The 51,660-nt window shown below is 43.3% G+C and overlaps 1 protein-coding gene across 2 annotated transcripts; it reads right to left on the bottom strand.

The window, feature by feature from the left end:
• Positions 1–1,635: 1,635 nt before the first annotated feature.
• KDSR (3-ketodihydrosphingosine reductase) lies at positions 1,636–42,505 on the bottom strand. Of its 2 annotated transcripts, XM_056521003.1 has the most exons (10): positions 42,093–42,502; positions 36,173–36,262; positions 25,953–26,009; positions 25,780–25,845; positions 24,784–24,879; positions 24,394–24,585; positions 19,557–19,640; positions 19,033–19,116; positions 8,595–8,696; positions 1,638–7,002 (listed from the first exon to the last, which is right to left on the bottom strand). In XM_056521003.1, exons 1-10 carry the CDS (start codon positions 42,198–42,200, stop codon positions 6,883–6,885), a joined length of 999 nt encoding a protein of 332 aa, XP_056376978.1. In that variant the 5' UTR covers positions 42,201–42,502; the 3' UTR covers positions 1,638–6,882. The 2 variants fall into 2 exon arrangements, with proteins under 2 accessions (XP_056376979.1, XP_056376978.1); XM_056521004.1 differs by lacking the exon at positions 36,173–36,262 and having other exon boundaries at positions 1,636–7,002; positions 42,093–42,505.
• Between the last annotated feature and the right edge of the window lie 9,155 nt (positions 42,506–51,660).

Here is a 51,660-nt window from a genome sequence, read left to right on the forward strand (position 1 = left end):
GAGAGGTTTCTTTCTCCCTCTTGCACTGGTGAAAGAAAATAGGCACTTTATCAAAGCAAGACTTCATTTTGACATTCGTAACATTCTGCTTTATAAATAGTAGAATTACACCATGGATAAAAGGTTTCCAGAGAGCATGTCATTTCCATACTTCTAGTATATCTATACAACTAAAGCTCCCTCTGTGTAACGCCATGACAAATACAAACCCACGTAGAAATGAAATACATTGAGATTAAACAAGTCTGTGTAAATCCTGACTACAGATCTGGTTTCATGTACATAATGACCACCATCTAGCTTTGAAAGTGCATATCTGTATGGATGCCTGGAGGTTAAACAGCATAGCTTCATACCCTTGTTCCCACTAGGGGAAATTACCCAATTATAATTCTGCTGTTGGTTTTAGGAATGCACTAGTGTCAGTTTGTTTATAATCTTGGAAAAACACTGAATTTAAAAGGGGTAATCCAGGATTAATAAAACATAGCTGCTTAATTTGAAAAACAACACCACAAATGCTGTCAGGTTGGTTGTGGTTTTACAACTCTGCTCTATTCACGTCAATGGAAGTGAACTGCAATACTACACACAAACTGTGGACAAGAGTGGCGCCGTTTCTGGAATAAAGCTATGCTTTTCAACTCTTGGATAAACCCTATGGGGGAGATTTATCAAAACCTGTGCGGAGGAAAAGTGGCCCAGTTGCCCATAGCAACCAATCAGATTGCTACTTTAATTTTGCAGAGGCCTGGTTAAAAATGAAAGAAGCGATCTGATTGGTTGCTATGGGCAACTGGGCACATTTTTCTCCTCACAGGTTTTGATAAATCTCCCCCAATAAGTTTAAAACACATTGGGGGAGATTTATCAAAGTATTTAGACTTTTTTTTTCTATCTAAATTTGTCGCATAGAAAGTCGGTCTAAATATGTGTGACTTTTTCGGACTTTTGCTTTAGAGGATTTTTAGAACATAATGCATTCAAGTCTATTTTAGACGGAAAAAGGCATTGGTGCTGAATTTATCAAAAGCGACTTTTCAGCGACAAGTCGCATCGGCTGAGAGTACACTGAAATGTCAGACCATGTTGGAGCAGGTTTAAAAGGGGTACTCCATGAAAACCTTTTTTCTTTTAAATCAACTGGCTCCGGAGTGTTAAACACATTTTTACATTACTTCTATAAAAATAAAAAGTAATCCTTCCTGTACTTATTAGCTGCTGAATACTACAGAGGTATTTTTTTTCTTTTTGGAATGCTCTCTGATGACATCACGAGCAGAGTGCTCTCTGCTGACGTTACTATAATAAGTCTTTATTTATTGTTGTCCTTAGTGGGATTTGAACCCAAGGCAGCAGTGCTAACCACTGAGCCACCATGCTGCTCTTAGCATACATCTGCTATGCATGGTTGCTAAAATGGACAGAGATGTCAGCAGAGAACAATGTGCTTGTGATGTCATCAGTGTTCCAAAAAGAAAGGAATTCCCTCTGTAGCATTCAGCAGCTAATAAGTCCTGGAAGGATTAAGATTTTTGAATAGAAGTAATTTACAAATATGTTTAACTTTCTGGCACCAGTTGACTTAAAAGAAAAAAGGTTTTCACCAGAGTACCCCTTTAAATACAGTCTAAAGCATAGATCCTGAAGTCCGTGCACAGAATTTATCAAGAGCCGTGCGACTTTTGATAAATTAGGCGCACAATAGTCCAGCCTAACGCTCTGTAGTTTGGTCTATATTGATGCGGGGCATAGACAGCTTTGATAAATCTCCCCCATTTTATTCCAAAACCAATATTGCACCATGATATCAGTTTATGCCACTCATAGTAACAAACAGTGGTAAAAATTTGCATAAGGCCCTAATGTTTAGTGTAGTACTAGAGCTCATACATCTGGTCATTTTACAGCTCTGTACCTTTTTGGTTTGATCTCTGGTAAATCCAGGTCATTCATTGTCCCCTCACGCTCTACACAAGCCAAAAATGTGTATCTTTTCAGGCCTTTTATATGGACATGTTGGAGAGTTCAGGTTTCTAATATTTAGCTTATGGATTTCCAGGTAGTTTATCACTGAGACAGCAGTTTCACTTTCTATTACCACATAGCAAATTTGAAATGTACAACTTTCCATTTAGCCATTTAAATCAACCCAGGTAAGTGACAGAATTTTTATTGACTTAATTTTTTTCAGAATTACAAAACATGGTTTTACTACTGGGATGATATGGCACAGGTAGGCGAAGCAGAAACAAAACGGTAAAACTGTTAGCATTATAGCATGTTATTTTGTTGCCACTTTCTCCTATTTCCCCATACAACTTCAGCAAGACTACAAACGAGGAGGAACACTTTTTAATAGAGCCTATTAGACATATGTGCACAATAGAAATTGGGCCAACATTTAAAAAAAAAAAAAAAAAAAGCCATGATTGACTTTTTGCAGTTGTGGAAACTTTGACCAGCAACTTTTAGATCAAGTGTTAAAAATTGTTAAGTATCCTTAGCCTAAAAAGTTAACTGCATACAGTAGTTGCCTGCAGTAAATAAAGAAGCAAACCCTATCTAGTTCTTACAAAGCTCTGTACTTCCTTCTGTTATGGTGTTTTTTTTTTTTTTTTTTACACAACTTTCCTGTATTTTACTGTTCACATATGTGTTAAAAAACTGAAAATCAGGGGAATACGAGCTAGTAAAGTGCAAAAGCATTTAAGGTTTTCTTTGGCATGAGAAATATTTTAGCAATAAAAAGCAAAATATGTCTATCTTGTATTCCTGCATTATTTACGGTATGTATGGAATAGGCAGAGGTGATGCCAAGAGTCTATGGAGTGGCCATTGGCCATTTAGGCACCACAGCCGCCTCATATAAATTACTATCTAACCTAGTTTTGTGAATATGCCATAAATATATGAAGTTGGGATACCCCTTTAATATTGTAAGAAGAAAGCCACATTAGTAACATTAAACTACTGGGAAGAAAGGAAGGAAAAAAAAAAAAAAAAACTATGTGGATCCATTATTTCAAGAAGTACTAGGATAATATGCAACAAAAAAATATTTTTTATTTTTTTTCCTTGTGTCATCTGTTCACATTACAACAATACCCCTTAAACAACATTCTGGACCTCAGTCTATGCTGTGATCTTGATTGGTATTGTTGTATGTGGCTCTGGATTGGCACTTCAGATGGTTGCCTGCATTGGGGAAGGACTTCCGTTCGGTCTCTCTTTATTCAATGTTATTACTATGTATATTTGACATAAGCGGATGCACTAAATTTTCCTCAATGCCTTTGTAAGTAAAAAAAAAAAAATCTAATTTACCATCATATTCTACAGCTATTTAATTTACTACATATTGTTGATATACAGATTCAAACCAATAGTATCGGTAAGGTTGATACAGTAGAAGAATTATCTGCATTTCTAAAGTAAGTTCCAAGTGCTGCGTAAATAGTTTCTGTCAGATTCATCTAACAGAAGAAAATCGCTATCTGTCTCATGGAAATCAATGTTAATATACTCAAGAACCAAGCGTATGATTCTTTATAATATATTCACTTTTCTGACCTTGGTGGAATGAACAGCAGGGGTAGACTAATTTCACTAGAGTAAGAAGAAAACAAGATCTCTTTTAAAAACCATCAGCTAAATCCAACAAAATAAAATGTAAAGCAAAAATAAATTTAAAAAGCCAGTACTTCTATTAAAAAAAGAAAAAAAAAAAAAAAGAAAAAAAAAAAAAAAAAAAAAGAACATAGGAATGCGCCTATAAATTTAGGTCTGGACATAGGAATGATAGCTGTGTCTAAAATGACATTGCAAAAGATTTCTCAGATGAGCACAAGTGAAACGAAAGCTCAAAGACAAAGCTAATAAAGGTTAAAGAGGCCCTGTGGCTAATGCAAATAAAGATATTTTAATGACAATAAAGAGCCTAGGGTGCCCTAATCACATACCTTTCTATAATTTCTTGATACGCCCTTCGGTTACTGAGATATGAGGGTTTATATTATTGTCTTAAAACTCAGTCAGTCAATTAGGTGTGTACTTAATTATAATAATTGGAGTGAATATCAGGTGATGCATGAGATTATACAGCCATGGGGTGTAAATGTTGTACATAGAAGGGGTTGTTTGCCTGATACACACCCCCTGACTGTATAATCCCACCCATCAACTGATATTCACTCCCATTTTAGAAAATTAACCTCTTAAGGACGCAGGGCGTACATGTACGCCATGCGCCCAGTGTTTAAAACGGGGTCCCACAGGGGTGGTCCCAGCTGCTAGTGATAGCCTGGACCCTGTGCTAATAGCGCGCGGCACAGATCATTGTGCCGCGCACTATTAACCCTTCAGACTTTGATCGCAGCGTCAAAAACGAAAGTAAAAGCTTCCCGGCAGCTCAGTCGAGCTGATCAGGACTATCGCGATGTCCCGTTCAGCTAGGATGCGAGCGGAGGTCCCCTTACCTTGCTCCGTCGTGTCCGATCGGCATTTGATTGCTCTAAGCCTGAGCTACAGGCTTGAGCAATCAACCCCTTATTACTCTGATCCATGCAAAGCTATGGCTTTGCAGGGATCAGGGTAAAAGATCAGTGTGTGCAGTGTTATAGCCCCCTATGGGAGCTATAAACACTGTAAAAAAAATAATAAATAAAAAAAGTTAATAAAAGGTCATTTAACCCCTTCCCTAATACAAGTTTGAATCACCCCCCTTTTCCCAATGAGTCAATGGCGTAAGCGCAAAATTGATTCCAAAGTCCAAAATAGTGCATTTTTGGTCACTTTTTATATCATGAAAAAATGAATAAAAAGATCAATAAGTCCTATCAATGCAAAAATGGTACCGCTAAAAAATTCAGATCACGGCACAAAAAATAAACCCTCATACCGCCCCATACGCGGAAAAATAAAAGTTATAGGGGTCAGAAGATGACAATTTTAAAACATATACATTTTCCTGCATGTAGTTATGATTTTTCCCATAACTACGACAAAATGAAACCTATATAAGTAGGGTATCATTTTAATCGTATGTAATTTTTACCGAAAAATGTACTGTGTAGAAACGGAAGCCCCCAAAAGTTACAAAATACAAAGTAGAATTGGTGGCGCAAAAAATAAGCCATCATTTGGATTTTTAGGTGCAAAATTAAAAGTGTTATGATTTTTTAACAGTAAGGAGGAAAAAACGAAAATGCAAAAATGGAAAAACCCTGGGTCCTTAAGGGGTTATAAAGGAAAACGGTCACCTGTTCACCCTACCTAAACCCAATACACTGGGTAATAGTGCAGGTGAAGCAGACAGATGGAGGGTCCCTGACTCATATACGTACCTGCAGTCAGGCACCTAGTTCCCCTGAATAGAGATGAACAAAGCTAGTGATTCAATTAGTCTCAAACTTCTCGGCTCGTCAGTTGCTGACTTTAGCCTGTATAAATTTCAGCTTTCAGGTGCTCCGGTGGGCTGCAGACTCTCTCTGAGGACTGTATCCACCTTTTCCAGCCCACCGGAGCACCTGAAATCTGTGAAGTTTGTGACGAATCGAATCACTGTAACTTCGCTCATCTCTACCTATGAAGATCCTCTTTTGTCTTCGGTGAATTGTATGCTGGAGGCGGGCCTGCCAGCTGGATTTGTATATTCATGGGCGCTGGTCCTAGCTAAACATCTCCACATTTAAACACAAAATGACATCCCTGAATAGTGCTAATATGCAGACACAAAGATTCTCACATGTTACATTCAAAGTTACAGTCTCTTCATTTCAAGCATTATACAAGCCATTTTCTCCTTAAAGGCAAGGTTAAAAAAAAAAAAAAAAAAAACACACCCCATCAGCGCTGAGTTCAACTAGTTATGAAAACAACCAAACGCTTGTTGGGTACTATAGCATTGTAAGTGACATTGTCCAACATCAGTAATAATGATTGTAGTGGTATTGTACTTGAGAAAATGTACCGTATATAACCAGTCAGATCATTCTCTGGCTTATTACATTCAACAATCATTACCAAAAGAACACAACAACCTTATCTACAGCCATAGAATCAACAAAGTCTGACAGTTCTGGGTACCATTTTGGTATTCTGGGGGTGCATAGAGGTAGAAAGCAAGCTAAAAAGGTTAGTACTATTAATTACAAATTACAGATATCTAAACGTCTGTAAAGGGGAAGCCACCTGTAAAATATACAAACTATGGCAGGTCTTCAGAGCTTTAAATTCTTCAGAAATCATATTCAACATCTGTAGTTTTTCTGTAGAGTCAGTTCTTTTGTGCATATATGTAAATATAGTTTTATTTTAAAGTAATAGATTTATCAGAAGAACAAGACCATGCCTGTGAATTGAATAGCAGCACAGACAATGGGTGCTGGGAAACAGGGTTCCAGAAAAATATTTGTGAGGCACAAGAGGGTGGACAGACTGAAACTTCATAGTTACTTTGTACAACAGCAAATAGACTAAAATTAGTCAGCTACGCCATCAGATTAGGTAATATTACAGTTCACAGGAAAAACAGTAGCCAAAAGGAATAAGAGAAGGGTAAAGGGTAGGGAGTGGTGACAAACATGTTAAATGAAGCAGCATAGTATGCACCAACTAAAGTAAATTCATTTTCTTTCTGAAGCAAAAGTCACTCAAAAAAGTATAGGCCTTTCAAAACAGTTTGCATAGTATCATGCTGGTTGCCAGCAAACAGCTATCAAAAATGCACTTCCATGATCTTTGTACCCATAAGTGCCAAGTTGGGTAAAATAGATGATGTGAAGGGGAGTGGGATTTTTTTTTTTTTTTTTTTTTACATTTTAAACAGGTCATGTGCTCTCTAGCAGCAAGCATATGAATTATGTTCTTGGCTTCTAAATATCAGTCTGTTTTCTCTTCTTTCCCACAGTGCTCCCTTTGCATCATGCAGCGACGGACAATGCTGTCAAAACTTCCAAGGTAAAACAAGGCAATTGTTCGAAACAGTCCCATTGTGACAACCTACAATTGAAAAGCAAATCAATAAGTAATTTGATCAGTACAAATGCTACAATACATTTACATTCAGTTAATGGCCATATGCAATTTATGCAGTTTTTTTTTGTAACCGATCTTATGCATCTAAAACAATGAAACACTTAATATTACATAGACATAGAATAGATTCAACTCACTTAAAAACAGCCTACATTAGTTTTGGGTATACTGCCTGTATAGCTGTAGTCTAATCCTATAGCTGTGTGTTATTCCACTCCATTGTCCTACTTTCCAAGCCATTTTGTGCATGGCTGTTGGTACAGACAGGTAGTGCAGGTGACACCGATGATAGCCATACTTACCTGATCCTGTTCTGGAGCACGGGTGGAACTTCCCAACGTCACCACTGCTTTTTGCTAGCAGCAGGACCCAGCAGCATTGACATCAGGAAGCTCTGTCCATGTTCCAAGTTCCGGCCCCGGAATGGAAGATATGGAGGAAGATAATGGGAGAACCGGCGCACTGAATGAGATCAGGTAAGTATGGTTGTCAACTGATGACAGATTTCCATTAAACATTATATTTTTATAGTTCAGACATTTCTGCACACAGCAATATCATAAATTTTGCAAAAAAAATATATTTTTTAAAACTAAAATTTTTTTTATATATATTTTTTTATTTTAAGTCCATACAGGGAACTATTTAGGGTAGGGTCATAAACCATGGATTGCACGCTGCGGATGCACCCGCCTCTGTCAGTCACAGAGCGACTGCAGCGAAAGCTCCCAGCTGCAGCCAGGGAGCTCTGTGTGTCTGCTCGTAGCGGCAAATTTAGCACCGGCAGTGACGAGTGGATACACAGAGCTACCTGTCCACAGCTGGGAGCTCACTCAGCAGTCACTCTGTGACTGCCAGCAGTGCATCCACAGCTTGAAATACACTGTGGATGCAGTTTGTGTGACCTTGCCCTTATACCAATCTTGAGTACTATTACTGATTAGTGCTTTGTATTGGCATAGAACTGTTAGGTAATATAGGAGATCTACTAGCACAGCCTGCCCGAAAGAGCAGCACAAAGAGGTAAGGAGACTTCTGTAGAACAATTAAAATTATCATACCCCGAAATTGTGCTGTTATGTGCTCCTATGCTGCAGAATGAAGCTCCACTCTGCAGCATAACACCTCTCCTCCATATGCCCAGCATGCATGAAGTGAAATCTGTTGTCGCAAGAGATTTCACAGCAGAGGAGAGGAGTTCTGCTGCAGAGTGGGTAGAACGAAAGGACAGATCAGGGATCGTAAGTATCATTTTCATCACTGTCACCTAGACTATGTACAAGCCTATACCAAATAAGTCAGTACAGGTGACACTGATGACAGATTCCTTTTAAGTGACTTATGATGGTATGGTTGTTAGTGCCAGAGGGGCTGGTCTGAGTTAGGGCTGCACGATATGGGGAAAATGTGCGATTGCGATTTTGGGCCTAAATATTGCGATTTCGATATGCAATGCGATATAATAAATGGTGAAATCCTGCCATTTCATGTACAATCTCCTCCATTTTACAACTATCCACCTATTTTATGCACACCGCCCATTTCACATCTCTTACCTGCTGCAGGCCTTCTGTTATAGTAGTCACAGGGGACATCCCACACGTTAGTGATGACAACATGTAACCATCTGAACCAACAGAACTGTTGAAATTACCTTGCTATAAATATGAAAACACCAAAATCATTAAACATGTAAAATGTAACCAGTAAAAGACACTTGATATTTTTTCGGGATGTCCCAATTTTTTAAGACCGATTAAGAGTATTGATATTTTAAGTACTCGCCGACACCAATTACCAACACTTTTTTCAATGTGGCTTTTTTTCCCCCCTTTTATAAAAAGGAAGGTTTTTTTTATTGAAACTTTTTAAAAAGGGGTGATTAAAATGTATTAGGGAATGGAGTTAATTCACATTACATTTTTTTTTTTTGTTTGTACACATCTTTTTCACAATTTTTTTTTTGTCCACATATGATACTATAACATGCAATTAGTATAACATGCAAAAGTATAAGGGCGACGATCGGACGGCATGGAACATGGTAAGGGACCTCCGGCCATCCTCTCAGCTGATCAAGACTCCACAATTTAACCGCAGTGATCCTTATTAGCACCCCTGAGCTAACCACCGTTAATCTCAGGACTTTTAGACACCGTAATCAACTTTGATAGCGGTGCCTAAAGGGGTTAATGCTGTACATCACCGCGATCAGTGATGTTCAGCATTAGCCACAGGACCCGGTTATGATGTGCGCTCAGCTGTTGAGTGCTGCATAGTTCGGGTAGCCTTAACAGGGCACCTCCGTAACACCTGCCGGCAGGTATCCGATTAGGTATCAGGGACATTTGCCTGGGTCCATGCACTAGTAGACAGCTGTGTCTTGAACCGCACCTGAAGCCCAAAACACTAGTGGTGTCCAGTCTGAAGTACATATGCAATCCAACGAGACAATAAGGACAGCACTCAAACGGGTCTTTATCCAAATTCTGCAGTGAATATGGACAAGGGCAGGTAGAAGTGAGAGGGAAGGGGCATCTGTTTTGCACATATACTGTTTCGCACGTGAATAAAGATGACACTTTTGGCGAGTGCCGTCCCTGTTTTCTATTGTCTCATCCAATCCAAATTTATCCTTTTAGCTTATAGTGCGATTGAGAGATGTGCTGCAACACCCTGCTATGGGAAAGGCTTCAACTGTGGTTTAGTAGAGAACAGTGGGTTATCACTGGAATAGGATTAGCAAGTTACTCTCTACTAAAATGCTTTTTCTCCATCAGCTCCATTGGGGGACACAGACCGTTGGTGTATGCTGCTGTCTCTAGGAGGTGTGACACTATGGTAATTAAAAAAAAAAAAAGCCTCCTCCCAGCAGGATATGCCCGCCTTCAGGCCCTGAGCTAATCAGTTTAAGCTTAGTGTCTGAAGGAGGTGGACATGGTCTGATTTTTTATTTTCCTAGTATAGGGATGTGTTAGTCTTACTCCTTTCTTTCCCATTTTCAGGTGGGGACTCAGGGACTCAGGTTCCCTGTTTCCCCATTGTGAGTAAGGGGGCACAGACATTGCGTATATGCGCTGTTAACCGCCCCCCATCGCCAACGGTCAGCGCCTGGGTTGATACCTCATGGGTCCGGGTCCCCCTATTTCCCTGCTCCACTCGCTCGCGCATAGCGGCCAGGCGTGATGCAGGTGACAAAAGCTGACTGAAGACTTCACTGAAGACTCCATTAGGCAAGTTCTTCTGACTGCGGTAAGTGCTTTCCCCTTTTCTCCTTAGGTGCGGACTTGCAACCTCTGGAGACCCTGTTTTTGGCCCACCTTTTCATGTTATGGGGCTGGCTTATACAGGGGCTGGAATTTTATTCTGGGGGAGCAGTGGCATCTTAGGGAGCATGTAATGTATGTTTTACATTGTGTACTTCACTGTGTGTGTGGTTACTTGCAGCTATGACCGCAGCGCCTTATATGCGGCTGACAGCGACGCCGCTTGTACGGGCTGGGCGCCCTGAGCGCCGGCTTACTTTCACTTTCTTAGTCAGTCTCTGCCGGCGTATAGGCTGCCCGCTCTATTCCCCTGAGCGCATATGCGGCTGACATGTGCGCTCGGGACAAGGAGCGGGCGCCATTACAGCTTCTTCTTGGCCAGTCTATAGCTCAGCCCACAGGGCTGTCGGAGCTCTTCAGAGGCGCGAAGTAGCCTCCAATCAGTGCCGTGGTCGCGATTTTCAGTTAGAAGGGGCCAATTAGTTAGTGCCTCTGCTTCAGGCACACCCCTCTCTACTATTGGCTGGCCTGTTTCTTACACTCTAGCTGCACGGAGCAGAGTTCTCCTCACTGCAGCTGCCAGGGGACAGACTGGGGTGAGAAAGTTCCTGTCTCTTTTCTCATTATGTCCGTACCCAGAGCTGTTCCTTCCTCTAAGCAGAAACCTGAAACGTCAGTGACTTACTTTGTCTGTAAGCACTGTAATACCAAGATGCCTGGCTCTACTGAGCCCACTTGCCCTGCCTGCTCCACTGCTCTCCCAGACCCCCTGGTACCCCCTGATGCCCTTTCGGTTCCGGTGGATTCAGCCGCTCCACCAGCCTGGGTTTCTTCCCCGACCCAGTATATGGCTGACTTGACCCAAGTCTCCCGTTCGGTGGCTGAGGCCTCCCAGGAAATGGTGTCCGCCTTGAAAGGGTCTACCCTGCGCAGGGCCTCTGAGAGAGCCCGCTCCTCGTCTCCACTTACTTCACGCTCTGACAAGCGTACTAGGGGTGCCTCGTCTGACTCTTCCATTGAGTCTTCAGAAAGACGTGGGCATTCCCCTCATGGGTCCCACCCCCCCTGTCATCTGGGCACAAATGTCGCTCCTCCAGAGGACGTTTTCGGAGTCGCCGCTCTGCCACGCCAGAGCAGTGTACCCGGTCAGGGTCGCCCCCCTCCAGGACTGCCTCCACTCGTTCATTCTCCTGGTGAACTGGCGGACGAGGCTTCCGAGCCGGTATCTGACTCAGAGGACGCTCGGTTTCAGTTGAAACGGTGAACTCATTGGTGGCAGCCATAAGAGACACCTTTCTCTTAGAGGACCCAGGATCTTCGGATGTCACTCCAGGAGTATCCTTTCATCGTGCTAAGCCAGCACCTCAAAAGGTTCAGCTCTCACGCTGACTTTGACGCCATTCTGGAATCTGCATGGAAACATCCAGACAAGAGGTTCCCGGGAATCAAGACGATTCAAGAAAGTTATCCATTTGACAAGGACCTTGTCACTAAGGTGGTTTCCCGTCCCTCAGTGGATCCACCAATCTCCCGGATCTCTAAGGAGACTACACTGCCACTGGCAGATGCCGCTGCCTTCAAGGATTCCACGGACAAGAAGGTAGAATCCTTAGCGAGGTTTGCCTCTGAAGCAGCTGGCTCTTCTCTTCTTCCCATCTTCGCGTCGGCATGGGCGTCCAAGGCCCTGTCGGAGTGGTGCCAAAAGCTCCATCAGGGTATCTTAGCGGGATACCCCCCAGAGGATCTGTCTCCTCTGGCTCTCCAATGCTCTAAAGCTGGGGACTACCTGTGCGCGGCTTCCATGCAGTCAGCCCGTTGTTCTGCCTTTGCTGTGGGTCACCTAGCGGCTCACCGCCGCTCTATGTGGTTTAAAGCTTTGAATGCGGATGCCGCTTCCAAAAGGTCTCACTGAGCTTCCTTTTACGGGTGGCCGTCTTTTTGGCAAGCGCCTTGATGAGATTATCTCTGAGGCGACGGGAGGTAAGAGTTCCTTGTTGCCTCAAAATAAGGCTCGCCCTACTTCCCACAGGAAGTCCTCTTCCTTTCGGTTCTTTATCTCCAGCAAAGGGTTCGGGCAGGCGCCTTCGCGGGACAAGAAGGCTCCCTCGTTCCGGTCCGGCCGGTTTGCGCCCAAATCAGACAACCGCAAACCCACTTCTGCATGAAGTGAAGCCCCCACCCGTGGTTTTTTCTCGGGTGGGAGGTAGTCTTACTTTTTCGAGACATCTGGACCTCACACATTCAGGACTCTTGGGTAAGGGACGTGGTGTTACTATTCCAATCTTTTTGTGGTTCCCAAGAAAGACGGTTCTGTGCGACCAATCCTAGACCTCATGCGTCTCAACTGTCATCTTATCCGCCACTTCCGAATGGAATCTCTCCGTTCGGTGGTGGCGTCCCTGGAACAATGGGAGTTTCTTTCCTCGGACATCAAGGATGCCTACCTCCATGTGCCAATATTTCCAGGCCATCATCGGTACCTCCGCTTTGCGGTTCCGGAGGGGCATTTTCAATTCATAGCCCTCCCCTTTGGCCTGGCCACGGCTCCTCGGGTCTTTACCAAGATCCTTGCGCCAGTGATGGGCCAGTTACGGTCGAGGGGAGTCTTGGTAATACCCTACCTGGACGACCTTCTCATGAAGGCTCCAACCAGAGCCCAGACTCTGGAGAATGTGGACATCACTCTCCACACTCTGGATCGCTTCGGGTGGATGGTCAACCGGGACAAGTCAGTCCTCTCTCCTACCCAGTCTCTAACCTTCTTGGGACTTCGCTTCGACACAGCCTCTGCCCGAATTTGCCTCCCGCCGGACAAACGTCTGGCGCTTCTGTCGGGGGTCCGGTCCCTTCGGACCCAGGTCTCAGTCTCCATCCGCACTTGTATGGAAGTCCTGGGTCGGATGGTGGCAACTATGGAGGCCGTACCCTTTGCCCAGTTTCATTACTGCCCTCTTCAACTGGCTATTCTCTCTCGGTGGGACAGGTCTCCTCTGTCCCTCGATCGTCAGATTGTTCTCCCTCGCAGGGTCAGTCAGTCTCTGCTCTGGTGGCTCTGCTCCCCCCCTTCTCCAAGGGCGGTCATTTCTTCCCCTTCACTGGCAGGTAGTCACAACGGATGCCAGCCTGTCTGGCTTGGGCGGCGTGTTCAGAGATTGGACAGTTCAGGGACTCGTCTCACCGAGAGGCCCTTCTTCCAATAAACATATTGGAATTACAGGCGATTCTTCGTCTTCTTCATTGGTAGTCCCGGCTTCAGTACAGTTCTGTCCGTGTCCAGTCGGACAACGCCACGGCCGTGGCGTACATAAATCGACAAGGCGGCACTCGCAGCTCGGCAGCTATGGCCGAGGTGACCAAGATTCTCATCTGGGCGGAAAGCAAGGTTCCGGCCATTTCGGCGATTCACATTCCGAGGGTGCTCAACTGGGAAGCGGACTTCCTCAGTCGGTCCTCACCGAACCCGGTGAGTGGTCTCTACATCCAGAGGTCTTCGCACAACTCTGCGACTTTCCGGACGTGGACCTCTTCACGTCCCGGCACAATCGGAAGATGCTTCCTTTTGTGTCCAAGTCCCGGGACCCTCAGGCTCTGGCCGTGGACGCCCTAGTGATTCCTTGGGTGGGGTTTGCCCTACCCTTTCTGTTCCCTCCCCTTCCCAGGGTTCTGAGGAAGCTCAAAACAGAGGACGTTCCCGCCATTCTGGTAGCTCCAGATTGGCCCCGAAGGTCGTGGTACGCCGACGTAGTCCGGCTCCTGGACGACGCTCCACTGCGCCTTCCACTCCGTCCGGACCTGCTCTCTCAGGGTCGTCTTTGCCACCCCAATTTACAGTCGCTGCATTTGACGGCGTGGCGGTTGAGACCACGGTTTTGAGGGCCCGCGGGTTCTCTTCCCAAGTCATTCACACCATGCTCAGGGCTCGTTATCCCTCCTCCGCAAGAATTTACCACCGTACTTGGCGGTCTTATTTTCGTTGGTGTGAAGCTCAGGACTTCTCCTCTAACTTTCTCGGTTCCTCGTCTTCTCTCCTTTTTGCAGTCGGGTTTGGAACTGGGGTCGTCTCTCAGTTCCCTTAAAGGTCAGGTTTCGGCCCTTGCTATTCTTTTCCAGCGGCCTCTGGCTTCTAATTCTCATGTCCGGACCTTCCTTCAAGGAGTGGCGCATGCTGTTCCTCCTTATCGGTCACCCTCTCCCCCTTGGGACTTGAATCTGGCTCTGAGTGCCCTCCAGGGTGAACCCTTTGAGCCCCTTAGAGAGGTGTCTCTCCTCTTTCTTGGAAAGTGGCGTTTCTTGTTGCTATCACCTCCATCCGGAGGGTGTCTGAATTGGCAGCTCTCTCCTGCCGTTCTCAGTTTCCGGTGATCCACCAGGACAAGGTTGTTTTCCGGCCAGATCCTTCCTTTTTGCCTAAGGTGGTTTCAGCCTTTCATCTCAATGAGGACATTGTCCTCCCATCTTTTTGTCCTGCTCCTTCTCATCCTAAGCAGCGCTTACTACACAAGCTGGATGTAGTTCGGGCTGTTCGGTCTTATCTCTGCATCACTTCTTCGTTTCGTCAGTGTGATTCCTTTTTCGTCCTTACGGAAGGTCGTCGTAAAGGACAGTCTGCTTCCAAGGCCACCATTTCTCGGTGGATTCGGTACGCCATTTCAGAAGCCTATCGCTGTAAGGGGAAGATTCCTCCTTTCAGGGTTGTGGCTCATTCTACCCGTTCTGTTGGGGCATCCTGGGCTCTCCAGAATAGAGCCTCGGCCTTGCAGATTTGCAAGGCGGCTACCTGGTCGTCTTTGCACACTTTCTCGAGGTTCTAACAAGTTCATAATTTTGCATCGGCTGATGCTAGTCTGGGCCGTAAAGTGTTGCAGGCGGCAGTGGAACGGCCGTCTACCTGACTGCTTATCTGCCCACTCAAAGGACGGTTTTGGTACGTCCCACGGTCTGTGTCCCCCAATGGAGCCGATAGAGAAAAGGAGATTTTTGTTTACTTACCGTAAAATCTCTTTCTCGGAGGATCCATTGGGGGAAACAGCTCCCGCCCTTTTTGGGGTTTCCTTTGGTTCTCTGCCCGAGGGTGTGTTCAGTTATGTTTTTTTCTTCTGGTTCTCAGACAGTTTGGGTTTTTCTTTGACCTGTTTGTCTTCTCCTATTGCTCTGGAACTAAAATTAATTAGCTCAGGGCCTGAAGGCAGGTATATCCTGCTGGGAGGAGCCAACTTTTTTTTTATTTTTTATTTTTATTACCATAGTGTCACACCTCCTAGAGACAGCAGCATACACCCGCGGTCTGTGTCCCCCAATGAATCCTCCGAGAAAGATTTTACAGTAAGTAAACAAAAATCTCCTTTTTTCCACAGAATTCATTGGGGGACACAGAAGACCATGGGTACAGGCTGGAGCCAATAGGTGGTGACACTAAGCAGAAACTGTTAGCTTGTCCTGCACAGGTTATAATACCCCTTCCATAGACACCGAGTTAATCAGCTTGAAAGGGGTTATCCAATGAATGGAATTAAAAAATTTTTTTTTTTTTTTTTTTTTTTTTTTTTTTTTTAAATTTATTTAATTTATTTATTTATTTATTTAATTTTTATTTTTATTATTATTATTGGCTGGGCGGTATACCGGTTTATACCGATTTTTTTGGGCTGCACGATATGAATTTTTCCCATACCGGAAAACCGGTTGGGCCCCTTCCCCTCGGGAATGAATTATCAGCCTAGCGCTATCCCCACATCATGGAACTAATCCTATGTTACCCGCCAGCACTGTTCTGACCCCCAATTAATGATCAGCCCAGCGGGGTACTACTCGTCAAGCACTGCCCTCCTCCTCTTTGTTGGGGGCCGCCGGGCGCTGGAACTCTATACTGTACGCCAGTGGTCTCCAACCTGCAGACCTCCAGATGTTGCAAAACTACAATTCCCAGCATGCCCGGACAGCCAACGGCTGTCCGAACATGCTGGGAGTTGTAGTTCTGCAACAGCTGGAGGTCCGCAGGTTGGAGACCACTGCTGTACACCTATGCCCGGGCTGCAAAAGACAAAGAAAATAAACTGTAACTCACCTACGTCTGCCACATGCTGGGGACGGGAACTTCGGACAGCAGTCAGCCTATCACCGTCCGGAGCAATGTCCCGCCCCGGCCAGTGATGGGCTGAGCCCACTCATGTAAGGAGCTCTGGCCGGCTTCTTACATGACAGTGCGCTCAGCCTATCACTGGCCGGGGCAGGACATCGCTGCGGCCGGTGATAGGCTGATGGCTGTCCGACGTTCTAGTCCCACGGAACAGCGTGTGGCCGACGTAGGCGAGTTAGAGTTTATTTTCTGTATCTTTTGCAGGCCGGGCATAGGTGTACAGCAGTGGTCTCCAACCTGCGGACCTCCAGCTGTTGCAAAACTACAACTCCCAGCATGCCCGGACAGCCATTGGCTGTCCGGGCATGCTGGGAGTTGTAGTTTTGCAACAACTGGAGGTCCGCAGGTTGGAGACCACTGGCGTAAAGCGAGTTCCATCGCCGGCGGCCCCCAACAAAGAGGAGGAGGGCAGTGCTTGAAGGTGACATGTGAGAGTAGTACCCCGCTGGGCCGATCATTAATTGGGGGGAGCAGAACAGTGCTGGAGGGTCACATGATTTGGTAGGGGAGCTGGCGGGTCACATGATTGTGAGGGGGGGGGGGAGGGAGTGAAAATACCGTTATATACCGTGGAACCGCCGTAAGTTAAAAAAAAAATAAATACCGTGATAGACATATGTGGTCATGACTGAAAAGACATGAAGTCACATGACTGTCTCCTAGGGTGGGGACCAGAGGCAGTTAAGGGAATAAAGCTGAAAGTGGACGCAGGATGGCTCATTTTCCTGCATTTCAAACATTTTGTGCTTCATATAGCTCTGCAATGGAGAATTGCTTTTAATTACTAGCTTAGGAAGTTATATGTATCATTACATGAGGGAATGAAATAAATGATATTTTACTTAACAGAACTACCCCTTTAAGCTTGTTGTCCATAAGGGGCAAACCTCTCTAGATCTGCAGGTATGTTACAGAACTTTGTTGGAGCTGTGTCCCAATGAACTCAGTGAGGAAAGGATTTCACAAGTAAGTAACACACACATCCTACTTTATCATTTGTATCATTCGGGGACACACAAGACTGTGGGACATCACTAAGCAGTCCCCGAGGAAGGGACCAAAGAACAGGTCATCCAGTATCACAACAATAGGAGGCAGAGTGCTAGGAAGACTAAAACTCAAGCATGCAAGTAGTGTGGAAGACAGGAGCAGTAAGACCCAGAAGAAATGCAGTGTCCAAAAGGCAACAAAGCCAAAGTGTCCAGCATAGTACGAGTATTGGGCAGGGCCTTTTTTCTACTCACACCTAGACAGGATATGGCAGGCTGCAAGCCAGCATGGTATATGGAGTTATGGAGTCTTGGGGTGTTTTTCACATCTATGAGTGATGACCGCAAAGCTGGGGGCAAGAAGAGGACACTAGTAATGCAAGGAACTATACAGCCTCGTTCACACTACTCAAATTCACATTTCAACTGCACCTCCGGAATTGGTGCTCAATGTCACTCTATCAAAGATAGAAAGTCCTGTCCCATTCACTACAGCACAGTGCCAGGACTTCTGGAAGCTCCAGAGTGCAAACGAAGCAGCAGAATCCTATTGAAATCAATAGGAGTAAGCTGTAAGCGGAATCCACATGGAAATTCCATAGTGGATTCAGATGAATCCCCACTGCTGAAATAACCCAGAGGCGATGCAGAGGCAACCTGGGCTGGAAAATAATATTTTTTTTGGTAGGGAGACTGGAATGAAGGTGGGAGATGCAGCTCCCACTTAAATGGAAAAATTACTTTTAAGTCCTAGGTATGTAAAACAAGTCACTTCTAACACAGCAAGTCAAGAGAGACTAGCTCCATCAAGAGGGGGGGGAAAAGCAGCAAGATTACAATAGTATGTACAGATGCTGGGAGACATACACCTTGGTCAAGAGACAAGCCAGAGGAAGATAGGAACAGGGGGCATAACAGCAAAGGGGCACTACTGGATAACAAGTAAACTGCCTGCGAGCAAGGAGAGGTAGAACGAATGCAGAGAAGTAAGGATCAACTTAACAACCCAGTATACTCAGCTCTCTGTCGATGTTAGGCTGGTGGAATACTCACCTGACTGGTGTCTTCTGGTGCGTGCAGTGTCACCCCTTCAGTGACCTTGCACTCTGAGCTGATGGGGTACCAGCACTCTAACCTGTGGTGGCAGCGGAGAAAAGACCAAGGCAGCATGCTACTCCTGGCATCCTCAGGGGCACAGAGTCTACATGGGAGACCACACTGATAACCCCTAAATAAGGTGAGAGGATAAACCAACTACCACCTGAAAAGGAAAAGAATTCAACTAATATAAAAATGTAGCATACCAGCAGAACTGGAGAGGTCTGCCTCCTACAGGCACCAAGCTAAAATTAATTATCTCAGTGTTTGCAAGAGGAGTATAGCCTGTGCAGGACAAGCTAATACTCTCTTAGTCTCGTAGTGGCACAAGCCTATTGACCTAGTCTTCTGTGTCCCCCAATGATACAAGGGAAATAAATTATTTTGCCAGGAGTATTACTTTATCATGTAACACCATAATACAACAAGATTTTTAATGATTGGTTTATTGGAGGCCTTTGGAAATAGAGAATCTCTTTGAGCGCATATACACGAACATACTTACTGCAGCATCCTTAACAATGACTTTGGCCACTTGGTCTGCTTGGCAAAGGCTTGAAGTCTCTGAAATGAGCCTTGTCTCCAATGGCTAAAAAAATAAAATAAAAAAAAGATATGAGAATATATATAATATTTTACACCTATACATACCTATATGTATATTCTATTAAAATTTGGGGATGTTGGGGGAAAGCTAACAAAAAAGGCCCACAAGTTACACAACAGATCTTCCACACACTAGTGGTTACTGGCAGGGTCTCTTTACTGTGCTGTAGTGATTACATACCTATATACCCATGTGAACCCTGCAGCAGCTAGTCACTGGCCGCAGTGTTGTACTGTGCACCACCAAGGTCAAAGAATGGCTGCAGCTTTCACATGGGCACCACTGGAGTAGCCACAGTAGATGATTTTGTCTATAGTGGCATAAGCTTTTATTTTTACTAGGATGGGACATTAAATCATCTATATTCCACTGTTAGAGGAACACATACATGGAGCTTTTGTGGACACATGCAAAGTGCTTACCTTAGATTTATTTTCCTCTGCAAACCCAGGTGTATCAGTATCTGGAGGATAAGCAACTGTCACATAAACATTATATGGCTTTACCTAGAAAGAAAAAATGTGTTACTAATAAGAGCCAGATACTGATCTAATGTAGACAACAAGAGTCCCTTTATAATTGCTATTCACATTAAAGAACAAATTAATGCCAACACCACAACAAAAAGAATATGAAACTATTTGCCACCCCCCAAAAAACACCTAAGCTAAAGTGCACCCTAGTACTAGTATGTGTGGCACTTCTGCTCTCATTAGAGAGATTAAAAAGCGCACTTCCCATAGTACCTGAAACTAACAAAACATGCAAGTGTTCAGAGAAGGCTTCACTACAGGACTTGCCTCTGTGCTTTACTCAACTATGAAAAAATGTATTGGTACAAAAAAAATAAAAAAAATTTAGTGCTTAACCTCTTAAGGACGCAGGGCGTATGGATACGCCCTGCATTCCGAGTCCTTAAGGACGCAGGGCGTATCCATACGCCCGTGGGAATTCCGGTCCCCACCGCTAGCCGGTTGGGGACCGGAGCCGGATGCCTGCTGAAATCGTTCAGCAGGCATCCTGGCATATCGCCCAGGGGGGTCATTATGCCCCCCCATGTCGGCGATCGCCGCAGATCGCTGGACAATTCAGTCCAGCGATCTGCGGCGATTCCGGGTCAATCGGGTCTCCAGTGACCCGGAATTACTGGCTGTTCGGGGCCGTGTGCTGGGGACCCCGATCCCCGGCGTCCATGTTGGGATCGGGGCCCCAGGAGCGACGGCGGCGGCGAGGGACAGCCTGCGATGGAGTTACAGCCTCCTGCTGTTGCTTAGCAACAGCTCCCAGCATGCAAAAAGGGCATGCTGGGAGCTGTAGTTATGCAACAGCAGGAGGCAGACCACCACAACTCCCAGCATTCCCTTATGGGCATGCTGGGACTTATGGTTTTGCAACAGCTGGAGGCACATTTTTTCTATGGAAAAGTGTACCTTCAGCTGTTGTATAACTACAACTCCCAGCTTGCACAAACAGCTAAAGTGCATGCTGGGAGTTGTAGTGGTGCATCTGCTGGTTGCATAACTACAACTCCCAGCATGCCCGTTGGCTGACGGTGACTGCTGAGAGTTGTAGTTTTGCAACAGCTGAAGGCACAATGGTTGTGAAACTCAGTTTTTTTTTACCTAACTCAGTGTTTCACGACCGGTGTGCCTCCAGCTGTTGCAAACTACAACTCGCAGCAGTCACCTTACACCATGCACCGTACATGCTGGGAGTTGTAGTTTTGCAACAACTGGAGGCACACTGGTTTTGAAACACTGAGTAAGGTCACAAACTCTGTGATACATAACCAGTGTGCCTACAGCTGTTGCAAAACTAAAACTCTCAGCATGTACAGTCTGCCAGCGCATGCTGGGAGTTGTAGTTTTGCAACAGCTGGATGTCCCCCCCAATGTGAATGTACAGGGTACACTCACATGGGCGGAGGTTTACAGTAAGTATCGGGCTGCAAGTTTGAGCTGCAGCAAATTTTCTGCAACAGCTCAAACTGCCAGCGAGAAACTACTGTGAACCCCCGCCCGTGCGACTGTACCCTAAAAACACTACACTACACTAACACAAAATAAAATAAAAAAGTAAAAAACACTACATATACACATACCCCTACACAGCCCCCCTCCCCAATAAAAATGAAAAACGTCTGGTACGCCACGGTTTCCAAAACGGAGCCTCCAGCTGTTGCAAAACAACAACTCCCAGTATTGTCGGACAGCCGTTGACTGTCCAGGCATGCTGGGAGTTTTGCAACAGCTGGAGGCACCCTGTTTGGGAATCACTGGCGTAGAATACCCCTATGTCCACCCCTATGCAATCCCTAATTTAGGCCTCAAATGGCGCTCTCACTTTGGAGCCCTGTCGTATTTCAAGGCAACAGTTAAGGGTCACATATGATGTATCGCCGTACTCGGGAGAAATTGGGCTTCAAATTTTGGGGGGTATTTTCTGCTTTTACCCTTTTTTTAAATGAAAAGTTTTTGGGAAAAGAAGAATTTTAGGTAAATTTTTTTTTATTTTTTTTACATATGCAAAAGTCGTGAAACACCTGTGGGGTATTAAGGTTCACTTAACCCCTTGTTACATTCCCCGAGGGCTCTAGTTTCCAAAATGGTATGCCATGTGTTTTTTTTTTGCTGTCCTGGCACCATAGGGGCTTCCTAAATGCGGCATGCCTCCAGAGCAAAATTTCCTTCAAAAAAGCCACATGTGACTCCTTCTCTTCTGAGACCTGTAGTGCGCCAGCAGAGCACTTTTCACCCCCATATGGGGTGTTTTCTGAATCGGGAGAAATTGGGCTTCAAATTTTGGGGGGTATTTTCTGCTATTACCCTTTTTAAAAATGTAAAACTTTAGGGAAACCATGCATTTTAGGTAAAATTTTTTTTTTTTTTACATATGCAAAAGTTGTGAATCACCTGTGGGGTATTAAGGTTCACATTACCCCTTGTTACGTTCCCCGAGGGGTCTAGTTTCCAAAATGGTATGCCATGTGTTTTTTTTTGCTGTTCTGGCACCATAGGGGCTTCCTAAAGGTGACATGCCCCCCAAAAACCATTTGACGCTCCTTCCCTTCTGAGCCCTCTACTGCGCCCGCCGAACACTTTACATAGACATATGAGGTATGTGCTTACTCGAGAGAAATTGTGTTTCAAATACAAGTAAAAATTTTCTCCTTTTTACCCCTTGCAAAAATTAAAAAATTGGGTCTACAAGAACATGCGAGTGTAAAAAATGAAGATTGAATTTTCTCCTTCACTTTGCTGCTATTCCTGGGAAACCCGTAAAGGGTTAAAACGCTTACTGAATGTCATTTTGAATACTTTCGGGGGTGCAGTTTTTATAATGGGGTCATTTATGGGGTATTTCTAATATGAAGACCCTTCAAATCCACTTCAAACCTGAACTGGTCCCTGAAAAAAAGCGAGTTTCAAAATTTTGTGAAAAATTGGAAAATAGCTGCTGAACTTTGAAGCCCTCTGGTGTCTTCCAAAAGTAAAAACTCGTCAATTTTATGATGCAAATATAAAGTAGACATATTGTATATGTGAATTAAAAAAAAAATTATTTGGAATATCCATTTTCCTTACAGGCAGAGAGCTTTAAAGTTAGAAAAATGCTAAATTTTCAAATTTTTCATCAAATTTTGGGATTTTTCACCAAGAAAGGATGCAAGTTACCAAAATTTTTTACCACTACGTTAAAGTAGAATATGTCACGAAAAAAACAATCTCGGAATCAGAATGATAACTAAAAGCATTCCAGAGTTATTAATGTTTAAAGTGACAGTGGTCAGATTTACAAAAAATGGCCGAGTCCTTAAGGTGAAAAAGGGCTCAGTCCTTAAGGGGTTAATTTAAGAAAATATACATAATAAATGCGCCTTAGATTTTACGTTAAGCTTAGTGGTGGAAGTCACCTATAAACTTCAATCCTTAAATGCTGTTTAGCCCAATTCAATCAAATTATGTAGCCAACAGTCTCTGTGCAAGCGTTACAAACATAAAAGCAAATTCAAGTGGGATTTAGAATTTAAAAGAACTAAAAAGGAATGAAGTTAAAAGTAAGAATTGTTAAATAATGCAATATCCCTTCAGGTTATACAGGGCTAAAATATAAAAATAGACTAAAAGTTTAAGGAGCTATTAAAGAAAAACTGTCAGCCTGTTCACCCAGACAAAACCCAATACACTGGCTTATGGGTGTGAGTGAACAGGACTCTAACGAGGGGTCACTTATTTTGGTCCACTGGCTGCTGAGAGATTTGCCTGTAGAGTTTTGGTATTTCAACTATGACTAGCACTTTGAAGGAGTTTCCCCCGCTATTAGCATATTCATTATCTTCATCTCAACGTCCTAGAGACGTGGAGTCACAGGTCACGTGAGCGCAGTGCTATGTCTGCAGAGTGCATGCACTGGAAGATTTCAAACAGCTCTCATGTCCTGACTACATGAGAGCTCTCTGCTGTTTGAAATCTTCCGGCATATGTGCTCTGCAGACAGAGCGCTGCGCTCACGTGACCTGTGACTCCACGTCACTGGGACGTGGAGTTGAAGACAATGAATATGCTAATAGAGGGGGCGGGCCTAGGAAGTTCACTCTGGGAGGCAGAGGCGGCCAGCTGGCGGAGGCAATGCCTTCAAAGCGCTAGTCATGGATGAAATAACGGAACTTTACAGGCAAATATCTCGGTAGCCAGTGGACAAAAATAAGTGACCCCTTGATAGAATCCTGTTCACCCACACTATAACCCAGTTTATTGGGTTTCGTGTGGATTAACAGGCTGACAGTTTTTCATTAAGTACAGGGCAATAATATGTGACTGGTGGGGGTCCACTGTTCACTCGTGTGTAGAAACAACAGGTTGTGGCACTTAATGGAGCACTGTAACCCTTTAACTGCAGTACCTGATAGCACGAAAGTAATGCAGTTCTGTTTCATTACTAGTACCAGTGTCTCATTCTTTTATGGACTTGAAATCAAAGGTGTTAGGCTGTGTTTTCACTGTGTTGTAGTTTTTTGAGAGAGATGTGAATCCGTGAAGAAAAAGAAGTACAAGACTTTGATTTATATTTCCCATTCCTTTTGAATACAATTCTGGGTTTTGCTCAAACTGCCAAGTGGAAAAACAGCCTTAGGCCACTAATGTCAACAGCTGGATAACTCCCATCATTTCGAAAAGACAGAGCTGTTTTCTTACAGAAAAGAAGCAGCCATTATTCCAAATCTAATGCAACCTCATTTATTGCAACATAGTGCCATACCTCCATTTGTAGTGCTTCGGCAAGGCCTCGGAGTGCAAACTTTGTTGGGGAGTAAGCAGTGTAGCCAAATAACCCCAACTGTCCTGCTTGTGATGAAACAAATACAATTCTTCCCATTCGCCTCTCTTTCATAGTAGAAATCACTGCACGACTAGGGTACACACTACCCAAATAATTCACTTCCATCAGTCTCTAAAAAGATAAATGACCGCAAGTTACACTTTGTGTGAATTTCTTATTGCAGTAGTGCAGCTTTTTTCTATATAAATTGTTTAAAGGGTGTTTTTCCCATTTAACAGAGTAATGCATTTACATACTTTTTTTTGTGAAGTTTGGTTCTTGTTCACTGTTACCAACCTGTGTAAATACCCACAAGAGAACAAAACTTACTGAAAAACGTTCTATGTCTATCTCTTCAAATTTTCCAGCAATTGATGTTCCAGCACAATTCACCAACATATCCACTGGACCAAGTTTTTCCTGAGCCTAAAATAAACAATGCAGCTGAATTTTACTTTCATTGCACATTGCAGTCAATGGAATTTACTACACGGGTGCAGCACTGGCTGGGCAGGAGGTATACATAGTATACTTCCCGCCAAGCCAGACAAGAGGTATTTAGCAAAGCTGTAGAGATTGGTGGTTTACAAAATGCTCATGAAAGAGTTGAAGTAGCTACACAGAACAGGCTTCAGCTGCACTTTTGGCTATATACCTAGAGGCACAGCTCAGCCCTCCTCAGAGCAGGGATTCCCATCAATGAAGAGACAGGAGTCCGAGCTCCTGTACAGCATACAATGGTGGGCTATGCACAGGTGTGCTAGGTGAAAAACACACCAGTCTTTGCATGCAGTGAATTTTAAAAACTGCCACCGAGTCCCTACTAACATCTGGCTGCCACGAGAGGGGAAAAAAAAAACAGATCAATGGAAAAGTAATTCCAACAATATATTTCCTCACTAAATAAAGAAGCATTTGCTGCTAACTGCTAATAGCAGCTGGCACACAAAATGATGATTTATATCTGTCAAAATATGAAAGCAAAACTGAACTTTTCCTAGAGATAATTGTGAAGACCAAACCTAGAAAATAGCCCTTTAATTTCTTAGTCAAGTTTCAAGAAGGCAGAGCCAAGTTACTCAAGTGCCACAGCCTGCCAAACATTTCTGCCTCACCTCTAAGCTTCACCTACTGTGTCCTACGTGCAAGTAAAGCAGATGCTGAGAGGTGAAGGCAAGAAGAGATGTATGCCAGACTGGGACACTAGAGTAACTTGGCTCTGCCCCTTGACACTTTGCTGAGATATAAAAGGACATTCACATATTTAGGCCTACAGAAAACAAAACAAAACGAAGATGTACCGAGCATAAAAATACATAATTTTACCTGTTTTATGACATTTTCTACTTGTCTGTAATCTTTGGATACATCAACAGATATACACAACACTACCTAAGGGGAGAAAAATGTTTTTAAAAAACAAACAGATCTTAAAATGTAAACAAAAATATGCCCATTGTTGTAATACACATAGTACTAGTCGGATACATAATTCTTACCTGTTTGTCATTTATGGCATGCTTTTCAATTTCTTTTTTGGCCTGAAGAAGTTTGCTCTAAAATAGGAAGAAAAGAAAAGGAAAACAGTATGACAAATCATTTACTCTTACTTTTTTGGTGAATATTTGGCTGAAAGACAAGACTCCAGTGTAGTTCAGTAAAGTTATTAGATAATACAGGTTTGAAGTCCAGCCAGCAACACATCTATTTTTGTCCATTCTGAAAGTTTAACTTTTGGAGCTGCAGCGAGATCAGATTTCTAATACAGCATACAATACATTCAGAAAGTCTTCTGACCTTTTTACTTTAACATTTTGTTGTGTTGAGGATTGTATCAAAATAAAATCTCTAAGCAGGTAATCAGACTGTTTCCAAATGTTGGTGTTTAATGGCCAAGGATGCAGATTTATTACACATTTTGGAGCTACCCAAGATTTCAAATGTTTTGGCTCAAAGTATTACAATGGCTAGAGATCCTTTAGGCGCTCTCATGGGCTATATGTAGAATAGGTACAGCTAGATGAAATGGGAGAGCTGCAAGCCAAATGTTAAATGTCACTAGAAAGGGGATTGCTGGTCACTGGCCATCAGTGAACCTGCCAACTCTAAACTTTTAGTGAAAGTTCCCCATGTTAGACAGATGGAAATTCTTGTGGGTTTATATTTTTCTTGCATTGTTTTGCAAATCATACACACCATTTTAACCTTATTGCTCCCCCCTATCTAGATTCAGAGCCTATGTCTGCAGCAAAATACTATACAACACAAATAGCGACAACACATGCAAAGCCTTTATACGCCAATTTAAGATTCTGACATGACCTGTGAGGTAGTACTGTATAAGCCAGCATACCTTCATAAACTAGTTCTGAATTTTACTAATGGATTACTATTAGAGTACGGAAATGTTCAGCTATGCCGATAGGATAATGAACTTTAGAAGATGTAAATCATCATGTGTATCTGTACCAGCAAACCATATGAAAAAGCTGGCCCTGAAAATCAAACATCAGAACAGTGCCATCATTGTACACTTCTTAATTTTAGGAGCTGGTGTACAGTATTAGGATGTCACTGTACACCTACTTATCCCCACCTGTCCATTTGCTGTCCCCTATTAGATACTTGAGGATTGCTCTTACTTTTTACTGATCTTTACTTTATTTGCACATTCAGGTATTGGCACAATTGCCCAGTTAACATCAGTGTACACTAGAACCTAGTTGTGAGCTGCACTACGCACTTTTACTCTACAGAATGCAATTTATTATTGTTTGTACAGAAATCCTCTGAGGTTAGTCAGTGAAACATCTGAAAAATGCAAAGGTCAGTGAAGGGCACTCATGAACTTTTCAGCTCCCTTTAGGCTGTGAGGCTGTATACTAACACCAACATGTCTGATTAAATTAGTTTGTAGTGTATCACCCACAACATGAAGATGCAGCTGCCAAAACCTCAAAGGTTGTATTCATAAGTTGCAGTATTTCCTTTTTTTGTGTGTGTGTGTAAAAAAAGAAAGACAGTTATAGACACGAGAGACTAAAACAGACATGCCCAGTTAGAGCAAATAGTTGCATTGCCATGGGATAAAACAGAAGATTAAACTTTGCTGAACGAGGGGAGTGCATCTTGTTGTTCAGTGAAAAAGGTTTCAGTTATAGGTAGAGAAGGTAAGGCATATATATATTTGTTTAATCACACTAGAATAGCTGTTTTATCTGCAATACTTTTATCTGGCTTTACATTTGCACACATGCATAATGGTATATTCTTATAAATAAGGGATGTCCGAATATCGATACTGGACATTTGCAAGAGTACTTGTGCAAATGTCCATGATATCTAACACGATACCTGCGGCAGGACTCCCGCCGGGAGGTATCATGGAGGTGCGGTAAGCTGCCTGCACTCCCTGTGCGGATCAACTCCCAGGCTATGCAGCGCGCTCAGAAGCTGAGCGTGTATCATAGCCGGGACTCGCATTATCCCTTTAGACACCGGAATTAAAGTTGATCGCAGCATCTAAAAGTCCTGAGATTAACCGCTGTTTAGCTCAGGAATGCTGATCAGGCTGACCGCAGTGTCCCGATCAGCTCAGAGGAAGGTTAGAGGTCCCTTACCTTGCTCTATGCCATCTGATCATTGCTCCTTTATTGCAGCCAGCCATGGAAGGCAGTAGTAAAAGGAGCGCCAATAACACTGCTCAAGGCTATGCTATGGCATAGTATTCATCAGTGTATGCAAGCTACAGATTGCATGTAATAGTGAAAAATCTTGTTGTAAACGTGATTAAAATTTTTATTAGGGAAGGGGAAAATTTACATCACCCCATTTTCAAAGTTTAAATAGAAAAAAAGCCCCTCATTGCAGGGGCAGGCTCTATATAAGAAGGATGTTAATGCCGGTCCTGCTGCCTATAACACTGTGCCAGGGCAGCAGGACTAGCTAGATATCAAAGTAAGTGGCAAGTCTTACCTACAATTAGTTACTCTGACCTCTTATCTTAGCATTATAGGATAATACAGTTGTATTTGTTACCATTATACTATATTTGTTGGATCTGTTAAGTATCCAAATCTCACTGGGTACAGCTATCAAATAGGGTTACTGTGAAGTGTCCATGTTCACCAGTTGAATATGATAAGCAAGTCACATACATATATATGGTCTGAGATATATATTACTAAAGACATGTATCAAATCTTATTGTCTAGATGGCTGACGCATAACCCAGAAGGAAGAGAACAAAAAAAATCAAAGCATAGAGAATGCAGCTCTTGTTCTCAACCGTTGGCGGACAATATGGAAACAGAAGTCTGTGATGATTGCTTAACACAACCTCAGCATGGAGGAGGAGGTGCAAAGATTCGGAGATGAGGCCAGCTCATTCTTTTCTTGGTTTAAGAAACATATAGCGGTGTTCTTACAGGAGAACGCTACTCAATCAGAAAAACGTAAATCCCATCACAGGGCAGTATCTCCATCAGATTCTGATGATTCCGTATCATATTCTTCTGCTGACTCACAAGATGCTCCAGAGGATTATTACATATTTCACAAGGACGATATGCATGACTTTATTAAATCGGTCAAACATGTCCTTGAGTCTGATCGGTCTACAGAGGGGAAACTACCAAAAGAGAGTCTATACTATTTCCTGGTATCTAATGACAGGGTGTTACCCTCTCATCCATGTGTTACCAAATGGTTTAAAGTCCAATTGGGAAAATCCAGAGAAACGGGTAGATGTGGGTTCTCGTTTGAAATCGGTGTATAGACTCTCTTCAGGGGATACCACTTCCTGGTATAACCCTCCAAAGGTAGATCTACCAGTGGCAAAATTGGTGAAAAAAATCCTATTTTACATCTGAGGATACATCACTGTTATCTAACCCTATGGATAAGAAGCCGATTCGCTTGCAAAAAAATAAAAAAAAATAAAAAAATAAAATATTTTTTTTTTTAAAAAGCAAAGCATATTCCACAGCGGCCTCAGTCTCAAAAATAGCCATGGCATCACTACCTGTAGCAAGGGCTTTGAGAATTTGGCTCAGCCAGATGACCAAAGACCTACAAGAGGGAGTACCCAGGGAAGATATACTAAAGAAAATACCAATAATGAAGTCAGCCTCTGAGTTTTTGTGTGATGCACCATTAGATACCCTGCGCTTATCAGCACAAAATATGGCTGAAACAAACTCCATTAGGAGATCATTATGGATAAAGCAGTGCATGAAGGGAGATTTGGCGGCAAAAAATCATCTGTGCTCCCTTCCTTTCTCTCCGGAATCCATGTTCAGCCCCAACTTAAAAGGGATCCTGAAAGATATGAATGATGAAAAGGACATATTCCCGGGAACATCAAAGGAGGAGTCATTTAAGGGATGCCCGAAGTGGAAAAGGTCTCCAAAAATTTATAGAAGGAATTATCAGTCTGGGAATTAGAGATGAGCGAACTTACAGTAAATTCGATTCGTCACGAACTTTTCGGCTCGGCAGTTGATGACTTTTCTTGCATAAATTAGTTCAGCTTTCAGGTGCTCCCGTGGGCTGGAAAAGGTGGATACAGTCCTAGGAGACTCTTTCCTAGGACTATATACACCTTTTCCAGCCCACCTGAGCACCTGAAGGCTGAACTAATTTACGCAGGAAAAGTCATCAACTGCCGAGCCGAGAAGTTTGTGACGAATCGAATTTACTGTAAGTTCGCTCATCTCTACTGGGAACTATACAAAACCTAAGTTCAACAGACAAAAGAGAAATGTGAATTACAACACATCTAACAAAGGCAGACCCCCAACAAAGAAGAAGGATTTATGATGCCATTTTAACATTACCCAGAGTTGGAGGAAGATTAGGAGATTTTTTTCCGGTATGGGAACAAACAAAGAAAGACAAGTGGGTGCTGTCTATCATAAAGAAGGATTACATGTTAGAACTTCTGGATCAGCCACCAGAAAAGTTCTTCCTCAACTCCGGTCAAGATATCAAGATACTACCACTAGTGCTAGAATTCTTTGCAAAAAATGCCATAGAGTGGGTACCAGATCAAGAGTGCTTTACGGGGGTCTACTCAAGAATATTTGCAGTGCCAAAGTCCAACGGGAGGTGGAGATTGGTGATAGATCAAACGTATCTAAACAAATTTATGGAAAGAAAACGTTTCAAAATGGAAAACGTAAGGTCTGTAATTCCAATATTGAACCAAGGGGACTTCATGGCAACTCTGGATTTAGCCGACGCATATCTGCATGTGCCGATACACCCGGTTTTCAGGAAGTACCTGAGATTTGCTATCAAAGTAAGAGAAAAGGTGTGGCACCTACAGTTCACGTGTTTACCATTCGGCCTAAGTTCATCCCCAAGGGTGTTCACATAGATGGTGGTCGTATTGGCGGCAGCTTTACGCATTCAGAACATCAACATAGTCCCGTATCTAGACTACTGGTGGATCTGAGCAGCATCAAAAGAGATACTATTGAATCATGTTGCCAAGAATTGTTACTATTCGCCAAGCTATGAGGATACTGGGCATTCTAACCTCCACGATAGATGCAGTACAGTGGGAAAAAAGCCCACATCCGCAACCTACAATGGAAAGTTCTATCATGGAGCAGGTCACAAGCAACACTAGAAAAATCCATCTGGATCGGAACAGATCTGTGTGTCAAGATCTACAATGGTGGCTTGTTCCAAGCAGATTTTCAAGGGGAAAATCGTTACTTCCAGCCCAACATACAGTTAGAATAACGACGGACGCGTCAGCTCGTCGATGGGGGGGGGGCCCTTCACTGGGGATCATTGGGTGCAAAACCTATGGTCTCAGGGAAATTTTCTAAGGAACCTTTAATCAAAAGGGGTTAATAATATTTGCCTGAAGGTTCATAGATCTATTACCTCATTGGATCTTCCTAAAGTTCTCATGTCTAGCTGATGTTCCTTTTGAACCCATAGAGACAATTCATTTGAAATTTCTCACATGGAAAACGTGTTTACTGGTAGTCATTGCATCAACAAGGCGAGTCAGTGAAATTCAGGCTCTGTCATGCCGGGAACCTTACTTCCGGGATTTGGGAAATGCGTTGATCCTACATACACTATCGGGGTTCATAGCCCAGATTCATTCAACTAACAACAAGAAATTATACTGCCGGCTCTGTCAGAAAATGAAGAAATATCAAAGATTGATGTAAGAAGAGCAGTTTTGGAATACATTTCTAGAACGCAATCCTTTAGAAGCTCAGAACATCTGTTTGTGCAATTTGGTTTCAAGTCCAAAGGTTCTAAGGCAGCAAAGTCTACAATCACTAACTGGATAAAGAATACCATTAACTTCTGTTTCCAGAAAGAAGGCTTAGACCCTCCGAGGGATCTTGAGGCTCATTCTACGAGAGCAACTGCAACCACATGGGCAGAAAGTTCATATGTATCATTGCAAGAAATATGCAGGGCAGCTACATGGGCGACACCAACCAATTTCAATCAACACTACCGTCTTGACCTGTCTGGTAGTCCGGCCTTAGGCAAAATAGTGTTGGAAGAAGCATTTAAGAAGTAATACCCTCCCTTTATTGTTTTTTTGCTACTTAAGTCCCATACTGTGCTGCCGTAGGACGTCCAGGAATGAATTAAATTTAGCTTACCTGAAAATTTCAATTCCTGGAGTCCGTAGGCAGCACAAAGTTCCCGCCCTAAATAAAAGCATGCTGTAAAATTACTCTGTGTTGTATGGTTTCATTGAGATATTTATAGCAGTAGGAGGTGTCTATTAATTATGCAAAATTTTGTTAATTAGTGTGCTGATTATCTCTTCTGACAAGTTCGGGGAAACAAGTTTAACCCATACTGTGCTGCCTACGGACTAATTAATTCTGCAGCATTCTACTGCCAGATGTTCGCTGTAAATCAATGAGAAATCGCTAAATTCTTTTTCCACTTGGCGTTTTTCACTCTTTTTTCACTCTTTTTTGACGTTTTTTTTCACTCTTTTTCGTGTTTTTCAGCTCCTTGGCAGTTTTGCAAAATCGCAGCATGTTGAGCCACTGGCGTTTTTTTCCCTGAAATCGTGGCATTTTTCTCCCATAGAAGTCTATGGGAGTAAAAAAACGCCATGTGGGTTTTAACTTTTTGGCTTTTTTTCCTTATTCTCTTTTGGACTTGTGATGTCATTAAAAAAATAAAAATAAAGATACAGTAGTGATGGAAAAATTTGTATTTAACAAAATGTATCATTTTTATGACAAAATTTTTATAAATTTTTAAACCGGGATCACTTTATGTGGGCGGGCAGGGCACTAAAAATTTAGCAGACAATAAAAATGTAGTGTGCGTTTTTCACTTTTATTCTTTAGGTGGTACTACTACTCCCAGCATGAAACAGAAACACACTGTTCCATGATGGGAGCAGTAGTACCTGTACTAATTGATAGAAGGATCGCAAGGGAACCCGGGTGATCTGTGTAATTTATAAATGCGGCCGGCCGCACTTCTATGGTCCCCTGCACTGTCGTATATATACACCTATTCATATTTCCCATTTTGGATTTGGATGAGACGTCTCCCTTCCACTCCTTCAGCCAAACAGCTCTCATGGCTGAGTTTAACAAAGCTGAAGCTCTAGCTGAAAGCCTCAATGAATCAGCTTAGGAGTCAGAAATAAAGTCAGCGGCAAGAGTAGGTAGACACAAAAAGTTGATCTCTAAGTTGTACCAATTTTGATTTGTTCTCCCAGTTGATCAAACCAAACCGGGGGCTCTAGCTACAGAAGTTGTCGCAATGAATTTAAAAGAGCCCGCTTCCCATGTCTTCCTCAAAAAACTATCGGCTCTTCTATCCATGGGCTCTTTCAAAAGGTAATGCAGTTTTTTGTTTTTTTTAGCAACCTTTGCTACTGGTGGGTCAATCATAGGGGACCTATCCCAATTTACACAGTCCTCCTCCTGAAAAGGATCATTTTCGTTTGATAGAGGATGGAACCACCGCAAACCTTTTATCCGGCTTCTGCCATTCATTTTTAATAATAGTGGATAAAGCATCATGCACTGGAAAAGTTGCACGCTTCCTTAGAGCCAGACCTTCAATCACGTGGTCTTGTACTAATTTTGGTTCTAGTTTTTCCTCAATATTCATTGTAGCTTTCACAACCTTAATAAGATCTTCTACATTCTCCGAAGGAAATAAGGCTCCGCTCACACATTCATCTGCTCCAGATTCAGACTCAAATAGTTCACCTTCTTCCGCATCATAGACCTCTAGCTCATGTGAAACAGCTACTACTGAGTGATCAGACGCCTCACACCCCTTAGGGTCCGGCTGCTGAGTAGGCCACAAAGACATGCATGTACGGATTTCTTCTATAATTACATCTTTAACAATTCTCTTAATGCAAGAATCACAATGGGACCCCACATGGGGCCCATCCAACTTCCTTCTGCATAACACACATTCTCTACTTTTAGTTTTCTTAGGAATCTCCTTAACATAAAAAATAGAAGCAGATATCAGCAGGCTGCAGCTATAGTAAAAAGATGTGACACAGTCGCCACCATTAGGTACCATCTCCACAGAATTACCATGGGTCACAGACTCCATTATGTCAACTGACCAGAGCTCAGCCTTCTCCTGCACCTTCTAGGAGAGGTTTCTGGACTGGCTGGGCACCTCTCCTAAGCGATTCCCCACTTTAAACCACCCACCCTTCGCCGCCGGGAGTCAGCTGACTCCCCCCCCCACGTCACTTCTGGACTACCCCCTTCTGGTCCACACTCCTCATGTAATCATGCGCGCGTGTATCTCTGTTTAAGCCCCCGAAGCGCCTGCCGGCAGGGAGAAGGGGCCGCCAGAAGCCCTAAGGAGTATGTCAGAACCCAATCCCCCCCCCCCCCGCCACCCCCCGGCCGCCGCATCAAACCAAAGGGAACCGAGCTCCACCAGATACAGGAGATGAGAGGAGCTGAGAGCAGCGCTTAATCCACAGGTGGGAAAAGGTGCACCAGGCTTGCGGTACAGCCTCCTGGACAAGGATTTATGCCACTGAGGTACCCCGTAAGTTCAAGTTTGACCAGGGCTTCCACAGTCCCCATCCTTAACATGTTTACTTCTTCCATAGAATGGAGATCCCATCCTCCACAGGACAGGAAACAGAACTGGGAAGGGGATGGTTCCATCCTTATATGCAAATTGGTTCCTGTTCTGCAGATGAGGAGGCGGTCTCTCCAATGGTGCCGTTGTGGGCAATATGGAATTTTTTTTTAAATATCAGAGAAACAGAATTCACCCAGTGGAAACAGTTTAAAACAATTCCCCTTGTAATGTGTCCATTTAAAAAAAGTAACCAGGCATGAGAAGAACACTTGAATTTCAGTGAGCTCTCTAGAGCTCATCTGTTCTCCTAGGGCTGGGCGGTATACCGGTTCATACCGAATACTGAAATTTTTGTGCTGCACGATATGAATTTTTCCCATACCGCAATACCGGTTTGGCCCCTCCCCCTTGGGAATGAGTGATCAGCCGCAGCGTGCTTTCCCCACATCAGGCAACTAATCATATGTGACCCGCCACTATTCTGGTCCCCCCCAAATCATGTTACCCGTTCTGCTCCCCCCCCCCCCCCAATTATCAGCCCAGCGAGGTACTACATATGTCACCCGCAAGCACTGCCCTCCTCCTCTTTGTTGCAGGCCGCGGCGCTGGAACTCTATACTGTACGCCAGTGGTCTCCAACCTGCGGACCTCCAGATTTTGCAAAACTACAACTCCCAGCATGTCCTGGCATGCTGGGAGTTGTAGTTTTGCAACAGCTGGAGGTCCGCAGGTTGGAGACCACTGCTGTACGCTGTATCCCTATGCCCGGGCTACAAAAGATGAACAAAATAAACTTTAACTTACCTACGTCGGCCTCACGCTGTTCCTGGGGACTGGAACGTCTGACAGCCGTCAGCCTATCACCGGCCACAGCGATGTCCCGGCTCTGGCCGGCTTCTTACATGACAGTGCGCTCAGCCTATCACTGGCCGGGGCGGGACATCGCTGCGGTCGGTGATAGGTGACGGCTGTCAGACGTTCCAGTCCCCAGCGTAAAGGTGACGTAGGTAAGTTAAAGTTTATTTTGTTTATCTTTTGCAGACCGGGCATAGACATACAGTACAGTATAGAGTTCCAGCACCGGCGGCCGCAACAAAGAGGAGGAGGGCAGTGCTTGCGAGTGACAAATGTGAGTAGTACCCCGCTGGGCTGATAATTAATTGGGGGGGGGGGGGGTGAAAGAAATACCGTTCTATAACGTGGAACCGCCATAAGTTACAAAAATACCGTGATACACATATTTGGTCATACTGCCCAGCTCTATGTTCTCCCTATGTCTGTTTATTATGTTTTTAACCTGGTCATTTAATAAAGAATGGAATGGTTTTAAACTTTCACTGGGCAAGTGTAACTTTTTCTTTTTTACATCTGCTTACAATAAAACTTCATATTGATGTTAAGAGGTATTAAGTCTTGGTCATGTGCAAGTTATTTAAAATTTGCATAAATAAAAGATCTGTTTCAGATTCTTTAAGAGTCAGAATGCACAGCTGAATCAGACCCCCAGTGTGGGTATACTGTAAATAGAGATTTTGTTGTAACTGCAGTTCTGTTTCCAGTAGCCAATTGGCTACATCATATACCTGTAAATATAAAGAGTATGTAATAACATTCCAGATTTGCACCTTTATCTTACCTCATCACGAGCAACCAAAGTAATAAAAGCTCCTTGCTTAAAACATTCAATTGCAATACATTTGCCAATTCCACTGGACCCTCCAGTCACCTATTATTTGGGGGTGGGGAGAAAAGAAGTACAGTTAACTATACAAAATACAATAATCACTTGTCATGAGCAAAGTAAAGACCCAAACCACACACAGTATAATGTACACTAAGCGAGATTTATGAAAATTAAAGAGGGCAAGGGCACAAGTGATTTACTTACTACACAAATGGAGACTAAGTACTGCAAACAAGCTTGAACATAGTAGGCATCAATGTCAATTTCTCACATAAGTGCAGGCAAAGATGTGCTACATGTGCCTCTTAACCCCTTCATGACCCAGGGTTTTTCCGTTTTTGCACTTTCGTTTTTTCCTCCTTACCTTTAAAAAACCACAACTCTCAATTTTGCACCTAAAAATCCATATCATTGCTTATTTTTTTGCGCCACCAATTCTACTTTGTAATGACGTCAGTCATTTTACCCAAAAATCAACAGCGAAACGGAAAAAATAATCATTGTGAGACAAAATTGAAGAAGAAACACAATTTTGTAACTTTTGGGGGCTTCCGTTTCTACACAGTACATTTTCCGGTAAAAATTCCACCTTATTATTCTGTAGGTCCGTACGATTAAAATGATACCCTACTTATATAGGTTGGATTTTTCGTACTTCTGGAAAAAATCATAACTACATGCAGGAAAATTTATACGTTTAAAATTCTCATCTTCTAACCCCTATAACTTTTTTATTTTACTGCGTATGGGGCGGTATGAGGGCTCATTTTTTGCGTCGTGATCTGAAGTTTTTAGTGGTACCATTTTTGTATTGATAGGACTTAATGATCGCTTTTTATTCATTTTTTCATGATATAAAAAGTGACCAAAAATACGCTATTTTGGACTTTGGAATTTTTTGGCACGTACGCCATTGACCATGTGGTTTAACTATATATTTTTATAAATCGGACATTTCCGCACGCGGCGATACCACATGTTTATTTTTATTTACACAGTTTTTGGTTTTTTTTAATGGGAAAAGGGGGGTGATTCAAACTTTTATTAGGGAAGGGGTTAAATGATCTTTATTCACTTTTTTTTTTGCAGTGTTATAGCTCAATTAGATACATTGATCACTGGTTTCTAATAGGAAACCAGTGATCAATGATTCTGCCGCTTGACTGCTCATGCCTGGATCTCAGGCACTGAGCAGTCATTCGGCGATCGGACAGCGAGGAGGCAGGTAGGGATCCTCCAGCTGTCCTGGATGCCACGGCTCCCTGAGCTAACCGGCATCAGTTTACTTTCACTATAGATGCGGCGTTCAACTTTGAATGCCGCATCTAAAGGGTTAATATCGCGCGGCACCGTGATCACTGCTGCGCACTATTAGCCACGGGTCCCGGCCGTTGCTAGGTGCCGGGCCCAACCGCTTCCAGCTGCAGGTTTGAAAGAGGACAGAGTTTCCACAGCCTGTCCGCAACAGATTTTCCACAGTGGATTAATATGGTTTGCTTTACGATCGTGATGTGAATGCACCCTAACTCCGCTATACCCCAGGAAACCAAGAAAGAATTTAAGACCTAAAAACCTGGAAACCTTCAGCTGCAGATAATGTAAGCAGAGTCTTCACATCTGCATTCTGGGAAGTGTAGCATCTACAGTAGGAGGTTATCTGATAGGATATCACCATTCAGACGCCAAAATAAACTTCCTATACAGGCCTTACCCAAATACAATAACTGTTCCTCAAAAAATAAAAATCCGGAAATATATGAAAAAATTGACTTATTGAAAATTTACAACATTCATTATATTAAAGGGGTACTCCAGTGAAAAAAAATATTCTCAAATCAACTGGTGCCAGAAAGTTAAATAGATCTGTAATTTATTCTATTTACAAATCTTAATCCTTCCAGTACTTGTCAGATGATGTATACTACAGAGGAAGTGGTGTAGTTTTTTCCAGTCTGATCACAGCGCTCTCTGCAGAGTACTGTGGTCACACAGAAAAGAACACCACAACTTCCTCTGTAGTTTACAGCAGCTGATAAGTACTGGAAGGATTAAGATTTTTAAATAGAATAAATTACAAATCTGTTTAACTTTTTGGCACTGTTGATTTGAAAAAAAAAATTTCGCCCCTATCGAAGTAAACTACATAAAAAGTAAATTACATTAAAAGTATGTACAGAAAAAGGAAACACTGCAAAATTAAATACTGGGATAGAAGAAAATACCTAATAAAATTACCGGTAGCTGTTCATATGCCATGCATAACAGGATAAAGATACTGGTACCTTTACACACTGCCACACACTACCCCAACATATAACTGTACACGCTGCCACACACTACCCCAACATATAACTGTACACATTGCCACACACTACACCCCAACATATAACTGTACACGCTGCCACACACTACACCCCAACCTATAACTGTACACACTGCCCCAACCTATAACTGTACACACTGCCACACTACCCCCCAACATATAACCGTACACGCTGCCACACACTACCCCCCAACATATAACCGTACACGCTGCCACACACTACCCCAACCTATAACTGTACACACTGCCACACACTACCCCAACATATAACCGTACACATTGCCACACACTACACCCCAACATATAACCGTACACGCTGCCACACACTACCCCCCAACATATAACCGTACACGCTGCCACACACTACCCCAACCTATAACTGTACACACTGCCACACACTACCCCAACATATAACCGTACACATTGCCACACACTACACCCCAACATATAACCGTACACGCTGCCACACACTACCCCAACATTTAACCGTACACGCTGCCACACACTACACCCCAACCTATAACTGTACACACTGCCCCAACCTATAACTGTACACACTGCCACACACTACCCCAACATTTAACCGTACACGCTGCCACACACTACACCCCAACCTATAACTGTACACACTGCCCCAACCTATAACCGTACACACTGCCACACACTACCCCCCAACATATAACCGTACACGCTGCCACACACTACCCCCCAACATATAACCGTACACGCTGCCACACACTACCCCAACCTATAACTGTACACACTGCCACACACTACCCCAACATATAACCGTACACATTGCCACACACTACACCCCAACATATAACTGTACACACGCTACCCCAACTTCTAACCGTACACATTGCCACACACTACCCCAACATATAACTGTACACACTGCCCCAACCTATAACTGTATGTACACACTGCCACACACTACCCCAACATGTAACCGGTACACGCTGCCACACACTACCCCAGCATATAACTGTACACACTGCCACACACCTTCTCGGCTTAGACCAATCAAAACGTTTTACTTGTCTCAGCAACACGCAAGGACGCAGGCATTTTTCCTTTTTGCTCTTTCCTCCCCGCCTTGTAAGGCCATGTTTACACGTCCGAAATTTCCATGTGAAATTCCACAGGAGATTCCAGAGCAGCAGAGTCCAATTGAATTCAATGGGATTCTGCTGCGTTGTGCACGCGGCGGAATTTCCTTGAATCTGTTCATTCTTTCTGCGGACTCTGCCCTAGCACAGCATTGATCAGTGCTCCATTGCTACAAGCTGCTGAAGCTGCCTACAGGAATGGAGCACCGATCGGATGGCAGGGAAGAAGGTAAGAGAGACTTTCCGCTGTCGGTCCTAACAGTTTCACTGTGGGTGTCCCGATCAGCTACTGGCAAATGATTTTCGGGATTTTTGATACGCCACAATCAACTTTGATCGTGGCATCTAAAGGGTTAATGCTGGACATTGTCCCGATCAGCGGTGAGCGAAGCTTCGTGACGTCATCGCTGCAGTTTCCCCTAGCCTGCCTGCAGCAGGGCCCAGAAGATGAACAGCAGTGGTGACGTGTGTCTCTGCTGATCCGCCTGCAAGCAGGCCTGGGCAAACGGCAGCAGTCCTACGCCAAGGACCCAAGCCCACTGCTGGAACGGAAGATACGGAGCAATATAGCAGGACCATGGACAGGTTGGTATGGTTATGATCAGTGTTACCCGCACTACACACCTGTACCAACAGGTTAGTGTGGTGACACTGAAGACCGTTTTCCTTTAATTTCCCATAATGCACATGCTTAGACCTATTGCTCTTATGGTCCTCCTCAAGGTCTCTGTACACCCAGCCTCCTACTATGGCATATCATCATGTCTCCAGTAGTGTTGGGCATGAATGTTCGCATTTCAAATTTTTTACGCAAATTTGCAAATATATTCACTATATATTCGAAATTGTGAATATTCGCTTTTTCCGCATACGTGAATATTTGCATAAAAATAGGAAAAAAAAAAAAAAACTGTTCACCACTCTGTAGATATCTTTAGAGGAGAACCTTCAAATGTCCCATGGGAGGCACAGAAATAAAACAAGCCGCATGCTTGGTGTGGATAGATCCAAAGAAATAGAGTTGCAAATTCCAGCTCCCCCAAAAAAATGGAAAAAAAAGTTAAAATCCAAAAATTTATTTCACATAATTAAAATGAAAATACTGAAAACCACTAAAGGTGAATAATAAAAAACATAGAAACGCTGACGCGTTTCGAACCATATGGTTTTTCGTCATGGCACCATGACATGACTAAGAACCATATGGTTTGAAACGCGTCGGCGTTTCTGCTATGCTTTTATAATTCACCTTAGTGAATTTCAATATTTTCATTTTAATTATGTGAAATATATTTTTGGATTTTAAATTTTTCCATTTTTTTTTTGGGAGCTGGAATTTGCAACTCTATTCCTTTGAATCAGATAAAAGGTAGTGCGGCACTGCGTGAGTGTACTGGATGCGGGATGGCAGGTAGGAGTTGGCGTAGATGTATTGTTTCAGGTGGTGCTCACATCATACAAGCAAAGTTCATGGTGTCCGTAGAGAAATGAAAAATCGGCACTCACCGGTGTGGCTGCAGGGTCTTCTTTATTGAGACATACTCACATCAGGGGTACAGAAGAGAGGGGTGGTGGGGGGGACAAGTGGTGGTACCACCTCTCTTCTGTACCCCTGATGTGAGTATGTCTCAATAAAGAAGACCCTGCAGCCACACCGGTGAGTGACGATTTTTCTTTTCTCTTTACGGACACTATTCCTTTGAATATTTGTATATTCCTTCTTTTTACATATGGGCCAATTAGAATGATGCAAATACACTTGTCAGAGGTGATCAACAACAACCCTAGCAACCAATAGGAAAGTTGCCCACCCCCTCACGGTTTTCTTCCTCGAATATGCGAACAACACAAAAACGCAAAATTCGCGAATATAGGACGAATATTCGTCTATATATTCGCGAATATGGGCAATGCTGCTCATCACTAGAGATGAGCGAACTTACAGTAAATTTGATTCGTCACGAACTTCTCAGCTCGGCGGTTGCTGACTTTTGCTGCATAAATTAGTTCAGCTTTCCGGTGCTCCGGTGGGCTGGAAAAGGTGGATACAGTCCTAGGAAAGAGTCCTCCTGAGACTGTATCCACCTTTTCCAGCCCACCGGAGCACCGGAAAGCTGAACTAATTTATGCAGGAAAAGTCATCAACTGCCGAGCCGAGAAGTTCGTGACGAATCGAATTTACTGTAGGTTCGCTCATCTCTACTCATCACTAGTCTCCAGCTGTTGTAAAACTACAACTCCCAGCATGCCCGGACAGCCAAAGGCTGTCCGGGCATGCTGGGAATTGTAGTTTTGCAACAGCTGGAGGCACACTGGTTGGAAAACACTGCATGATATGACCTGCTGGCCGTATCTCCCCTATGTCCCGCACTAGTGTATACAGCAGTGACCTTATGGATCCTCATGTCAGACATTACACCCCAGAGCCCGCACTCACCACCACATGGGCTCCCGCCAGCTTCAGGGGTTTGGGGCTGATAAGCGGAGACACCATATACAGCAGCAGCACGAACGCCACTAAGAAGGCGGCGGCCAGCAGCAGCATGACTGACTGAGTGAGGGGGTCCAGCCTGAAGAAAGGTGGGAGGCACAGGAAGGAAACGGGGGGCTAGGGCACTGGCTGCCTCACAGGGAAGAAGCTGCAATGGTGGAGGACACAGCTCAAAGAGGGTCAGGCAGAGGGGTTACACATGAAGCAGAATAAGACTGAGGCGGAAGGAGAGGCAGCACTACAAGGCAGTGACGGCTCCTGAGCCCTGTGCACACTGACTAACAAGGTGCGTCTCCGGCAGAGCTGTCCCAGTATAGACGCCGCCCCCAGCCCTGCTCTGCTTCCTGTTTATATTGCACTTTCTCTTCTGACAAGAGGGTTCTGTGGACTTTGAATGGAGATATTACGTCGCCATCTAGTGGCATAGCTGAACATTGCAGTCGTCAATATCACGGAAGAAAGGGGGAATTTATCTGCACCACATTTTCTTAAAGGGATACTCCACTGGAAAACATTTTTTGTTTTGTTTGTTAATCAACTGGTGCTAGAAAGTTAAACAGATTTGTAAATAACTTCTATTAAAATGTTTTAATCCTTCCAGTACTTAGCAGCTGCTGTTATGATCCACAGGAAGTTCTTTTCTTTTTGAATTTCCTTTCTGTCTGACCGCAGTGCTCTCTGCTGACACCTCTGTCCATTTTAGGAACTGTCCAGAGCAGGATAGGTTTTCTATGGGGATGTGCTCCTATTCTGCACAGTTCCGAAAATGGACAGAGGTGTCAGCAGAGAGTACTGTGGTCAGGCAGAAAGGAAATTCAAAAAGAAAAGAACGTCCTGTGGATCATACAGCAGCTGACAAATACTGGAACGATTAAACATTTTTTAATAGAAGTAATTTACAAATCTGTTTACCTTTCTGGCACCAGTTCATTTAAAAAAAAAAAAAATATATATGTTTTCCAGTGGAGTACCCCTTTAAAGGGGTTCTCCACTGCCCTGCCTTCCGGAGCTCCACTTGCAGCGTCCGGAAGTTTATTACTCCGAAGGATGTGTGCGGGCTTCCGTGTTCGAGGCCGCCCCCTCGTGACGTCACGCCCGCCCCCTACACGAAAGTCTATGGGAAGGGGGCGTGACCGCTGTCACACCCCCTTCCCATAGACTTTCGTTGAGGGGGCGGGCGTGACGCCACGAGGGGGTGGGCGTGACATCACGAGGGGGCGGGCGTGATGCCTCGAACATGGAAGCCCGCACACAGCGTTCGGAGTAATAAACTTCTGGACACTGCGAGCGGAGCTCTGGAGGTCAGAGCAGTGGAGAACCCCTTTAAGGACACAGCCCATTTCATTTTTGCATTTTCGTCTTTCCTCCTCTTCTTCTAAGAGCGATAACTCTTTTATATTTCATTCATAGACCCATATAAGGGCTTGTTTTCTTGCACGACCAGTTGTACTTTGTAATGACACCTTTCATTGGGCTATAAAATGTATGGCGCAACCAAAAAAAAAATTATTTGTGTGTGAAAGTTGAAAAGAAAAGCGCAAATCAGTTTTGTTTTCACGCTGCACACTTCTTGATTCTTTAGGTCAATATGATTAAAATGATACCCATATTTACATGCTTTTTTTTATTGACGTTGCCTTGACGACGATGCACAGGGACGTTTATGAGCAACGTCCCTGTGCATCGTCGTCAAGGCAACGTCCTTATTCCGGGACCGGGCGCGAAGCGCGGAGAAGAGGCCCACCCGGTGAAGATGGACAGCCCGGAACAACTATGCCTCCCCACCGGACGATCCTGCAGCACAGATGGCCCGGACCAGCTCACCCGAACGTCCCGCGGAGGGGAGTAGAAAACTAAAGGGGGGAGCTGGATGATGACAGGGTAATGATAAAGGGGGGGGGATGATGACAGGTGATGATGATGAGGGTGTTAATGACAGGGGGTCTGGATGATTACATGGGGGGGGGGGATGATGTATTTCCCACCCTAGGCTTATAGTCGCATCAATAACTTTTCCTGGGTTTTTGGGGTGAAATTAGGGGCCTCGGCTTATATTCGGGTCAGCTTATACTCGAGTATATATGGTATGTAGATTTAGCTCCATTTACAACTCAAACCAATAATTGCCTTCAAAAGATGCAGAACCATTTCAGATGTGGTAGTTCACAACAAGCTTCTGAAGCCAGAAAAAACTAGCTGGTTACGGAATTCTGTTACCCCTGGTAACCATCGTTGCGGCACTTGTTCTTGGAGCAGATATCTCTGCACTGACAAATTTGTGGTTGTAGGAGAACAGATAAAGTTCAGAAATAGCTTCTGTTGTAGAACATCGTATGTAGTATATGGTCTTAAATTTACCTGTGGGAGATTTTACATAGGGTGCACCATCCGCTCGATGAACACAAGATTCAGAGAACATGTACACTCAAAGCTAAAAAAAGGTTCTACTAGATTTAGGCTAAGTTTCCACTTGGTTTTTTTCTGGCAGTTTTTGGATTTCTGCTACTGCAGTTTTTGAGCCAAAGCCAGAAGTGTATTCAAAAGGAATAGGACATATGAAGGAAGAACTTACACTTCTCCTCCCTTATGGATCCACTTCTGACTTTGGCTCAAAAATTGCAGCAGCAGTATTCCAAAACCTGCCGGGGAAAAAAAACAAGTGGAAACTTAGCCTATTAGAACATATGGCGGAGGTACATGAGAACAATATTTATTCTGAATTTTTTTGGCACCGAACGAATCGGCAAAAAAGAAGGAATTGAAAAACGCAAATTTCTTTTACAGCAGGAAGCCAAATGGATTATCTGTACAAGGGCAGAAGGTAATTTAGGTCTAAATGACAGGTTTGACTTAAGTGTATTTGTATAGTAAGAACATCTTGTTAAATGTTAGATTGTTTTTATTGTGTTTTTCTAGTATCACTGTTTTAAAATTGCACACTGTAAATGCCTCACCCCACCTACGTAGGCAAGTAGGAGTATTTAATCCTTGCTTACAGGTGGGGGGGGAGAGTGGTCTAGAGATGAGCGAACTTACAGTGAATTTGATTCATCACGAACTTCTCGGCTCGGCAGTTGATGACTTATCCTGCATAAATTAGTTCAGCTTTCTGGTGCTCCCGTGGGCTGGAAAAGGTGGATAGAGTCTTTCCTAGGACTGTATCCATCTTTTCCAGCCAACGGGAGCACCTGAAAGCTGGCTGAACTAATTTATGCAGGATAAGTCATCAACTGTCGAGCCGAGAGGTTCGTGACAAATCGAATTTACTGTAAGTTCGCTCATCTCTAGAGTGGTCTGAAGAAGCGCTACCTGCGCAAAATAGCTATCACACCTCCTGTTGGCGTCCCATGTGTATGCACCTGCTCATTTGATGCTTTTTTTGGAATAAAGTACAGTATTTTACTGTCATGGTTAGTGCAGTCATGGATAGAAGTTTCAAGTTACGCCTCTAGCTGGGAGTGACCCAAACATAAAGGTGGGGGTACCCCTGGTATGTAGTAACTCCTGTGCTAAGTGATTTTGTCACTCAGTTTACTCTCTGACTTGGTCTCTCTTAACCCCTTAAGGACGCAGGACGTAAATGTACGTCCTGGTGAGGTGGTACTTAACGCACCAGGACGTACATTTACGTCCTAAGCATAACCGCGGGCATCGGAGCGATGCCCGTGTCATGCGCGGCTGATCCCGGCTGCTGATCGCAGCCAGGGACCCGCCGGCAATGGCCGACGCCCGCGATCTCGCGGGCGTCCGCCATTAACCCCTCAGGTGCCGGGATCAATACAGATCCCGGCATCTGCGGCAGTTCGCGATTAAAATGAACGATCGGATCGCCCGCAGCGCTGCTGCGGGGATCCGATCATTCATAACGCCGCACGGAGGTCCCCTCACCTTCCTCCGTGCGGCTCCCGGCGTCTCCTGCTCTGGTCTGTGATCGAGCAGACCAGAGCAGAAGATGACCGATAATACTGATCTGTTCTATGTCCTATACATAGAACAGATCAGTATTAGCAATCATGGTATTGCTATGAATAGTCCCCTATGGGGACTATTCAAGTGTAAAAAAAAATGTAAAAAAATGTAAAAGTAAAAGTAAAAAAAAAGTGAAAAATCCCCTCCCCCAATAAAAAAGTAAAACGTCCGTTTTTTCCTATTTTACCCCCAAAAAGCGTAAAAAACATTTTTTATAGACATATTTGGTATCGCCGCGTGCGTAAATGTCCGAACTATTAAATTAAAATGTTAATGATCCCGTACGGTGAACGGCGTGAACGAAAAAAAATTTAAAAAGTCCAAAATTCCTACTTTTTTAATACATTTTATTAAAAAAAAAATTATAAAAAATGTATTAAAAGTTTTTTATATACAAATGTGGTATCAAAAAAAAGTACAGATCATGGCGCAAAAAATGAGCCCCCATACCGCCGCTTATACGGAAAAATAAAAAAGTTATAGGTCATCAAAATAAAGGGATTATAAACGTACTAATTTGGTTAAAAAGTTTGTGATTTTTTTTAAGCGCAACAATAATATAAAAGTATATGATAATGGGTATCATTTTAATCGTATTGACCCTCAGAATAAAGAACACACGTCATTTTTACCGTAAATTGTACGGCGTGAAAACAAAACCTTCCAAAATTAGCAAAATTGCGTTTTTCGTTTTAATTTCCCCACAAAAATAGTGTTTTTTGGTTGCGCCATACATTTTATGATATAATGAGTGATGTCATTACAAAGGACAACTGGTCGCGCAAAAAACAAGCCATCATACTAGTCTGTGGATGAAAATATAAAAGAGTTATGATTTTTAGAAGGCGAGGAGGAAAAAATGAAAACGTAAAAATTAAATTGTCTGAGTCCTTAAGGCCAAAATGGGCTGAGTCCTTAAGGGGTTAAAGGGCATCTGCATCGTAAACAACGTATCCCCTATCCACAGGATAGGGGATAAGTGTTTGATCGCAGGGGGACCGACCGCTGGGACCCCCCGCGATCTTCCGAACGGGGGCCCTCGCATTGCCGCGCTGTACACTGGCTAATGCGCATTGCGCGAACGCTGCACCCCCGCCTCTCCCATACAGATACATGTAATGTTGCAGCCAACATGCCTCCTGCACAGGAGAGCCACGGCCCTGTGCAGGAGATCATGGGGGTTCCTAGTGTTTGGACCCCCCACGATCAGACACTTATCCCCTATCCTGTGGATAGGGGATAAGTTGTTTTCACTGCATATTTCCTTTAAGTCAGAATACCTTATTCCGCCTTCCTCTCTCTTTTCTCACTTATAGTATGCTTCATTGTCCATTCCATTTGTGAGCAATAACTACTTGGACCTCTTATTTTGGTCCACAAAAACATATACCTAGGCCCTTATCCCTACATTAGGTACCCACGTCTTTTACATGCTTTATTCAATTGGTATCCATTCTTTGCCTGTGAGCAACAATTTAACCCCTAGGGGTTATAAAACCTCTTTATAGAGGTTTTAATAAAACATAACTTTTATTACAGAAATGTAAAAGGTGAGAACCAAAAACACACAATTAAAACCACTGACCATGAATGACGTCACATGTGACAAGCCTGACCGCCTGACCTGTTCAATGCTCTCCCAATGCATCTCTAAACAGATGAGTCCCTACATTATGTATCTCTAAGAATCAATTAGCTGGTGATTATGAAGGCCTAATAGTCCAGACCTGTGGTGCACAGCAGTTACTGGGCATGTGCAAAGTGCTTGCGATACATAAACACGGAATAAATCAGACATCCTATCAATTGGTGATGTCACTCTCAGTAGTGACTTGTGAAAGACCGTGTGCTTCACAAGTCACTACTGAGAGTGACATCACCAATTGATAGGATGTCTGATTTATTCCGTGTTTATGTATCGCAAGCACTTTGCACACTGCCCAGTAACCTGCTGTGCACCACAGGTCTGGACTATTAGGCTTATAATCCCCAGCTAATTGATTCTTAGAGATACATAATGTAGGGACTCATTGTTTAGAGATGCATTGGGAGAGCATTGAACAGGTCAGGCGGTCAGGCTGTCACAGTGACGTCATTAGGTCAGTGGTTTTAATTGTGTGTTTTTGGTTCTCACCTTTTACATTTCTGTAATAAAAGTTATGTTTTATTAAAACACATACCTATAAAGAGGTTTTTATTAACCCTAGGGGTTAAATTGTTGCTCATTTTGATACCTCTGTATGTGTTTAGTGGCTTTATGTTGGTAGTTCCATTCTTTGCCTCTGGCACCAGCAGCGCTTGAGAGGAGGGACCTAGAAGCCTCAGGGTTTTCATCCACAGCCATTAAAACATTTCTAGTAGCTCGAAAATCATTTACAGTCAGAACATATTCTAAGGTTCGGAGAATTTTCCATAACTGGGTGCCTCTAAACAAAATTCTGCTCCTGGTGTTCCAGATATCTACTTTTTCTGGATATGAAAAAGAGCAGAAATATAATACAGGTACATCTACCTGCTCTATCATCTTGTCATTCTGACTTGCTGTCTAACAATCTGTTGGTTAGAAGGTTCCTTAAAGCTAAAAATCTAAGGCCACTTATTTATGCTTTAGTTCCTTCCTGGAATTTGACCATATTTTTAAAGCATTTAATATCTGCTCCGTTTGAGCCCATGGAACAGGCAGACTTAAGATACATTTCCTGGAAGATGGCCTTTTTCATTATAATATATTCTTCATGGAGAATAAGCGAGCTTCAAGCTCTTTCCTGTAAGCCAACATACCTGTTATCTGTCTGGTGCTTAGAATTGTCCCTTCGTTTAGACCAAAAGTTCCATCACAGTTGGCCTATAATCGAAAAATTTTCTCTCCCTGCTCTTCAACCTAATGAAAGGGATACGTCTTTGAATTTGTTGTTAGATGTAGAGAGCAGACTTAACCTACATAGACAAAGAAGAGGTTAGTAAGTCTTTCATAGCCAGATGGATAAAAGCTATCATATCTGAAGCCTACGAGATAGAGAGCTTACCATGTTATTTAAGAGCCCCCTCCTGCCCTTAAATCTTTTTTAAGAGCTTTAAAAAGCTTTTGTGATTTCCGTCAGGAGAAAGTGAATGTTCCCCAGCAGGTGCTAAGTCGCTGAAGCCTCCAAGAGCTGTGCCTCGCCATGCCCCGCACACACTTCTTGAGCTTGGTCTCCTGCCAGGCCGGGAGGAGACCGAAATAACTGTTTGACTTTCACAGGGGACAGAACAGAGCCACCTAGTGGCCATTTTATCAATCACATTAAAATATATAAAAGGTTTTTATTTATATATTAACCCCTTAACGACAATGGACGTAAATGTACGTCATGGTGACGTGGTACTTAACGCACCATGACGTACATTTACGCGCCGCCATAATCGCGAGCACCGGAGCGGGGTGCTCGCATCATGCGCGGCAGGTCCCGGCTGCTATCAGCAGCCAGGGACCCGCCGGTAATGGCGTACATCTACGATTGTGCAGATGTCCGCCATTAACCCCTCAGATGCCGTGATCAATACAGATCACAGCATCTGCGGCAGTGAAGTACTTTGAATGGATGATCGGATCGCCCGCAGCGCTGCCGCGGGGATCCGATCATCCAGCATGGCAGCCGGAGGTCCCCTCACGTGGCTCTGGCTGTCTCCCAGGGGTCTTCTGCTCTGGTCTGAGATCGAGCAGACCAGAGCAGAAGATCACCGATAATACTGATCAGTGTTATGTCCTATACATAGCACTGAACAGTATCAACAAACAAATGATTGCTATAAATAGTCCCCTATGGGGACTATTAAAGTATTTAAAAAAAAGTAAAAAAAAATGTTAAATAAAAAAAAGTTAAAAAAAATGTGAAAAATCCCCTCCACCAACAAAAAAGGGTAAAAAAAATATTTAATACACCTATTTGGTATCGCCGCATGCGTAAAAGTCTGAATTATTAAAATATATTGTTAATTATCCCGTACGAAGAACGGCGTAAACGTAAAAAAAAAAAAAAAAAAATCCAAAATTGCTGCTTTTTTGTCACATTTTATTCCCAAAAATTTATAAAAAAAATTTTATAAAAAGTTAAACCTAAGCAAAAGTGGTACTGATAAAATCTACAGATCATGGTGCAAAAAATTACCCCCTCACACTGCCCCATATAAGGAAAAATGAGAAAGTTATAGGTGGTCAAAATAGGGCAATTTCAAACATACTAATTTTGTTAAAATGGTTTGAGATTTTTTTTTTAAGCACAACAATTATAGAAAAGCATATAACATGGGTGTAATTTTAATCGTATTGACCCACAGAATAAAGAAAACATGTCATTTTTACCGTAAAGTGTACAGCGTGAAAACAAAACCTTCCAAAATTAGCTAAATTGCGGTTTTCTTTTCAATTTTCCCACATTAATGTGTTTGGTTGTGCCGTACATTTTATGGTAAAATAAGTGATGTAATTACAAAGTACAATTGGTGACGCAAAAAAACAAGCCCTAATATGGGTCTGTGGATGGAAATATAAAAGAGTTATGATTTTTAGAAGGCGAGAAGGAAAAAAAAAAGAAAATGCAAAAATAAAATTGGTCTGGTCCTTAAAGAGTACCTAAGTTTAACCCCTTAAGACAGCGAAATGGTCATTACCGCCAACTTTAGTTAAATGGTTAAACTTATTGCTAATCCAATAGGGCTAAGGATGTAGATTTCAGGTAAGAATTATCTAGGTATTGTTCTGTATGATTTGATTCATCCACTGTATGACCTTGTGGCTTTTGATATACATTAGTAATTCGATTTTGAGAGTAATCACTATACAGTTGGTCTACATAATCTCTAGGACACCATACAATTATCACGACACATTGTCTTCTTCATGCTCAATCTTCATATTTTCCTAACTATTCTTAGGTGATTATGTCATCACATTTTTTCTGTGATTTGTTTGGTTCATCTATTTATCCAATATCATTTTGGAATGGATTCTTCTGAATGTATACTTGACAAACGTTGCATGTATGTACTAGATCTAATAAAGACGAAGATTCTGCCTTTGGCTGTATGGGCATGCTGGGAGTTGCAGTTTGGCCTCCTAGTGGTTGCCACAGTAAAGATCGTTTTACTTTCAATTCCCCCCCCCCCCCACCTGATCCAGTATCCAGCAGTCTCCAGCGAAGATCCAGGGTCCCCAGGTATCTTCTCCTGCAGGTACCGTCCTCCATCTTCTTCCCACGATCCCCTCGACATCCAGGGGTGGGCAGAACGGGGGGTTGCCATGGCAACCCACTGTCCTGCTCTGCCATTGGTCAGGATCAGTTCTGACCAATGGCAGGAGATAGGAGGAGATCGCAGCTCTGCGACCTCATTCCTAGCCCTCAAGATGATCGGGGCTGTCCCTGACAGCTCCGATCATCGCTATTTTCCGGGTGATCGGGTCACCAGAGACCCGAACAGCCCGGAATAGCAGAAAACCGCATGTCTGAATTGACATGCGATTTTCTGCGATCGCCGACATGGGCGATGTGCCTGCTGAATGATTTCA

This window comes from Hyla sarda, chromosome 5 (assembly GCF_029499605.1).
Source record: "Hyla sarda isolate aHylSar1 chromosome 5, aHylSar1.hap1, whole genome shotgun sequence".
In the NCBI taxonomy this organism is placed as follows: domain Eukaryota; kingdom Metazoa; phylum Chordata; class Amphibia; order Anura; family Hylidae; genus Hyla; species Hyla sarda.

Excerpts from the sequence above, each read along its gene's own strand:
- KDSR (XM_056521003.1), bottom strand. The coding sequence starts at position 42,200 with ATGCTGCTGCTGGCCGCCGCCTTCTTAGTGGCGTTCGTGCTGCTGCTG. Across the intron at positions 25,846-25,952 it reads ATGCCATAAATGACAAACAG|GTAGTGTTGTGTATATCTGT; the intron begins GTAAGAATTATG and ends TTCTCCCCTTAG. Across the intron at positions 7,003-8,594 it reads TAACAGAAGGCCTGCAGCAG|GTTGTCACAATGGGACTGTT; the intron begins GTAAGAGATGTG and ends TTTCAATTGTAG.